This window comes from Sinohyriopsis cumingii, chromosome 11, assembly GCF_028554795.1.
Source record: "Sinohyriopsis cumingii isolate HCF-2022 chromosome 11, ASM2855479v2, whole genome shotgun sequence".
Lineage (NCBI taxonomy): Eukaryota > Metazoa > Mollusca > Bivalvia > Unionida > Unionidae > Sinohyriopsis > Sinohyriopsis cumingii.
This window is the reverse complement of record NC_142971.1, coordinates 38212813-38284901: the sequence shown is the minus strand read 5'-3', so window position 1 is coordinate 38284901 and position 72089 is coordinate 38212813. Positions and strand designations below refer to the sequence as shown.

At 34.9% G+C, this 72089-nt stretch overlaps 2 protein-coding genes across 5 annotated transcripts; one reads left to right on the top strand and one right to left on the bottom strand.

Moving 5' to 3' along the window:
- Positions 1 to 12660: 12660 nt before the first annotated feature.
- On the bottom strand, positions 12661 to 41163 carry LOC149787939 (pre-mRNA-splicing factor 18-like). 2 transcript variants are annotated; one of them, XM_089974202.1, is made up of 10 exons: positions 41010 to 41163; positions 33894 to 33998; positions 32025 to 32123; positions 30622 to 30735; positions 27724 to 27882; positions 26602 to 26670; positions 22960 to 23100; positions 22363 to 22434; positions 18602 to 18757; positions 12661 to 14922 (listed from the first exon to the last, which is right to left on the bottom strand). In XM_089974202.1, exons 1-10 carry the CDS (start codon positions 41073 to 41075, stop codon positions 14836 to 14838), a joined length of 1068 nt encoding a protein of 355 aa, XP_089830328.1. In that variant the 5' UTR covers positions 41076 to 41163; the 3' UTR covers positions 12661 to 14835. The 2 variants fall into 2 exon arrangements, with proteins under 2 accessions (XP_089830328.1, XP_089830326.1); XM_089974200.1 differs by having other exon boundaries at positions 40915 to 41050.
- A 4256-nt stretch (positions 41164 to 45419) lies between these two features.
- Positions 45420 to 67624, top strand: LOC149787938 (uncharacterized). Of its 3 annotated transcripts, none has more exons than XM_089974197.1 (6): positions 45420 to 45557; positions 48369 to 48513; positions 55593 to 55708; positions 61580 to 61688; positions 63365 to 63487; positions 64928 to 67624. In XM_089974197.1, exons 2-6 carry the CDS (start codon positions 48411 to 48413, stop codon positions 65395 to 65397), a joined length of 921 nt encoding a protein of 306 aa, XP_089830323.1. In that variant the 5' UTR covers positions 45420 to 45557; positions 48369 to 48410; the 3' UTR covers positions 65398 to 67624. The 3 variants fall into 3 exon arrangements, with proteins under 3 accessions (XP_089830323.1, XP_089830325.1, XP_089830324.1); XM_089974199.1 differs by lacking the exon at positions 45420 to 45557 and adding an exon at positions 45704 to 45871; XM_089974198.1 differs by lacking the exon at positions 45420 to 45557 and adding an exon at positions 45704 to 45938.
- Positions 67625 to 72089: the final 4465 nt, after the last annotated feature.

Sequence of the window (72089 nt, the reverse complement as noted above, 5' to 3'; positions counted from 1 at the left end):
TCAGCCTAGCTGTGAATATAGTATTACACGATGCTGCACAAAGAGGAATACAACAATTCTCCATTAATTACTAGCAATACATGTTTTCTTTGATGAAAAAAAAAAATATTAAAAACAATAAAACGGGGGAAAATAATTTTCATTCTAGCTTTTCAATTTTGGGGTCAAAATAATTCCATTTACTTTTTTACTTTTCACCTAACAATTATTATATTATGTTGCAGTTGCAGGCTATTTACAAATATGTACTTGTATCTGCCATCGTAGATTAAAGGACACAGAAACACAAAGTTTAAATTAAAAAACACAATGTTGCTTTTTGTTTAAATTTATCATCAGAAGGTTGAGTGTGTTAGACTCTATCATTTAAATACATTGCAGCAGATATGGATTACATAAGAAGGCAATTTTAAAGGTAACATATTGGGATGAAAACAGAATGACCCATGTGGAACTTGATCTCAAATGTAGATTTTATTCCCATAAAGTGCCATAACATCTTGCACTATCATTAGTACTATGGAAATGAAAATTAATTATTTGGCACCATGCTGCAGAAAGAACAAGACAGTACGCTAGTGCTGCACATCAGCACATACTCCTTATGTTCACAAACTACCTCTAAAGAAAATATTCAAAGTTTCTAAATTATCTCCCCCCTCCAACTGATAAACAATGATCTCCATTTTTTTTACTTTGTCTTTTAAATCAATATTGATAATTATAAAGTATTAGACACTATGCCGCATAATCAATGAGGGAGACAGAATTTGTTACAAAAAAAAGACATATCAGCAACCATCATACACTGCACTGAATTACTATTGGTTACTTCATTTTCATGTTCAAAAGAGTCACACGGTGAACCTTACCAAGTTAACACAGAAATGAAAAGACAAGTACCTTTGCACTAATGTAAAAGGCAATGTTTGATCAAGCAAACATCGCTAAACAAAGAGTGTGGAATCACTCAGTCCAAAGCTTCAATCACAGAACAAACACAAGTGTGTATTGCTCAATCACAGGATATACAACCATTTCTGCTGACCTCTGGAACTTTATGGCAATAATGCAAATGATTATAACTTGCATACTCATTTTTTCCTCTTGAAAAAATCTGACAACTCTTTCAATTTGCACTGTCTATAGAAAGAGGAACTGGAAATGTTACTTATTATAGCCAAGAACAAACTTAGGAAAACTTTGCCCATTGATACTATTTATACAAGAAATTCATTTTCACAGAGTGTTGCACAAAGAGTCAGGAAAATAAGTGAATCATGCAACTCAGTCTAGCTGTGAATATTGTACAATACAATGCTGCACAAAGAGCAGTACAATATTTATGAACTAATTACTTCCAATATATTTTTGTGTGATGCAGAAAAAGTAATTTCAAGAACCATTACAAGAATATTTATTATTATGTATACATTTGTACTTAGGTCTACAATCACAGATTAAAGGGCATATATATATATATATATATATATATATATATATATATATATATAACAAATTTTAAATTAATGAATGTGATGCTTTTTCTTGAAACTTACTATCAGAAGCTTATAGAGTTTACAAGAAAAAGGAATGTAAAGAGTAAATCCTAAAAGAAAATAGAATGACCGATACAATAATTATCCCAAATATAGATCTGGTCCCAGTCTGTATCACATGATAAACTGAATACAGTGGATTTTTTTTACTACCATGGATCTGAGAACTGAAGATTTAGCACAGTGAGCAGAAAGTGTGTGTCTGTGTGATTTTGATTTTTAACGTAGCTTTAACAATTTTTCAGTCATATCGCTACGATGTCTGCAGTGTGGCAGTTAAAAGTGATATCTAGTACTGGGGCGTCATGCCGCACAAAATGTAGCTTGATGTCCCACCCAGTCACATTATCCTGACACCAGGCTGACCAGTCCTAAAACTAACCTCTTAATGCTGAGCACCAAGTGAGGCAGCTGTTAGTACCGTTTCTGTAAGTCTTTGGTATGACTCAGCCAGTGATCGAACCCATGACCTCCCGCATCCGAGGTGGATGCTCTAACCACCGGGCCACCAGAGTAGTGTGCAGAAAGAACAACGCAGTACACCAGGGTTGCATAATAGCATATACTCCTTACAGTCACAAAGTGCCTCAGAAAAAATATTCCTGTTGACACATTTATACTAATCAAGGACCCATTTTCTATAACTAAAGAAAATAACAATCTATACATCCTAATGCTTCACTAGTCCATGTGTTCAAATGACGCACAGGTAACAAGGTGAGAAACATATTTCCTAAATTTCCTCACTGTATATGAAGCCAAAACATGTTTTCATGTCTTCAATTTTTTTAAATATAGCATCAGAAAACTGACAGCAATGTAACCTCTCTGACATCTAAATCCATTATTTAGCAACAGATATAGATTACACAGCAGTTCAAAGGTCATGTTTAATAAATACATATTTAGTTTGCATCTTATATCATTATAAACTAAACTGGACAGAGCTGAGTTACACAATGGGGAAAAAAATAATAGCAACTATGGAGATGAAACAGAACATTATAGAACAATGCTGCTGAAAGAATATGGCAGTGCACCTATCTTGCATAATATATTCCTGTTGACACCTTCGACTGATTGTAATGCCAGAAAGAAGTGATTTTGCTGCCATCACACTGCACAAATGAGTGATTTGTCACCAATAAATTTGCACTAATGAATGATTTTGAAACAATTAATTATGTTTTAAAACTGAGTAACTTTCCATGAATTAGTTGCACAGATGTGGTTTGCATCAATAAAGCTGGAGAAAAAATAACTTTCACACAAAGAACCGACAATCAATAGGCTTTTTCATTAAATGAAGGTGTAAGCCAACCATAAATTTGGTCCAGGTCTGTCTTATGGAACAGGTGTTACTGTGTGGTCACCACATTTTGTGTTTCAATCACAGTATCCCTGACCTTTTATTCTCAGAATTGAGAAGTTTCTTTCTTACCCCATTGTAGATGGTGAAGGCCAGAGTTACTCTGTAAAGATGAAATATAGAACAGAGCAATGGACTGATGGCCACCAAGGTGGATATGTAAAAGCTGATAGCAGATGGGAACACTGATTTTAGAAGTCTGGAACAGGAGGATGAGAATCAATATTTTCAAATGAAACATTAAGGCAGACATACAAAAAGCTGTTGATTGGGGAAGCAATGTTTATATTTGTCTGGAATGAAAGGAAGAGAACTGCGACTATTTTTAAGACCTAGAAAAAGAAAAAGCATGACAAATATTACATTGTAATGCTCCAATGTTCAAGTAATTGTCATTCCTGGACAAACAAATTTTGAAAACAGTGTAAAGTTCTACTTTTTTCTTTTTTAATTTAAAAACAAATTTTATATGAAAACTATTACTTTTAATATTAAATATCAGAATACTATGAATTCACCATTTACATGGGACAATGTTTTAGATGGATTTTTTTTTGTTATTGTTGTAATCCACAAATTCATGGACACAAGATGGTTTCTTCTGAGGAAACAACTAGACCCTTTCTGAAATGCATGAATTTTTCTAGCCTAATATGTGTACCAAATTTCACAGAGATATTTTCGACCAATTTTGGAGATATGCACAGGAAATGAAAAGTGGGAACAATGGATGGATAAACAAATGGAAAAAGTTTCAATTATTGAAAATGAATAATTGTGAACAGCAAAAGGCACATGAACACTAACATATGTAACAGATTTCAGGGATATATCTTAGAATGTTTTAGATTTTTGCCCAGAAATAAAAGTATGGATAATGGAGAGACCTATGGAAACAAGTCCCATGAACAACACATTATATGCCTACTCCCTGATTAACAGTCCACAATGTTGGCATTAGCAGGACATGTACATGGATTCTGGAGATTACTGGGTCTTTATTGTTTTTGTTTTGGGTTTTAACACTGGATCTCAGCATAAAATAGGTTATACATGGCAGCCAGTACAACTAGTTGAGGAAGAACCTGTGAAAAACCCTGGTAAGAACCACCAATTAATGCATAGCTACTGGCATCTATCTCACATATCCATAATGGCTGAGCCAGAGACTCAAATCAATGCAAAAAGAGGCGAGATGGCAGTGGTCAGTAAAGGTGAGTGCTTTAGACCACTCTGCTACCCATGACAACACCACCAAGTCTCAATGACCTGACATTAAACTAAACATAACGTCTTTGCAGAAAACATTAATTTCATACAAGACTTACCATGGTCATAATCTATGACCTTTACACTCCAGAATCTGTAGGATTCTTTAAAAACATATGTGCATTTCCTCCTAAATGTTTACTTACTCCAGAACAGAAATTATTCTGTAAAAACCTATTTTCTTTTACCCTTAATGACCTTATCATTGGATCCCAAATTAACAGGCTTCTTCCAGGCCCTCCACAAACTTTGGACAATAATGTGGTGTAAGACTAAAGTAACTATGCAAAAACCATTTTTCCCCATCAATCACCCAAAATCAATACACTTCTTTCTTACCCAATGTGAAATCATCTAGAAACTTTGATGAAGGTACGTGGGCAAGAAACCATTGTTATTAGCCAAGACCTTGACCTTTGACTCTCATAAATATTCATAAGCTTTGTGCATAACAAAAGTCATCTAACATTTTTATGATATGAGTCTATTTACCAAGTGTGTTTAATATTGGATGAATCTCATAAGAGGTAAGAAACCCAGCCAATCATACGCAGTATCACCACATTGATATGTGTACATCTGGCTCATAATATACAAAATTATACAACTAATAAAAACCTATTAAATAAGTTTCTTAACAATATAATCAGAAGTGGTGATCATCTCCTTAATATGCATGGAGCTAGGTTAGTTTAGAAACTATGCCAGATGCTATATGCCCATATTCCAATTTTGATAAAAACTGGATCAGAATTATGACTACCAGAGTGGTAATAAGTTCAGCCAATCATATGCAAGATTACCTCATTATTACAGTGTATGTTATCGGACTCACTCAGCCATCAATCCAAGACAATGGATCAGAAATATAGTCTCCATGGAGGTAACAGGGTAAGCAAAATAGATGAACGATTATGCAGATCCTACTTTAAACAGCATGAAATAAGACCTGCCTTTGCAGATGCACCACCAGATCAGGGTTACATGTGTGTATGAAATCTTTTGTAGAACAAACAGCACTGACCCTGATCTGCTAGCACATTATGCAGATCCTGGCCTATACTTTGCTCAGCATTTAGATAAAATAAATAACTCTAGACTTTAAAATATTATTAAAATTTAGCAAACCCAGACTTTTGATTTATCCGAATATTTTTGAGCAAGTTAGGTTAGGTTTTATGAAAGAGAGGCCAGATCAGGCCTGGTTATCAAACTTTCAGTAGCTCAGTTTTAGCTTGAGATTTTACGTCAGTCAATCACAAGGAAGTTCAAGTTTGATTGGCTGAAAATGAAAATTCAATTAAAAAAAACTCAAGCAATAATTTTAAGAAAATTTAACGAGATAAAGGCAGTGTTTCTGATGGTTCAGATGTATTGAAATTTGTTAAAAATTCAAGATAATTCAGAAAATTGCAGGACATGTTAGGAACAGGTCCCAACATTTGGGTGCATGAATCTTCAATTGCTGTTATATGCCCGCCATAAATGGAAACCATTATGTTATTTCTGCAGGTTGGTCTGTTATCAATTTAGTTTGTGCACAAACACTTGTCCACTGTAGCTACAGTTTTTGAATTACTTGCGCTTGAAGGAAGAACCCTATCAATTAAGGGGTTAAAAAGTCAAATAACAAGGTCGCTGTGACCAAAAACGCAAAGATTGTTTTAGCACGACAAGAGTTCTTCACTATCTACAATCACCAGTAACTGTGGATGTAATGTACTTGGGGGCCCTACTGATTCTAAGGTCAAAAGTTCACATCAAGGTCTGTGACTGAAAAAAGGAAAATGGGTTCAGCACAGTAACTTGAGTTCTTCATCCACTGTTACCAAACTTAGTGGATGACTTGCATGCACTTGGAATATGGATGAAACCTGTAGACTTTGGGGTCAAAAGATCATGACCACTAAGACTGAAAGAAATAACAAGGTTTCTACATAAGAACACAATAACATTAGTTCAACTCATTTATCTCAAACTTTGTGACTGGCTTGCACTTGAGACAAGGAAGAAGCCTTTCATCAATTGTGACTAAAAGTAGAAATGTGATGTCTGCCACAAATACAAATTTCATTTATCTACAGATAGGAGTAGTAATTACAGGGTATTTATACAGTATGCAGAACACTGTATTCTTGTTTCTACAGATAATACAGAATGTATATGAAAAAGCTTTTCTGAACAATACCTTACAACATTAGGAGCGAGTACTACTAACATAAAAACGAGTTCATAATTTCCCATAAAATGTTAGCAACATTTTTATTATATACTCATTTTGCTTTTATTTTTATTATACACTCATTTTACCTAAGGCTGAATAATAATAAAATGAACACACTACAAGAAACAAAGTAACTGAATTTATGCAAGTAACAGTACTCATGTGCACATAGCACTGCCCAGTAACCTTTGAACATGATATCATATTGTGTGTGTCATTCATTTCAAGAAAAAATGTTGTTTTGGTCTACTTAGAATTGAGAACTGAAACATATTTTGAGTGAATGTGCCTTGAAACAACTTTTCCAGCTGGTTTGGAATCGAGGGATTTTATTTTCCTGTCAATCCAGTTAAATTCTGCTTTTCTAGCTGTGGTGGACTGGATTTATTTAGCTGCATCAGTTCCATATGATGTAATTGTTACTGGAGGGACTGGTCTTGATACAGCTGCATATGTTTTCATGTTCTGTCATTGATTATTTGGAATCATAAGATGGCATAAAAAGATCATTTCTTTAACCTCCAATTCTCAAAAAAATGCAGGATTAAATAGCTTCATTTCTGAGTGCAGTAAGGAGAATGTGATTTCCATTGGAAATGTAGTCAAATTTACAGTACAAATTCATGGTGTGGATCAATTTTTGGAACCCATGTAATTTTAATTAGCAGAAATAATGATGAAAGTACATTTTGAGCAAATTCAAGATGCAAAAGGTGGTAAGTATATTTATTGCCATTGTTATTACCAGCTAAAGCTTTACGTTTATGCCATGTCACTTCTATGCTGTTTATTGGAGGGAGCCCAGCTACTGTATTAACATAAATGGCATAAATTTTAATGCTATTATAACTCCAAACATTTTCTCAGAAAAATCAAAGCAGAGAAAGTTGACAAGCAGCTGCAGTGTGACAGCCTATTTTTGGTTTCCTACCAAAACCTGCCTTCTTCAGTTGCATTTTTTTAAAACTCCGTGTTTACACTGACTCAAAATCATGTGTCTCCTTGGGGGGCCCCGAATGGCCGAGTGGTCTAAAGCGCTCTCCGTTACGGATCACTGCCATCTCACCTCTGTCTGCATGAGTTCGAGTCTAGGATTTGGCTAATGTGGGTATGTGAGAAAGCTTGCCAGTAGCTTCTCGTGGGTCGGTGGTTCTTCCCGGGGTTTTCCTGGGTTCTTCCTCCACCATTAATACTGGCCGCCATGTATAGCCTATCGTGTGCTGAAAAATGGCATTAAACCCCACAACAACAACATGTGTCTCCTTGGCCTTAATATGTATTTCTATGCTATTTTTATAGACCCTTGAGAGCACTGATCATAGTCTGAACCATGTGATTTGTAAACAGCTATGAAAATTTCTCCTAAATAACTGTTTAAATGATTAGAATGGTATTTTCAATACCATGTCCCTCACAATTGTAAAAAAAATGGTGAATATCATGTTTAATCATTTGCTTGGTTCAAGTTTCTTTTGCGACTCACTGAACTCCTCTACAAAATCAAGTTTGTCATCTCTACTTTCAAATGGACCAAACTACTTTAGTTCATCCTAAATCTAATAAATCAAAAGCATCTGCTACATGAGCATACATTGTTTACACAAAAATCATAATTCCTGACAAGACTATTATTAGTCATGTAAAACCACTGCACAATTCTGACAATGTAAAGTTAATGGAGGAAAAGGTGAGCATACAATAATGACCAATATTGGTGATCACTGATACATACTGAACAAGTTGCATTGATATTCTTTTCAGGATTTCTTTCAAAGAAGGGGCCTTGGGGGCTGAATGATCTTGGGCACATGCTTTTACAACTCACTGACATCTTAGCTCAATTCATATGGGTTTAACGCCAGTTTTCAGCACAAGATAGGCTATACATGGCGGCCAGTATATATAGTGGAGGAAGAACAAGGAAAACCCCGGAAAGAACCACCAACCCATGAGAAGATAACTGGTAAGCTTTCTCACATACCCACATTGGCCAAATCCGAGATTCAAACCCACAAAGACAGGTGAGATGGCAGTGATCCATAATGATGAGTGCTTTAGACCACTCAGGCCCCTCATATGGGTTTAATTCAGAGCTAAGCAAACACACACAAGAATAAGCTCTCCTGTAGCTTCCAATGGGTTGATAGTTCTATATGGGTTCATCCAACCAGATGCCATGTGTTGAATAATGGTGATAAACCCATAAAACCCAAAACCAAACCTTCCAAAGAAGCTACTTGTATCTGTCTTATTTGTAAAACAGATGTTTGACTAAAACATTGATTCACGCAAGACTTCTTACTGTTTCCAAGACAGAATGCAAAATAAATATTTTCTTCAATAGTTTGTCATTAAATACTATTTACAACATCTAATAAGATCAAATTAAATGAAGTAAAATATATATTTTTCATGCATACCATTTTTTTCAAGCTCTTCTTAGATTTTTTTTAACATAAAATTTAACTTATCCTGCAATTTAAATGCACAGTAAATGCAAAACTGATGAAAATAGTTAAAAGTGTCGAGAAAATATTAGCTAATACCACCCAGTCACATTATACTGACAGCAGGCCGACCAGTCCTAACACTATCCTCTACCGCTATCCGCTACCCAACTAGTTTTAAATACATTGTGTGAAACAAATTATATACTGTTAGCTACATTTAATGATGCTGCCCTGAAAAATGACTGTGCTACAGATACGATAAAATTCTCAATGCTGTATGGAATAAACTATAACAGAAAACATTGATCCAAGCACACAGATTATAGACCTATACACTTCATAGCCTCCCAACTCTCTTAACAACTATGGAACACTTAGTAACAGCCAGAAATGTGTTATACAAAACACACTTTATTCTAATTTTGTTAATCATCTCCACTGTGCCCCGGCTGAATCAAAAATATAACTATAACATTTAAAAACAAATAATGCACTTACCAGCAAGAACGAATCATTTATCCATCAACATCTTAATCCGAAAGCAAATTTCACTGTAGCACTTGCCATATTTCCAGGACAGAAAAATAAATGTTCAAAGAATCTGTGAACTTGAAAGTTTAGCACATGGTTATCCACTAGAGTCCGTTTTTGGAGGGTCTATTATACAAGGGGTAATTTTACAATCAATATTAAGGACAACACAAGTATGTCACAAACAGCTTCACCTCCTCCAAAGAAAAGAATAGTTATATACGATAGTGACACAGATCTCTAATAACCCATGAATAATCTAAAGCAAGATGTTACTCTTCGTTAAAGCTTGAACTAAGTATAACTACAGTAGAGGTGAGTAGCCAATATTTCTTGTAATAAATATTAATCATTGATTTCATACAACATCCATATTTTAAATGTGATAATACCTCATTACTATGTGACATTTTATGTTGTTATTTTTCTCTGCTCACGTGTATAAATTGTGTACTTCGGATGCAAAGGTCACACCACAGCTCTCATTAACATATTTATATTCATGTGCCACATGTAAACACTGGACATGAACACTAGTGAAGAATTCATTTTACTTTAAAGGAAAATATTGGGTGAGAAAAATAACCTACATTGGGGTTTGGACCGAGACAAGGAATTCCCAGTCGCGGGGTTATATTATATGTCTCCCCACGAGACATATTATATAACCCTTGACTGGGATTTCCTTGTCTCGGTCCAAACCCCAACATAGATTATATATGTCCCATCCAGTCACATTATCCTGACACCAGGTTGACTAGTCCTTACACTGTTAGTACCATTTTCATTAAGTATTTAGTATGACTCATCCGGGTATCGAACCTGTAACCTCCCACATCCAAGGCAGACACTCTAACCACTTATGCCACCAGAACAGCCTAAGAAACAGTGTCTCAAATATATTTTCCAGGCATGATAAAAATGTGACAGTGTTGAACTGCTTTTATTGGATTTCTTAATGCACATTTATTTCACTTGTTGCATGTTTATTTGGAAAACTATTTAACCTTTCCTAGATATTCCATGATCTTTACAAATTCTGTGGGGGCCCCGAGTGGCCGAGTGGTCTAAAACACTCTCCGTTACGGATCGCTGCCATCTCACCTCTGTCTACGTGGGTTCAAGTCTCGGATTTGGCTAATGTGGGTATGTGAGAAAGCTTGCCAGTAGCTTCTCGTGGGTCAGTGGTTCTTTCTGGGGTTTTCCCGGGTTCTTCCTCCACCATTAATACTGGCCGCCATGTATAGCCTATCATGTGCTGAAAAATGGCGTTAAACCCTAAAACAACAACAACAACAACAACAAATTCTGTGCAAACTATGGGGCCCTATTGTGAAATATTTAAGAATGATAGTTTAATATCCAGCAAGAAAAGCTGTGGCACTTTGTACAAGACTGATGATAACACTATACTTATCAGTGACTGAAAAAGGACCGTCACAAGAAATTCATTTCTAATGAGAACATTATTGAACCAACAATACTTGTGAATATTGCCGCAGACGCAACCATGATAACACTTATGAATGCTATGTAGTCCAAGGTCCTGGGTGGCTGGATTGTCTAAGGCATTCACATTACAGATCACTCACTCATCTCACCTATGTCTGAGTTTGAGTCTCAGTCTGACCAATGTTAAGTACATGAGAAAGCTTGACAGTAGCTTCAGTGGTTCTTTTGGGATCTTCTCAGGTTCTTCCTCCACTAGATATATTGGCTTCCATGTATAGCCTATTGTGCTGAGAAATGGTTAAATCCCACAAAACCCAAAAAAAACTGATGTAGTCCCCAGAACATCTATTTAGGTTGGTATGCCATACAGATCAACATCAGGCAGCAAATGTTTCTTGCAAATATTAGCTCGCAATCTGATATAAAAAAATAAAGTGTCAGTCTGATGCAAATATTTATTGCTTTTACCACAAGACAGAAAGTAAAATAAATATTTCTGAGCCAATATATGACAAAATGTGAGTGTGTGTATGATGACTTACAATTTGAGCACTCAACAATAATAATCTGAGTCATTATTACCCTCAATTTCAGCACTCAACAGTAATAATCTGAGGGGAAAAAAGACAAAACTAGAGAGTGATTATGATTACTCACAACCCAAGCACTCAATAGTAATCTGAGCCAATATATAACAAAACTAGAGTGATTATGATTTCTTACAATATTAGCACTCAGACAGTAATCTGAGCCAATATATAACAAAACTAGAGAGTGATTATGATTTCTTACAATATTAGCACTCAATAGTAATCTGAGCCAATATATAACAAAACTAGAGTGATTATGATTTCTTACAATATTAGCACTCAGACAGTAATCTGAGCCAATATATAACAAAACTAGAGAGTGATTATGATTTCTTACAATATTAGCACTCAATAGTAATCTGAGCCAATATATAACAAAACTAGAGTGATTATGATTTCTTACAATATTAGCACTCAATAGTAATCTGAGCTAATATATAAAAAAACTAGAGTAATTATGATTTCTTACAATATTAGCACCCAAACAGTAATCTGAGCCAATATATAACAAAACTAGAGAGTGATTATGATTTCTTACAATATTAGCACTCAAACAGTAATCTGAGCCAATATATAACAAAACTAGAGTGATTATGATGTCTTACAATGTTAGCACTCACACAGTAATATGAGCCAATATATAACAAAACTAGAGAGTGATTATGATTTCTTACAATATTAGCACTCTTAACAGTAATCTGAGCCAATATATAACAAAACTAGAGTGATTATCATTTCTTACAATATTAGCACTCTTAAGAATAATCTGAACAAATATGTAACAAAACTAGAGTGATTATGATTTCTTACAATATTAGCACTCTAACAGTAATCTGAGCCAATATATAACAAAACAAGAGAGTGATTATGATTTCTTACAATTTTGGCACTCTACAATAATAATCTGCATCAAACAGAATCTTTAGATCTAATTAAATGGGACACCTTGAGCCAGATACAAATCTAGAAAATTCTCATGTACACTTTTAGATCATAATACATATGTAGACGACCTTATTTATGGCTTTTATATGATGCTGTATAACCAATAAGAAGGAACTAATTGTATCTAAGGATCCTAGTCCAGGCAGAGATATCAGGGCTGCAGCAATGGCTGGAGATGACAGTAATATGATGATGAACCTGTTCCCATCGACACACATGAAATGGGGGAAAATAATCAAGGTATTAGAAAAATGTTAAGACAAGTCACCACTGCATATCTCAGAACAGAATTTATTACTGAAATGAAGTTGAGCAGATGAATACAGACGATGTAAAAGCTTGGATGAACAGATTCATGTCAGAATGGAAGACGAGCAATACAAGTTAAAGTCTCTTTATTTCCTATGTGCTGTATTTCCTTTACATTAAAATAGTTTCTGGGTATTTTTCACTTACTGATGTCAACTCAAGATTTGGAATAGGGACAAATGCAATACTTCAATACTCCAAAATTAGTTTTCCAATTTAAAGACTGGAAGTGTGCACGTCAGTGCATGTTCTAATTAGTCATTTGGAAGCACACATCAGAACATGTTCTAAACAGTCAAATGGAAGTATGCACATTAGTACATGTTCTAATAAGCAATTTGTTAGCACACATCTGAACATGTCAGGGTACCTGCCTCAAAACATTTTCAAGACCTGGAAAAGCAACATTAAATTTTTTGACCTCTTCCAAATTCCAGACCCAAGTGGGAACCCTGATACATTCTTGATAGTCAATATGGAATAGAATATTAGAATACTTCATTGCGTGTTCTAAAGTCATTTGGAAGCACACACAACAGTACGTGTTCTGAACGTGCAACTGTTACATACATCAGTGCATGTTCCAAACAGTTAACTGGAAGTAAAAACATCTAATAGTTAACTGAAAGTACACACATCAATACATGTTCTAAATATCTGAAGTACACACAGAGCATTGTTCTAAATAGAATACTGTAAACTAATAGTTAGTTGGAAGTACACACATCAGTGCATGTTCTAAATCAGGCATGTTCAACCTATATATATCCAACAGACTGGATCTGGTTTTATCCACTTTTTTATGATAGTGTATGGCTTTGAAAATTTATCTTTTGGCTGATGCCTGGAAGAAGTTTTTGCACATGCCTGTTCTAAAAAGTCCATTCTTTTAATTTTGTGTGTATCAATTTTCATGGTTTTGTAAAAATTAACAATTTCATCAGTATCTGAATCAGGGCTTTTGTTTCCACAAAGACATAAATGTTTGTTGGGTTCTCAAATTTATAGTTTGTACCAAAGCATAAAATCCATGAAGATTGGTACAAATAAAATAGTGACTTCACTGTATACAATCAGCAGCATATACATTTTAACTGCTGTTTTAATCACAAATTCATGGTCAAAACTCAGCATTGCCTAAATTTCATAATTTTCCGAATTTTCCACAGCAAATCTTACATAAAAATTTCCATGCTGCTGACATGTACATGTCTGTAATAATTATTATTTCTTCTTCATGATGGCAATAATGATGATGATGATGATGATGTTGATACTAGGAATGAAAATACTGCTTGTGCACCACCAATGTACAAGTCATTCATAGCTGATAAAGAAGGCATTACAAGTTCACATTTAGTGCCATTTATGAACACATTTATATATGAAGTCCATGATGAAAACCAAGTGAAGCATGAATTTATATATCAGAAGGTGATCATAACATTCCCTTTTTTTCAAACAGGAATCATATTCCAATTACTGTAGCTAGAATTTTCTAAGAGGAATGAACTTCATTCTTTGCTCCCAAACTCTGTTCTGCTTCCTTCATTGGGAAATGCATGGAACTTAAGCTCATTTGTGATATTTTAATTTATACAGATGATAATCTTCCCTTCAGTAAAGTGGTTCCTTGGCAATTCTTCTAATGAATCATTCCCATGCAAATCATAAAATTCATTAAAGTGTTTCTTTTTGTGAATGAATGTCAGAAATATATTTTGTTATTCAATAATAGTAATGTAAATTTCAAACGTTTGCTGGCCTCTAAATCCAATGATAATTTTGTAACGCAAATCATGTTATGGACAAGATCTCTGTCACTTTTTATGCAACAAAAAGTTCATATAATTACCCTTATATGTAATTTTGCATTTCTCACTTGTTGTTACAATTCTGAATATATTGCTACATTCAACACACTGGATATTCTAATCTTATGTCAGATTTTCACTTTCACACAAATATTTGATTCCTCTCAATGGAGTATGAAATTCTTGTATGCCTGATTTAAATCATTCTTACGAGACATACACAGCACTGCAAACTCTAACACAAGGAACATGGTTTTCCGGGATAAAATTTCAGGGCCAGCACTTCACCTTTTATTTGTCAGAATCACTACACTTTTGCCTGATCAGTGATGGATTGGCTCAAAATTGACACTTCTGGATGGATCAGTGGGAAAAACTTTCTGGCACTGGGTCATCAGTCTCTTCAGACCCTTAATGAAGAAGAAAAAAAGAAAGAAGTTTTGAAATCTAAAAACATATTCCTTTCCTAAAATGATAGAAACTATTTGAATATTTTACATAAAAAAACTAGCAACCGATAAAATCCAAGGATGCAAATTAAATATTTTTGGGCAGGGCACCGAATTTTTCTTTTAGATTTTGGGTTTGGAGGAATATGGTTCTGATTTTACTGTGGAATGACAAGTTAACCAATCTGCTGCTTTGATGCATTAAAAATGAACAGAAGCAACATAATGGTAGAAATGTAAAATTTATCCATTGATCAAGTGCATTGCTAAGTTTTAAAGTCTTCAATAGCAATGGTAAGCACATGAAAAAAATGGACTTATATTTATATTCTGTCTTGATTCACAACTCAAACCAAACTGTGCTGTGCACAAACAATTAAAGACTGTAAATAATAACCAATCAAATAAATACTTTCATTGGAATAAATTTCTTTCAATCAATAAGTTATTTATAAAGGATTAAAAAATGAATATGTGATGACAACAAGTACTCACATGGTGACCCCATTAACATAATATTCTAATGCAAAAATAAAAAAAATTTGACAGTACACACCATAATATGTGATGAGCCAACAACCAACAATACAAATTATTGCTAACTTTTACCTGCTCTTTTGACAGAAATGGTCTTCAACATAATGAAAACAGATAATGACATCAATCAAAGCTGTCCACTTTTCAGAAGACCCCCCACTATCCCCAATTAGTATCAGGGCATTTTCCTGTATAATGGTAGATACATCTTTAACCCAATGTATCTACCATTATAATGTCTAATGATGATTCTTTAGTCAACTTGTTCACCATACATGTCAACTTTTCAAAAGCCAAGTAGTGAGATTAAATAAAAAAATAGGGAGATTTTGACATAAAGTTGGGAGGTTTTATAAGCACCAGTTTCAAAAAATACTAACTGATTTTGGGTCCAATATGTGTGAAATCCTCAAAGGACATGCCAGGGCTGCCCGCAGAAGCTTATCTGGGGGTGGAAAATATGTTGTGACCAGCCATTAAATTTTACGGATGTAGGCCTAAACATGTTTAAAGGTGAAATTTGGGGGACTAGTGCCCCCATCCCCTTGCCATAATGTGCAAGCACCCATGGGACATGCCATATCTCCCTGTGACATGTCTTATTTTCCCCCAGAATGTGCCCTCTTTTCATATTCTGGTCAACTGTGGCTAAACTGCACAAAAGCTAAAGGTTAGATTTAAGTACACAAGTAATTAAACCAGTGTGACTAAGATTGGCAAATAAACGATGCCCTATTTTGTTGTAACTTAAGGTGCCTATGACTTCATTTAACAGTTCAAATTTGCAGTCACAAGTTACTGTATATGTGGCAACTGTTTTTCCTCCTGTTTTATATCCAACCTTATTTCTTTAGGGTAAACTTGTAAGGCATATAACACTGTTTACTAAATAAAATATTTATTCTGAATTAGTGAATTGGGGAAACATACTGTGTGGTATAATGTTTTCATTCCTTCTTTTAATTTAATCATGGTAATTAAAGTATATACAATGTTCCCCCTCTTATATGCCCACAACTTCTGCACCGGAAAAGTGGCCTTATAAGATGGGTGGCCTTTCCAGAGGGGGACTAAATGTTTTGTGAGAAGTATATGTAATGTACATAGTAAGAAAGCTACATACTTCAAAGCATTTAATATCTTTGTTTAAAAAAACATTAATTATTAAAAAGTTCTTCTAGTTATAATAATAGACTTATTTCAACTGAAAATACATTAATCGTTTTTATTCTTGGCATAAGCATTATATGTGAGTGGGTATTGTCATCACATTGCAAAACCATTCAAAAACGTCATTTAAATCTTTGTACATACATAATTCTCTTTTTATCTGCTCCATTTTCCCACTCTGCTGAATAACCTCCTTATACGGATATGACATTGTTTTATTCGAGTCTTTTCTTCACAAAATTGTTTTATTCGAGTCTTTTCTTCATAAAATTGTTCAGCAAGTCCGCCATTCCCTAGTCACCCAATGTCGATGAGTAGAATAACCAACTTTCTTATAAAATAATAAGTCTTTGTTTACATGACAACATGTTAATGTTTGGTAATGATTTATTCAAATGTTGCTAACTGTATGCGATTTAATTATGCAGACAAAACTTTTATAGAGTGGACGAAATGCCTTCTTCATAAAGGAAGCTATAAAATTGTTGTCACATGATTTTTCGGTCTTTCTCTGGTACTCTGTTTTGTTCAAGGTTAATTTCTGTGTGTTAATTCACAAAATCTATTTTTTGCCTATTTTATGATTTTGATAATTATGTCCAGTTGTAATCATCAAAGAGAGGAACTTGACAGATGTATGAAGCCCAAAACTCTATCATAACATTGTTGAGCACATTTCCTGTAAACGTTGGCTTTTATAGACAATAATATAATATTAATCTTTGTGTTACATTTAGTTGACATTTCTTTCAGTAATGGAAACTTGACACTGGGAGACATGTATCGACGATAGAGATAATCTGATTACCTACCTTACGTCTTGATATGAATTAATTATTGGTTCTAGATACATTTGAAGAAAAAGTGTCTGTTCATGAGGGGAACATTTTATATTTTTGTACTAATATGCTGGCAGCTGGTCGCATTAGATGGGTGGCCATTCTTGAGAGGTACTTTTGAATACAAACTCATCGGTGCCAAGGGATTCTGGCCACAAGAAGCGGGTGTAATAATTGGAAGTATTCTGCAAACACTCGGGAGATATTATGAGATTTGGAAATAGGCGTCGTAAGGCCCCAAAATTCTGGATGTTATTTCTCATAGTGTGAGACTTGACAGGTATGATTCACATCATCCTCAGGAAATATAAAGCAATTACATGAGATTATAAATGTGGTATGCAAAATATTAAAAAAATTATCTACTTATTTATAACTAGTTGTGCATTATGTACTAGTAATTTCCTTTGTCCCTCTAAAATGGTGTGTCCCTAAATCTAGGTGGGGGACAGTGTCCCACTTTCCATGATATTCTATATGCAACACTGGTAAACTGTACTCAATATCTAGAATTTGTTTCTGATGTGGTAACAAGGAGAAGTTGAAGTTAGTGTACAGAGTTTAAGCCAAATAATCATACACCAATAGATTCATATGTAACCTTAAAGACTAAAACACGTGTACTGCTTAGCATATCAAGGCATCATCTATTCAATTCAAATGTGGAGCTATCATATTACATGGCATCAAACTATAACCTTATTAATATCCAAACCTCCATCTATATAATGTCATTTCAAAGCTGTTTCAGCAAAATATACATGGGATGCAAGAACAGTACTTTAAATTTAAATTGCAGTAGTCATCCAAAAAGCCAATTGAGATTTTAGAATTCTGTACGATTTTCGTTCAATTTAAAAACCAATGAGTTTTCTGGTGGATATTATAAAAATTCAAACTGATTTCATGGGCAGGAGCTACCATTTTTGTTTCTGATTACAAATGAAATTTAAGAAACTTCTTCCATAAAAACAAAATGAAAAAGAAAATGGGAATCTGAACGAAAACAAAACTGTATGAAAGTAAAGGAGTTTTATAACTTGGACTGTTGTAATCTCCGGTGATTCCACAACAAAAGTAGTAACAGAACTTACCTGAATGTATTTTCGTTGTGTCTCATCATTAAGAACATGGGCAACATAACGTGAAGAAATCTTCTCACGACCTGTACGAGCATGAATTCCAACCATAGTTACACCTATAGGCCAGGGAGCATTGCCAATTGCCATTTCCAGGTAAGCATCATTAGCCTGGAAAAGAAATATGTATCTTACTGCCTTATGGAAGAGATCCAAGATGGGCCATATCATTCTGTTGACTGTATAACTTTAAGTGAGAAGAAAAAAGTTTTCTTTAGGAACTGGGAATTATCACTCTTGAAGAAGTTCCAAGTCTGGTTCTTGATTAATGTATTTATTTTATCAATTCAACAAATGCTGTACCAAAACATGTATGTGGCAGTGCTGCACACGGAGTAAGGGCTTGCAAGTATCCTGCAAATTTATGCCACATCTACAAAATCTTGATCCTGTGTGCCCTTCTGGGTGTGTGTTTTCATCAGAAAAAAACCTACCTATAGCTTTTTATTAGCGGATGTCCAGCTATGTCTCTGATGGTATTAGCAATGTCCAAAATAGCAAAATGTGACAAAACTGTAAGATACAAAAAATATCTTTTTTAAAACAATGTATCTGACAATGAAAACATTCAAAGTTTGTGATAGTCAGCCAAGTAGCAAAGTATCTGACAAAGAAAACATTCAAAGTCTGTGATAGTCAGCCAAGTAACAATGTATCTGACAATAAAAACATTCAAAGTTTGTGATAGTCAGCCAAGTAACAACATATCTGACAACAAAAACATTCAAAGTTTGTGATAGTCAGCCAAGTAACAATGTGTTTGACAATGAAAACATTAAAAGTTTGTGACAGTCAGCCAAGTAACAATTTATCTAACAATGAAAACATTCAAAGTTTGTGATAGTCAGCCATGTAACAATATATCTGACATGAAAACATTCAAAGTCTGTGATAATCAGCCAAGTAACAATGTATCCGACAATGAAAACATTCAAAGTTTGTGAATGTCAGCCAAGTAACAATGTATCTGACAAGAACATTCAAAGTTTGTGACAGTCAGCCAAGTAACAATGTATCTGACAATGAAAACATTCAAAGTTTGTGATAGTCAGCCATGTAACAATGTATCTGACATGAAAACATTCAAAGTCTGTGATAGTCAGCCAAGTAACAATGTATCTAACAAAAACAAAGTTTGTGATAGTCAGCCAAGTAACAATGTATCTGACAATGAAAACATTCAAAGTTTGTGATAGTCAGCCAAGTAACAACGTATCTGACAATGAAAACATTCAAAGTTTGTGAATGTCAGCCAAGTAACAATGTATGTGACGAGAACATTCAAAGTTTGTGACAGTCAGCCAAGTAACAATGTATATAACAAGAACATTCAAAGTTTGTGACTGTCAGCCAAGTAACAATGTATCTGACAATGAAAACATTCAAAGTTTGTGACAGTCAGCCATGTAACAATGTATCTGACATGAAAATATTCAAAGTCTGTGATAGTCAGCCAAGTAACAATGTATCTGACAATAAAAACATTCAAAGTTTGTGAATGTCAGCCAAGTAACAATGTATCTGACGAGAACATTCAAAGTTTGTGACAGTCAGCCAAGTAACAATGTATCTGACAACAAAAACAAAGTTTGTGATAGTCAGCCAAGTAACAATGTATCTGACGATGAAAACATTCAAAGTTTGTGATAATCAGCCAAGTAACAACGTATCTGACAATGAAAACATTCAAAGTTTGTGAATGTCAGCCAAGTAACAATGTATGTGACGAGAACATTCAAAGTTTGTGACAGTCAGCCAAGTAACAATGTATCTGACAATGAAAACATCCAAAGTTTGTGATAGTCAGCCATGTAACAATGTATCTGACATGAAAACATTCAAAGTCTGTGATAGTCAGCCAAGTAACAATGTATCTGACAACAAAAACAAAATTTGTGATAGTCAGCCAAGTAACAATGTATCTGACAATGAAAACATTCAAAGTTTGTGATAGTCAGCCAAGTAACAACGTATCTGACAATGAAAACATTCAAAGTTTGTGAATGTCAGCCAAGTAACAATGTATCTGACAAAAACATTCAAAGTCTGTGACAGTCAGCCAAGTAACAATGTATATGACAACAAGAACATTCAAAGTTTGTGACAGTCGGCCAAGTAACAATGTATCTGACAATGAAAACATGCAAAGTCTGTGATAGCCAAGTAACAATGTATCTGACAACAAAAACATTCAAAGTTTGTGATAGTCAGCCAAGTAACAATGTATCTGACAATGAAAACATTCAAAGTTTGTGAATGTCAGCCAAGTAACAATGTATCTGACGAGAACATTCAAAGTTTGTGACAGTCAGCCAAGTAACAATGTATCTGACAATGAAAAGATACAAAGTTTGTGAATGTCAGCCATGTAACAATGTATCTGACAATGAAAACATTCAAAGTTAGTGACAGTCAGCCAAGTAACAATGTATCTGACGAGAACATTCAAAGTTTGTGATAGTTAGCCAAATAACAATGTATCTGACAAAGAAAACATTCAAAGTTTGTGACTGTCAGCCAAGTAACAATGTATCTGACAACAAAAACATTCAAAGTTTGTGATAGTCAGCCAAGTAACAATGTATCTGCCAAAGAAAACATTCAAGTTTTGTGACAGTCAGCCAAGTAACAATGTATCTGACAACGAAAACATTCAAAGTTTGTGATAGCCAGCCAAGTAACAATGTATCTAACGAGAACATTCAAAGTTTGTGATACTTAGCCAAATAACAATGTATCTGACAAAGAAAACATTCAAAGTTTGTGATAGTCAGCCAGGTAACAATGTATCCGACAACAAAAACATTCAAAGTTTTGACAATAAACCAAGTAATAATGTATCTGACAACAAAAACGTTCAAAGTTTGTGATAGCCAGCCAAGTAACAATGTAAAGTGTGTGAAGGTCAGTAGTGTAATATTTAGGTTTGAGTCACCCCTATGTCATGGAAGATTCAATTTATTTTCAGGTTGACAAAAGTGTCTAAATTTATGCAAATTCACAATTTATGCAAATTCACAATTTGTCCAATAAATTAATGATTTGTTAGTTTGGAAAGTAATTCATAAATATTGGTATTTATTATATAAATACTGGTAGATAATGAATGCACACTAAAGATAAATGTTAGCAATATTTGGAACATAATATTGTGTGGTGAACTCATTTCAGGTTAACAAGATAATGTTTTCATAAGTTCCTTGACAAAACTATTATAATAACTGCATTGTTCAAGAAAAATAGGATAGTACAGTACAGACCACAAAGTGAGGCAGCAAGACTGTTTAAGAAACCAAGGTTATTTCACTTTTATAGCACTATCAGTGTACTATGTACTATTATTTCATTTTTCCCTCTAAAATTGTGCATGTTCTTCAGATATGGCGAGAGGGGACACAATGTCAACTGTCCTTGGTATCCAATGTGCAACACTTAAGTAGAAATGATTTAATAAGGTCAGTTAAAAAATACATCTAAAAATGCAACAATCCAAACTTTCTTCGAAGGATAGTTGTAGCTAGGTAGGTAAGACCATATAACACACATTGGAAAATGATACACAAAATACCAAGACGATTGGGGTAAAAAGCGATGTTAGCAAATTATTTAGCAGCTGATGTTTGATTAATTTAAATAAAATTCTTGAATTCAGAGAAACTTCTGACTGCCAAATCCTAATTAAAGCTGCTGAGTGAAATTCTAATTGAAATGTTTACCTTGATATAGTCTCTTTCCAACAGAAAGCCAACAATTGAAACCAAACATTCAAGAATATCCTCCTGCATTGTCTGAAATTCAAAGAGAAATTGTTAGTTTGTGTGTTGGATACACACAAAAGTGTGAATACTCTGGAAGCATTCTGTCACTTATACTCCACTGATACATACAATCAGAGATCTGATTCCCCCTTGTATCCTCTTCATGGTCCAGCACCCATCAACAAATAATAGACTTTTTGTTTCACAGCTCTGCTACGTACAATGGTAAGAAAAGTTTTTGTTTCAAAGCTCTGGGTGACAATAAATTTAGCTCAGCATATTTGTATTTTGACTGCCCAGAATTTTTCTTAAAACACAGGATATTAAAATTGTTGAAATGGGTTTGTTTCTTCAATTCCAAAAAAAGGAAAGAATTAGTTTTGAAACTAAAACAAAAATGAAAGAAAATGGCTGAAACACGTGAAACGTTTCACCTGATTTTATTTTAGATCTGAAATGAAAGCAGTGACACCCAAACTACATTAGTTAAACAAATTATTTTCCATAACACCATCATTAGACTGTGAATTCCCCCTCAAATTTCTTGTAACTTGCCTTATGTTTAAGCTTTCTAAAAAGTGGCTTCATGTAGGAAACTGTCTGGGCATGCATTGCCCTTTCCATCTTGCCCTTCATGTTTCTCTTTTCTTCTTCATCTTTCTTGTTCAGGGCTATACCCCACTGCTTTAAAATGTACTAAAAAAAACATGCTTGAATTAGTACTCTCATTATATGTCAGGGCTTGAAATGAAGTTTTTGTCAGTAGTGGCATGTTGATCATTGCAATACTTCAATTAGCAATAGTCCATTAGCATAGTTTGACTATGAAAATACAAACTGAAACAAACTATCAAACTTTTTTCTTTCATTTAAGAAATTGTATTCAATATTCACTGATAATATTAAAACTGACAAATTGAATTCACCTTGTTGTCAATTGCTTGGTGCAGTGGCAGCATGTCAACCCATCAAGAATGAGAACCACATTCGATTCCCACTAATAGCTTGACTTTTTTTCAATTTTGTTTTATCTATGTGTTTTGTTACTTTGAATTAAGAAAAGAAAATTATTCTACCACTCATCTCTAATGTGTGAATGCACATAAAGCACAGCAGAGGGTAAAAAAGCTGACAGTCAAAATTTGCTACTTCAATCATTTATACACTTTAGCCAGTCAACACCTAAACACAAAATAACAATAATAATAATTAATAATTATGTTTCTCAGAAAATACTTATGCAATAACATTAACATTCAGAAGATGCTTCGCAAACTCTCTAATTCAGCAATCACATAAAGTTGAAGATTGCCCTTTCTATCTATATTTCCTACAGATGAAGAGAAGAAACTCTTCCCAACACTTTCCATAACCTCTCACTGCCATTGCTAGATGGCTGCAACTGTTTACTAGCTTTAGCTTGATCAATATCTCGATGAAGACATTCGCCTTTTCAGGGAGGTGTTGGAGGGTTTAATAGTAATGTCTCTGGGTAAGAATTTTTGGTAAGTCAATCTGTCTCTCAAGACATGCTGTGCCTCTATTTCATCTTTTGTCCTTGTTGTATGGGCCAGAACTTTTCTGGTCATGATGCATTTAGTTGTAGATGAAAATTTGAAAAAGGCAAGGCAAGTCTCACGAATGTCCAGTTACCTAAATTCTCCTTCTTTAACATATTCTTTAACTGTTTCTCAGATAGAAGAACAATGAAATTTGTTTGGGAAATAACAACCTGAAAGTGTACACCTGCACCAATAGTCAATGCTTGTGTTCAAAACAAACCACCAATATTAATTTGTTGAAACACGAGTTCAGAAAAAAACACTGATGTTCAGAACTGAGAAATTTATGTAAATATAAACAAATTTATATTAAAAAATGATTCCAAGATGTAGTCAATACCTTTATGCTCAATTCTATACCAACTTTGTCGATAGATTGTCAGTAATCCACAAGATTACCTTAGATGCCATAACAAGTGAAAGCTAAAAACTGGTAAACAACCATAACCACAAAGTAGTGGAGAGGGTTGTTATGGGGAAGGGTTGGGAAGAGTTTCTTCCCTTTGTCTATACAGCATGTACAATGAAAACAGGATATATTTAATCTTTCTGCTATTGCTGGATTTAAGAGATAGCGGAGTTTCCTCCTCACATTATTGTGATCAGAGAGTGTATTCAAGGGAGAATTTGCTTGTTCTGAGCAAAAACATATATATTTCATCATGTGGGTGAACAATTCAGGTATTTTCACCCAGGTTCATTTTGATTGTACTGGGGGAAAAAAAATGCAAACAGAGCCAAACTTAAAGATGGCAAATATGGTCAAATCTTTCACCTCTATTCATGCATGCACATATTTTAAATAGAAATTTGTTATAGGGTCTCTTAAAAATTCTATAAATAAAACTATAAAACTGTTAAGGACCACCTGTCATAGGAGGCAATTTTTCTCTCTTTCCAAAGGTGGTTACTTAAGTCTAATTTTTGTGTGTGTGTGTGTGTGTGTGTGTGTGTGTGATTATGGAATAATAATAGTTACTAACATATAAGAATTTTTTACCTCAAACCTTACATATACTTATTTGCTGAAAGTATATCACACAAATTTTTTAGTTGCCATCATTTGCCATGCAGACAATTGTTTACAAACAGTACCCTATTTGTAGTAGTTAACTCCCTTGGGTCAATATGGTCCTTCCAAATTTAATTTAAATCTAGCCTATGTTCGGGGAATAATTTCCACTCTTAATAAACCACATAATAACTCATTTATCTGGATAATAAATTAGATATTATAATTTTACCTTATGAAGAAGAATACCACCATTGTTTTACCTCGTATAGTATTGCCATCAGTCATGTGACTTACACTCAAATTTTAAGTCATGTGATCAAACCATCAAGTATGCCACAGTAGCTCACTTAGTTCAGCATCAGACTTGTATTCTAAGGGCAGGTGCTTCAATACCAGCCCAGGCCATCCTGGGTCAGCTACTTCAGTCTGTCTTTGGGAAAGGCACTTACCTTCCATTTCATTGGCATGATGTAATGAATGTCTTGAAAGTGAAATTAAAACCAACCGAAAAAAAAAAAAAAATCGTGTCTGAGTCCTTATACCTAACTAGAATTTTTAACAAAGTAAAGGATTTTATACCTTGAAAGTTGACTAGTCAAATTTCAGGAGGTTTGTTTGTGAGGTAGTAATGAAATTTATCCTATAATGAGATATTAAATGTATCGCTTGTGAAAAAATTTATATCACCAAAGTGCCAATAAAAGTGGTACTGCCTCTGTGGCAGTATCATCTCTAAAACTATTTTCTTTCCTGTTAAGAAATATCTCTGCCCTTATATAAGTTACATTATCATATTTAGACACAATTCATTTTTCTTCTTGTCCCTCTCCATCAGGATAGGCAGATCATAAAATATGCCAACAACAAACTACATTCATATAAGAACTGAGTAAGTGCCATTAACAAATACAAGAAATCAACCAACAAATGAGAATTAGGTTTCAAGTTTTACCCTATTCATAAGTTTTCTATATGAACCATGCAAACTGTCAGTGACTGAACTTATATGGCCCATTTCAATTCCATATTCAGTGTCACCCATGCATGTTATACTCTACAACAATTGGCAAAACTCATTATTAAATGTAATATAAAAAAACTGCTTAACTAGCAATATTAATACTCATCATAATGATGTTGAAAATGATGGATAAATTAGATACTGATGAGTGTTGATTGGAAACTGAAAATAAATTACTGAAATTTTGATGTAGCTTGTGTAAAAGAACTAGACTGAAAACTTGCCAAGGCCACATAATTCATTTCTAAATGTAGCAATAAAAAATTTAATAAATAAACAAAATTCTAATTGATGAACTAGTCTGATTTGACTGCTGAGATAACTGCAAAAAATTGGCACTGCATACATCAAGCATTGAATTGTATTTCTGCAGTTAGTAAATCTGTTTCAGTTCCAAAATGCTGACTTTAGTCAATGTTGTTTTAACATTTTTTCACCTTGTGCAAAAACAGTAAATGCCTATACTGTTTCAAGTTCTGACTTCATTTAACAAAAATAATAACCTTGTTAGGAAGTTATCTGCTTATGAACCAAGACAAACTATACACATTTATTATTAAAGGAAAGACCTGACACAAGTCTCCAATGTATTTCCTTACCTTCAAAAACCGCAATATGATTTCTTGGTCTTTATCACTACTTTCCTTTCCAAGAATGTTTCGCATTTCCTGCAGAATAAAAAATGCATGTTGTTATTTGTGTGTAACACAAAAATTATTAAGTTCCAAGTGTTCCATCTTTTAAAATTATAAGCAATTATACAGTTGTATAATGATATCTAGGCAGTAGGCAACAAGCAATGGTACAGAGTAAATGCTGAAAAGTGCCTCTGATGAGGCTGAAACAGTGTACAACAATACAATTTCTCATAGGTGATACTACCAAGAATGAGTGATTTCAAAACCAGATTTAAATTTGTTCCAGCTGTGAAACTTCATTACTTCATATATATATAAAGGTCCTCAAGTTAATAAAACTAGCCCAAAGTAAGTTTTGAAAACAATGTGATTATTTTGAAGTATTTATTTGAATATCTAACTCAGATTCATTTGTCTCACTTTTCTCTTTCTCCCTCTGAATCTGGCACTAACGTCATGCTTAAGTGAAATACTGTATAAAAATGGACATCTACACACATGTAATATGGATAAATTCTGAGACTCCTGTAGGGCTGGTATTTTTGCTAAAGCACTGAATTGAGATAAAATGTGAAAATTCTTCCATCACAAGTGAATGCACCTAAATACAATTACACTCAATGGATAGACAAAATTTGCAATGATGGTAATGCCAACAGGATGGAAACTGCTCTATTAAGTATAAACTAAAACTTCCTACCTTTTTAAAGGTAGCCTAAAGCATATCAGTTTAGCTTTGTGTGACTTCATCTAGCTGTCTTTCCATAAACCCAATATATATTTAACACACTTCCTGATCATCTTATTATCAAATTCTTGGAATAATTACTTTCTTAAATCACTAGCAAGTTAAAATAAGTGTAACTGAACATGACAAAGACATATATTTGGAAATGATGATGTATACCTTTACGTCCTCTAGTGTTGTTCCATTTGGAAATGATGATGTATACCTTTATGTCCTCTAGTGTTGTTCCATTTGGAAATGATGATGTATACCTTTATAATGATGATGTATACCTTTATAATGATGATGTATACCTTTATAATGATAATGTATACCTTTATAATGATGATGTATACCTTTATGTCCTCTAGTGTTGTTCCATCATCTTTGATTGAGACATCATTGCTGGAATTCCCACCTGAGGAAGCTCCACCTGACTCCCGAATCAACTCATTGAGGTAATCCTGGTCTACTTTTTCCAATGCCATCTGGAAATCATTTCCTAATCCCTCATCCTGCAACAATAAAAATAGGCCTGATTTAATATTTTCATAAATTATACTAATTGTATTTGATTTCTATTTATGCATTGAACCACTATAGTTTCCCAATGAATGGGAACGACTTTTTGAAAACCATAAAATTATTCAATGCATGCAATATTTTTACACTAATTTCTTGTATCTAATTAAAAAGACCAAACTAGACTTCACTTAAAGTTAATCACATAACATGCCTCCCTCATGCTGTACAATAGTCAACTAATACAAATGTGATAATTACAAAATTACCCAAGTTAAATCTTTCTTGGTGTGATTTTGCATATAGGAACTTTGATTAAATTTGATGAAATTTAAAACTTAAACACTCTCAACTGCATGCTGAGGGATGGCAGAATAGGGCTGATGTTACCTCCTGCATTTCGTAACAGGTGACTAATGAAGGCAACCTTTTAGCCCTGGTATTCAAAGGGAACCTTCTTGCATTAGGATTCAAAGTCAACTATTCTGCATTTTGATTCAATGGCACCCTTCTTGCATTAGGATTTAAAGTCAACCATTCCACATTTGGATTCAAAGTCAACCATTCTGCAGTTTGATTCAATGGCAACCTTCTTGCATTAGGATTCAAAGTCAACCATTCTGCATTTTGATTCAACAGCAACCTTCTTTCATTAGTTTTAAAGTCAACCATTCTGCATTAGGATTCGAAGTCAACCAATCTGCAGTTTGATTCAATGGCAACCTTCTTGCATTAGGATTCAGAGGCAACCATTCTGCATTTTGATTCAATGGCAACCTTCTTTCATTAGGATTTAAAGTCAACCATTCTGCATCTTGATTCAATGGCAACCTTCTTGCATTAGGATTCAGAGGCAACCATTCTGCATTTTGATTCAACGACAACCTTCTTTCATTAGGTTTAAAGTCAACCATTCTGCATTAGGATTCAAAGTCAACCATTCTGCATTTTGATTCAACGACAACCTTCTTTCATTAGGTTTCAAGTCAACCATTCTGCATTAGGATTCAAAGTCAACCATTCTGCATTTTGATTCAATGGCAGCCTTTTTGCATTAGGATTCAGAGGCAGCCATTCTGCATTTTGATTCAACGACAACCTTCTTTCATTAGGATTTAAAGTCAACCATTCTGCATTAGGATTTAAAGTCAACCATTCTGCATCTTGATTCAATGGCAACCTTCTTGCATTAGGATTCAGAGGCAACCATTCTGCATTTTGATTCAATGACAACCTTCTTTCATTAGGTTTAAAGTCAACCATTCTGCATTAGGATTCAAAGTCAACCATTCTGCATTTTGATTCAACGACAACCTTCTTTCATTAGGTTTAAAGTCAACCATTCTGCATTAGGATTCAAAGTCAACCATTCTGCATTTTGATTCAATGGCAGCCTTTTTGCATTAGGATTCAGAGGCAACCATTCTGCATTTTGATTCAACAACAACCTTCTTTCATTAGGTTTAAAGTCAACCATTCTGCATTAGGATTCAAAGTCAACCATTCTGCATTTTGATTCAATGGCAGCCTTTTTGCATTAGGATTCAATTGCAGCCTTTTTGCATTTGAATTCAATGGCTGCCTTTTTGCATTTTGATTCAATGGTAGCTTTTATACATTAAAATCAAAGGCAACCTTTACTGTCCATGGGTGCATCCTGTGATGACATTCCAGTTGACAAGGCCTTGAACATTTTTTAACAGCATGGTTATATAACAAATTGGATTAATTTAAGGACTTCTAAGTTTTTGCCTTTTTACTTTGTTTTATCTGCCTTTTATTGGAATATCTAAATTTACTTGGATAGTCAGGATTGCGATGATGTGCTATTAAACTTTACACACACACAAACACACATACATATCATACAGAATGAATATGTATGCCACAGCATGTTTCTCAGTATTATGCATTCATCAAATGGTGCATAACATTACTCAAAATCAATAAATAGAAAACAACTCAATGTAGAATTAAAAAATATAAATATAGTGTACAAAATTTGAGCTCAGTCAATTTATTTGTTTTGAAATTACTTAACAAAAAGAAAATGATCTGAGTTTAGTTAAAGTTGACAGAGTACAATAACTCTATTAAATACAGATAGATCAAGAAATCTAACTTGATATTTCAACATCAATTTCTGGACACGTGATCTCAATGCATCAAAGCTTTCTAATTACAGAGGGACAGACAAATGGTATAACAAAGAATTCCATCCCATTTATATGGTGAAGGGGAAAAAAATTCCCAAGCAAGAGCTTTAAATTCACACGATTATTATTTATATTTGATGGCCACCTTCGATCTGACGACTGAATGTGTTTCTTCAAATGACTGCTGTAATGAGGTTTAAGTTTATATAAAAAAAAATCTTAGCTAAGAGAAAATTGCTGTTAATTGCAAGCAGTTTTAATTAATACAGCCTATCTATTAAGTAGCTTTAATTGTATCTTGTGCTTGCAAAACTTACTGCATCATATCAGTGTATCCTTGCCAGGTTTCCCCAAGAAGAAATCTAAATCATGGACTCAATTTTCTATTCATGAACTATCAGTAAAAAAAGGTCCCAATGACGTAAAATTTGACAAATTTCTTGTGATGTTTTCTACTACATGGATCCATAAAAAATATCTGCAGCAAACTCGTTTAGGTAACTGAAGAGTCCAGAGGACCCCTTCATATTTTAATCAAATAAAACCATTTATAGCAAAAGACCAAATAATACTGACCTCTTTCACATCTGGTTCCTGGGCTTCCAGCTTTTTTAATCTTTCAAAAGCTTCATAATCTGTTTCACCAAAAAGCCGGATTGGTTCACCTCTTTCACGAAGTCTTCTTATGACCTGTCAACAAAATTACATGAAGGCATTGGTATTTGTCCCATTTATCTGCTGTAATTTCACTCATGTATATCTTACCAAAGCATGATAAATATCGTGAAAAAAATTCAGTTTTACCAAGTCATTAAAATCCACAATAAATAGAGGATCTCAAGTTGGTAATCATTTAATACTGAATTTATGCAATGAGTTGAATAATGTCCAGCTTTTTTTAGCGTTGGCGAGCAAATATTGGACATTATTCAATGAAGGAATCATTTCATTCATACTGACTGTGCACTTCACCTTTCATTTGTTGCATATAAAAAATACTCTCTGACCCAGTCCTATAACCATGAAGATTTAAAAGTAGATTTCTTTTATTATAAAAAACAAAACAAAACAAAAAATCATTTTTCAACACAGAATGTCTAATGGGTTAGACAATCAATTTTCACACCTAAGGAATTTGAGTTGTTGGGATAGTCATGTGATGCTATTACAAGATGCAGAGATTCCAGATTTACAGTAATATATTTGTAACCAGATATTTGTATTATTTGATTTAGAACAGGAAAGATTTTATTTAGAGCCAGAAATGCATCACATAATAAGAAACATAAGTTTGTGCTTGGATACATTTCTGTCAGTTGGTAGACCAGTTTATGTTCATATTTTTCTGTGAACAAAGGGCAGTTTAAGATAACATTTAAACCACACTTGAATATAGGATGGATTCCATGTTAAAGGCATACCACCGACTCCTCTTCCCATGCCCACTATCAACTGACTAATATCCTTAGTTTTATATGCTGTTGTTGTTTTGGGGTTTTATGCCAATTTCAGTGCACGATATGCTATAAATGGCTAATTAACCCATGGTGTAAACTGGCCATATTCAAACTAACGTGACCATTGTTTTCCCAGTTCCCTAAATAGAATCATTTTGAAAAATGGCTGCCAAAATGTTGATAGTAATAGTAAAAACAAAAAGTTCCAGAAGGAAATTCCCACGACTGCAGAAAAACAGTAAAGAAAATACTGCGCAAGAATTTCATGGGTTTATTTGGACCAATCAGTATCACATCAAGTTATATGCTAAAATGCCATCATATAAAAATTGTTTAATTATTATCAAAAAATTTTAAACTACATACACTATATGTAAAGCGCACAGACCATGAGATAAAAAACATTTATTCTGGTAAATAATACATTGTCCAAACTGTCAAAGTTATGAAAGTAGGAATGAATACATAGACTAAATGACCATTACAATCAAAAATAAAATTCTATCAATAACAATACCATACCTCTTTTCTGGGCAAAGAAGCATGCTTTTCTTTTTCCTTTCTTTGTCCTTCCTCTTCTTTATTAGCATCTGACTTTTCTGGCACTTCATGCTCCTTTTTCTGAAAGTAGATATTTGAAGCATTGAAAAACTATGTATGAAGAATCAAATTTTTTGCAATACAAAAAGCATCCCGCTTTTTAAAAGTCCTTCTTATAAATGATAACTCCACCCAACGTCAAACATTAATAGACTGCATCCAAATGATGACAGCTATTGCTCTCTAGATGTGAGTGTTAACTTATGTCTCTTGGTTTGTTGGAGCAGTTTCAGCACCGTCATGATTGCCACTATGTAATATATACAATTCAAAACTTGCCATCCACTTTTAAACAAATTTTCAGCATATATGAAGAATTTACTGTACCTTCATGGACGTTTCTGTCATAATAAAAACTTTGAATTTGATAAAATTACGTGTTAATAAGAAGGCAGTCCATCAATTCTAGATGATAATAAGGCAAATGAACAACTACTATGTTACCCATGTTAATATTAAAATAACAGATGTGTGTGTGTGTCTGTGATTTGGATTTTTAATGTAGCTTTAAATAAATTTCAATCATATTGCTACGATGTCTGCAGTATGGCTGTTTATAGTGATATCAAGAACTGGGGCATCATGCCACAGACATGTCCCACCCAGTCACATTACCCTTTCACCAGACCGACCAGTCCTAACACTAGCCTCTTAATGCTGAATGCCAAGTGAGACAGCTGCTAGTACCATTTTTATGACTTTGGTATGACTCGGCCAGGGTTCAAACCCACAACCTCATACATCTGAGGCAGACGCTCAACCACTTAGGCCACCAGATTGGTATAATAGAGATGCAAAAACACATCAAATAAAATATACAGCAAACCCTCCAAGTAACACATGTGGCAAACTATGATAATAAACTAGATTTATTTATTAATGTACAAGTGTAACAGTCACAGAAGCTCATTATATACCATCTTCCATTCTGGCGTGACCGTGCAGAATACATTCATACCAATTATAACTAAAGGTCCTTCTGTGTGTGTTATTATGAAGATATAGTTTCAGTGGGGTCTGAAATAAACACTTTTTTCATTTCACTACTTTGAGCATATATAGTTTCTTGGATATAACAGTAAAGTCTGAGACATAAATTAAAAACAAGAAATCCTTAAATGTAATATTGGTATGATACTATCATAGTAACCTATTATTTTTGACACAGCCAGTATTATTACAACCTAATTTAACCCAACATTCAGTTTAAAGCTATATCACATACAGCTCTCCCTCATCACAGTGCACTCTGTTATAATCTGATTCAAAATATAATGAAGTACCACTCTCGACTCCATGACCAAAATCATACCAATTTATAACAACATGGGTTGAAAAAAAGACAATATGAAGCCAAATGTTAAATTTTTACTTTTCAAAACAAAATCATTTAAAAGAAATTTGAGAATTACTGTGACAATGCAGTTCTGTATATAATGCTATTCTCAAATTATTGCAATTTGGTAAACACAGTTAATGTCAAAATATAAAATATAACATGGTTGGTACCTAATGAATCGGCCATTTTGTAGCCTGACTACCATGTTATTTCAAGGGAGAGTTGTATATGCATATATTCTATATACCATAACCTGACAGCTTTGATCCAAATTGCTTTACTGACAGGGACATAAAACACACCAATCAAAATATTCTACCAGAGTGAGACCTAAAATAATTAGAACAAATTAACATGATAAAATAAACCAAACAAAACCTGTAATCATTTTATTTTTCAAAGTTTCTTTCCATGTATGGAAAGGATGTTAACACACTGTGTAGTATTAATACCTTATCCTCCTCATTTTGTTCAACAAGCTGACTGTGTTTCCTCCAGTAGTCTTCTGCTTGCTTGGCAGCTAAATCTCCCCTCTTGAAATACTTTTTGTTTGGAGCCTGTTTGTGAAAGAAATTTATACAGCTGTAAGCACATTCAACAAAAATATCCATACAGAAGTAAAAATAAATATAAAACAACACTCTCTTAAGACCCATATACACAGAGAAACTTTAAAAATCAACAGTTTATTTTAATGCACTTGATTGAAATAAAAATGATTTGTTGTAGTAAAGGACACACAATAAGAAACATGGACGCATTTTGATCTCCAAATTTCTGAGTTTGTACTGGGAGACAATGATAACAATGAAACAACTGCTCAATCTTTTTCCTCTTTAATGAACAATAAAGGAGTACAATCCATCATAAACAGCCTGCGGAAAAGGCTCAAAGTTAACTTTCTATTTGTATGGCAGATTCCTTGATAGGAACTTCTTTAGAAAATCTCAAGCAAAAAAAACACTTAAGCATCACAAGTCACAATTACTACCAATCTGAAATGGCACCCTCACAATTAGGAAATAAGACAAATCACACATCAGGCCTATGAACATATAAGTTGTTATCATGCCCACAATATGTGGAAAAAAACATCAGCTATCAAAGATTTTGTTAAAAGACCCAATTTAGAACATGTCTGTAGGATCTGGGATACTTACAAGTATTACTGGATGAACTTTAAAAAACTAAAATCAAGAAACCATATTTATTACTTCCAATAATGACTATACCTATGACATCAGTATCAAATAAGTTGCATTGGAAGCCCTTAAACCAACATAAATTGGAAAAGAACTTAAAAACACTGAAAAATCACCTTCTACAATCTGACCAAAACTAAAAAGAACTAACTGAAAACAGCAAAAATAGTCCCAAGTCTAAAGTGAATTTCCTCCATCCCTATATTAGCGGTTATTATTACTTTGCTGAATTTTCCAGACGGAGTGTGGCTGACGGCCTCATGACTTACTGTCCTTGAAACTGTTGTCAACAGAGGGCTATGATGCAGAATGAAAGATGGCTTGTCAACTCGCCAGGCTGACATTATTAGTTTTAAAATGTAGATGCCTTCGATCCGGTCTGACATCAAATGGTGGTAGCATGAAGATTAAGGCAGACTGTAACTACCAGAATGCAGTTTTTATGACATCATCCAAAGAAAAATGATTAAGAACAGTCCAAGATGTAGCAATAGCCTTAAGCTGCTTTTAATCTCAAAATGGGTAGAGTTTATTCAGTGTGAAATGGTTGTTGTTGTTGTTGTTCTTGTTGCGGGTTTTAACGCCATTTTTCAGCACACAATTGGCTATACATGGCTACCAGTATTAATGGTGGAGCAAGAACCCGGGAAAACCACAGAAAAAACCAGTGACCCACGAGAAGCTACTGGCAAGCTTTCTCACATACCCACATTGGCTGAATCCAAGACTTGAACCAGCGCAGACAGAGGTGAGATGGCAGTGATCCATAACGGAGAGCGCTTTAGACCACTTGGCCACTCAGGGCCCCCAGTGTGAAATGGTAGCTACTGAGATATAACAAAGATGAAAATAAGACTAAATATTTCAATAGGCTCAATGATTCCTGAAGACAGCTGATTCACAGCCAACAAGCACTGCTTGCACAATACGGGTGATTGATTCTTTGTTGTCACTGAATCTTATGCAATCCTTTTTCACAGATATGGCATGAATTTCACTACTTCTCCTCAATAAAGCTATAAACAGGAGACAGACCATCTGTAAGGTAAGGTTTCTAATTTAAGTCTCACTCAAGGGTTTGGAAGGTGGTTTAGAAAATGACCAAAGAACGCTCGAAAGATTCTATCAAGGCATTTAAGAGCAAAAGACTTGTCTTTGAAGCTCAAACTAACTGTCAAGTTTTAAGACTGAGTACCCTTTACTTTGAAAGAGAAGAAAATCCAAACGAAGGAACAGATAGGATTAACACATTACCTACTGCAGTGTGTCTTTGTGTCTTAGTGTCTTAGTTCAGTGGGCAATTCATTCCACGTTGCTGGGCCCTGGTATGCAAAAGAACGTCCATATGACTTCATTTTCATAGTAAGAATAATGAGTATACGATTGTCAGAAGAGGAGCATAAGTATCTTGCTGGTGTGTACACGTGGGGGAGGTCGGGTAGGTATGTTGAACGAGAGTCCGTCAGTGAAACGTAGCACAGAGAACAAATTTTATGCTTAAATTTTTAATTGAAAGGATAACCAGTGTAGGGTACAGAGCAGCAGGGAGGTGTACTCTGATACTGGTAATCTAAGTATGACCAGCTGCATTTTGAACTTTCTGAAGTTTCTGGAGTAGATACTGAAATGAACCAGACAGAGCTGAGTTACAATAGTCCAGTCTTGAAAGTACAAAAGAACATACAAGTGTTTTAGTGGCATCAACGGAATGATATTAGCGAATTTAGCCAATGCGTCAAAGCTCAAGACAAGCAACTCTGCAATACTACTTAAGATTGTCAGTGCCCACCGGTGTACAGACAATACTACTTAAGACTAACAGTGCCCACCAGTGTACAGACAATACTACTTCAGACTGACAATGCCCACCAGTGTAGACAATACTACTTAAGACTGACAGTGCCCACCAGTGTACAGACAATACTATTTCAGACTGATAGTGCCCACCAGTGTAGACAATACTACTTCAGACTGATAGTGCCCACCAGTGTACAGACAATACTATTTCAGACTGATAGTGCCCACCAGTGTACAGACAATACTACTTCAGACTGACAGTGCCCACCAGTGTACAGACAATACTACTTCAGACTGACAGTGCCCACCAGTGTACAGACAATACTATTTCAGACTGATAGTGCCCACCAGTGTAGACAATACTACTTCAGACTGATAGTGCCCACCAGTGTACAGACAATACTATTTCAGACTGATAGTGCCAACCAGTGTACAGACAATACTACTTCAGACTGATAGTGCCCACCAGTGTACAGACAATATTACTTCAGACTGACAGTGCCCACCAGTGTACAGACAATACTAATTAAGACTAACAGTGCCCACCACCCAAGCACTCTGATCTTGAACTTGAGACAAAAAGTGGCAACTTGTTGTTCAACCTAGTTGCAAACAAGTTTACTGCTGGCCTCCCACAACGCTAAGAGTCTAAACTACCAACTGAGCAGAGACTGCTATGTGATGACTACCTGTTCCTGTCTCCCCAGGCTGTCCACCAGGATATTTCTCCTGGATGGAATGTGATGCACTATGTGTTCATAATATACTCCAGACTTCTGAGCAAAGGACATGTGTGTCTCCTTTATGTCGATGGTATGCCACAACCAATGCACTGTCTTTATAATCATAACATGGCAGCCATGTTTTATGAAGATGCTGCACTGTTATATTGTTAGGAAAACAGTTTGGTTGTTAATATGGAGAAGCTACTTCCGGAGACCACAGGCAGTAGAGGACTATCTGTTTGGTCATGAGGTGAGGTATCGGTATAACAAAAAAGAGATTCTGATGTCTTTATCAGAAATTCAGCAGGAACCAATCCTGACAAAGCCATCAACTTGGGTGGTAATGAAATCTGGATTCTGAAGAAATCCAAACAAAATAGGGATCCCTATGAGGTTTTCAGTTTTCTAGCATTTGAATCTGGGTGGACCTCATATCAAGTCCTCCAAGGGGAACCAGATCAGCTGCTATGTTCAGTGTCCTTTGGACAGAGTGGCAGGTGCAGGCAGACAACAGTCTTCTCCTCACTTCTATTATGGACATTAGTGTGATCCCATCAGGTGGAATGTGATGTGTCTCTTAATTTGCCACGAAATTCATCCCCATATAAGTGAAATTCTTAAAAGTCCTATCTAACTTCCCTATGTGTTAATTTGCTTCATATAATTACAGTCTTCCGACAGTGATCAGCTCTCTTAGTAAAACACATCCAAGAATGTTGTGCATGTGTGTGTAATTTGGATTTTTAATGTAGCTTTAACAATTTTTTTGTCATAGTGCCACAACATCTGCAGTGTGGCAGTTTATAGTGATGTCTAGCACTGGGGCATCTTGCCGCAAAAAACATGTAGCATGATGTCCCACCCAGTCACATTATTTTGACACCAGGCTGACCAGTTGTACCACTAGTCTCTTAATGCTGAGCACCTAGCGAGGCAGCTGTTAGTACCATTTTTATAAGTCTATGGTATGACTCAGCCAGGGTTTGAACCTGCCACCTCCCTCATCCGAGGTGGACACTCTAACCACTAGGCCACTGGAGCAGTAGGATGTTGTGTATCAACTAGTAATTGATATAATGGATGATGAAGACCCCAAATGTTCTTAAATGAGCTTTTTATTAATCTCATAACCCTGGTAAAGATGTGACAGGAAGTTAGGCTAAAAGGCAGAGCTCATAAAAGATGAACCTCCTTGTCCAGACAAAACTGGAGATTTCATATAGCTTGGGAAGATGGAAATATTTTGGTCAGTAATCTTAAGTCTAAGGAGACCTCACAGTTTTTCAGCCTCATGGCATTCCTGACCATGGCTGACATCTTGATGTTGTTGTTGTGGGGTTTAACACCATATTTCAGCACACAATAGGCTATGCATGGCGGCCAGTATTAATGGTAGAGGAAGAACCCGGAAAAACTCCGGGAAGAACCACCGACCCACGAGAAGCAACTGGCAAGCTTTCTCACATACCCACATTGGCTGAATCCTAGACTCAAACCCATGCAGACAGAGGTGAGATGGCAGTGATCCACTCAGCCACTCGGGACCCCCTGACATCTTGATCTTAAAGCTCTATCTGATAAGCTGATGCATTAACATGGGGAGTTCATCTTTCCACACACCAACAATAAACATCACTTATATCCCCAACATCTATCCAATATGACTACCTGTGTCTTTTCTTTGACCTGGCTATCATTACCTTCTCAGACTCATTCTGAAATTGCATATATGATATCTCTTGCATCTTGGAATGGAAAGAAGGCAGACCCCTGTCCATTTTGGATTCTCAGAAGATGAATGAAAGCAATCCTCATCTTAATAATTGATAATATATACCAATGTCTAAGTTAACTGATGATTATTGGTAATATATACCAATGTCTAAGTTAACTGATGATTATTGGTAATATATACCAATGTCTAAATTAACTGATGATTATTGGTAATATATACCAATGTCTAAATTAACTGATGATTATTGGTAATATATACCAATGTCTAAATTAACTGATGATTATTGGTAATATATACCAATGTCTAAGTTAACTGATGATTATTGGTAATATATACCAATGTCTAAATTAACTTATGATTATTGGTAATATATACCAATTCTAAGTTAACTGATGATTATTGATAATATATACCAATGTCTAAGTTAACTGATGATTATTGGTAATATATACCAATGTCTAAATTAACTGATGATTATTGGTAATATATACCAATGTCTAAGTTAACTAATGATTATTAGAGGGGCCCCCTGCATCAACTCGGGCTATCAGATATTTTAAGCACTGATTTTATGTATGAAAAATAAGATGATCTGCCCAAAAAATACAGTTATGTGTATAAAAAAAATATGATCCATTTAATTAATTATTATTTTTATAGCTTGATAGTGTATGAAAAATTACAAGGTGCAAAAATTAACATGAAATATGGTATAACTCAAACTGAAGTAAACATCTTTACAATTAATAATTATTTTAATACATAACCTAAAGTGATACATAAATATTAGTGATATATTAAGTTACTTACAAAATAAATGTCACAAGTCAGGTTTGTCCTTACAATCTATATAACCATGAACAAAATAATAAATATAAATTAAATATACATAACATGTGTGCCATATAACTTATAAGAGTATTACATGCTTTTGGGGAAGTGTAAATGGAATAGTAAATATGGCATGCACTGAATAATGTATCATAGAATATCCAAATCTGGCATGGCAACCCTTATTTGGAAAGTGAAGAATCTCGTTATCTGTCTTGGCAGACAAAGAATGGTTAGTGTAAGCAAACATATTTTACCTCCTATTGGCCTAATAACTTTATCGTAAGTCAAACTTACACAAAAACAAAACTATGGTACATTTTAACTATTGTCATCTTTTTCATCTTTGACAATATTTTTACTTGTTCCAACGCAAGGGATAGGATTATTTCACTGCCTTTATTCATAGCCTAGATCATTTAAGGCTATGATAATGCAGTTAGGTGACCAGAGAGGGTTGAAATGCAAACATCCAGGCAGCTGATTGATATGTCAAAGTCCCAGGCCCTCAGCTCAAAGGAAATTCCAGACTAATAAAAACATTACTGGCCCACTAGGATTCTCAGCCCATAACAAGCTCCAACTACCCAAACTGGCCTATTACATACTATGTGCTCAGTCCATTACAAACTTGGATTACTGGTCCATGATTTGCAAAATAGTAATGTGATGCAATGTCCTTTGTCAACAGTCATTTAATTTTGTTTTTTAAATCTTCAGTGTATCTGTGTATGACTGTTAGTATTCTTGCCTGTAAATTTAACTTGTCAACAGTAATGAAAGTACATGTTACTCTATTATATTTCTAATATAAAATTATCAAAATTATAAATTATTGATTCCACTATGGTATATACAATAAAGTACATTTGTGCTTTTTCTACGTGTTCCGATGTTTCTATGACCAGATTTTCGGCTCTAACATTTACATACTAAAGTTTTAGCAAATTTCTAGCCGAAATCAGAACAAAATAGATATGAGCAATACTGTAGTAGTTAGATTATTTTTTTTAACCATGAAAACAACTTTTCGTTTCAATGTTTACAATTAAGAATATCTATATATTTTTTTAAAATTAATATATCTGAAAAAGATTTTGAAACTTTTCATAAATCATGCCAATATGGACAACTTCCAACACTATCAAACAGTAATGCATATAACTTTATCTACGGTTTTTACCGATTTGACGAAATTACGTAGCAAGGCTAAGGTAGTAATGATCACGATTATCTTCGATGCGTCATTTGTCCTGACAGTCTGTAAAATATTCATACCAAAATACTACTCTCTGCGAGTTGCCTTTTCTTCTTCTCTATTTCAGCCTTTAAGATATCCATCATCCATATGTAGGAAAAGAAATTTGTGACTTTAATTAAGTCTGAAAACAACTTTCATGTAAACAACACCGTTCGGCCATATGGTGCATAGAAACACCGAAACGCACCAAAACGCCGGAACGGACCGAATATCTCATAGCTGGAAATTGTGGAACTTGCGACATTTTCGAAACAAAATAACATTTACTGTTGACAGTGTCTAATACAATTTTTACATATTTTTAACGCTTAATCTATTACTAATAAATACGTATTAGTAATGATTTATTAATAGTGCCGTGATGTATGAACTTCGGGAAAATCAACAATTTCAATATCCGTGCAGTGTAAGTGCAACTATCAAGAATTATGCGCGGACTATTATTTTAATGGTCTAAATAGAAAGATACATGCAAAAATGGCATATCAAATAATTTCCATATTTATTTTGGAATTTAAATCACAAGAAAATTTTTGGCGCGTGATTCAGAGTAGTTATATTTTCCATATCGCTTGTTCACTAATAATAATAATGAGAAGAAGAAAAAAGTACACTCAGTTTTCCTTTTATGACAGCTTTTCTTCAATACCCATATGTATCCACTTCTTTGTTTCAAACTGATTTTCATAACCACATATGCGGAAAATCCAATGTTTGATTGCTATGAAATTAGTATCTTAAGATGCCCACATGTTTTGTTCATATTTTGTATAAGGTTTAAATTTCACATTAATAGGACGTATATCATAATTTTACGGTAGGTTGTGTGATACTTTGTATATATAAACAGGTATAAACTAGTAAATTGAACTTTGGAATATATAGTATGGCAACGTGTTCATTATTTGGTATATTTTGCGAGGGTGCAAATTTCTGTCGATCTATGAAGAACACATTAATTTGGGCCAGAGAACATTTAATTAGATTTATGGGGACAGGCGCTGTTAAACAGAGGCGTAGCTATGATATTTTGCGCCCGGGGACGAACTATAAAATTGGCGCCCCAGCCCCCTCCCCGTTTAATCACATTTTTGAACATTACCCTTGTTTACTTATTATAATGTAACGTTGTAAGCCTCATTTTGGCGCCCCTGTACCTTGGCGCCCGGGGACATATGTACCCCCCTGCCCCCCCCCCCCAGCTACGCCTCTGCTGTTAAATCTCTATACTGCAATGATTTCTAATGTCTGTGTCGGGAGAGGAAGTGATTCTTAATTAAACCTTCGTTTATTTAACTGTGAGACAGACGCGAGGATGGCAGGTAACTTCGATTTTATATCCGAACAGTCAGAAATTGAAATTCTCCAGAACAGTTATTCGGAAAAGTAAAGGTGAAGTTGACGACAATTTTGGCGCCTTATTATAAAAGGCGGTAAATATATATCATCCTGATTGGTTACGTTCAATAAATGGCGTGTTTCAAAAACTTAATTTCGTACATGTAAATAGTCCACCTCCTCGAAAAATCTAATTAGTCGGCATTTTTCCTGCAAGAGTGAAACTATAAGGGACTACGAGAGCAAATTTGGAAGAAATTCTCTCGTAAATCATTTATCAAAGAGCCGGATGTCTGGAAAGTCAACGGACACAATTCTGGCGGTATAAGCGAGCAAAGCTTGAAGCCCTAGGTATAATGATTTGCTTGAATTTAATTGTTTATATTTGCATGAATTTATTTGTTTAAACCAGTAGATCAATTCTCTTGAAATGAGTGTAACTGTGTTTGAGTTAATCTATCTGAATTCGTACAATGATCCCCTTTATATAAGTTTGACGAATTATTTGAATTTGTCGTCTTGTTTGTATAAGAATTGGGTATTCTAAGATTTCATGCAAACTTGCAGAATTTGTAGTCAACATAATAATCATACAAATATGATCAGTTCATTTAGCATCAGTGGATAATAGTAGTCCAAAGTGTCTATGACTCAGATCAGGAACCAAATGTATATTGTCAAAATATAACTTCGGATACGACAAGTCGGTGTGCCTGTTTGCGATTAATATCCGTGTTTGAACTGTTAAATGAGAAAAGAATGTTGTTTGTCCATGCAATAACTTTTTTCAAGATCATTGTTTATAATCCTTTGTAGCCGTGACGGGTCCATAGAAGAAGTCGCAACAGATGTAAGAAGTATCATCAGCAAGTAGTATTGCCTGTGAGTTGAATTCGTCTGCTTTATCGCTGACATAGAAATAATAGTAAATGATCTAGTACAGAACTTTGGGGAACCCCAGTTACTTGATATTTTGATTATACTTAAGTTTAGTGAAAATAGCACAAGGTGTCAATAATAACAGTCCCTATACGCCTTTCCTACCTTTATATTATCGTTTTATGCACACATTAATAAAATAATTATTCCAACCTCAGAGATATAAATTAAAAAAAGAAACAAAGCAACACACACTATTTAGAGCAGCGAGAAATACATGTGTGTGCGTACGTGCGTGCGTGCGTGTGTGTGTGTGTGTGTGTGTGTGTGTGTATGTGTGCAGTCTAGCTGGGGAGTTTTGTGAATATGGACTCAGATGTATTTTGCTCTGTTTCAGTTTCTTCCTTTCTAGCATTTATTGTGTTCTTCATATGAGAGTGAAAGAGAGACTCGCACACACGGACACACTTCTTCAGACGTACACAGTCAATTTCAGATGTATAAATCTATTAATAATATCAACACTTAGTGATAATACATGAATATTAAATTCTAATATCAAATTCTACACATATACCTTACACTACAACAATATTTCACATCATGGCTGTCAAATAAAGTTAACAGTACAATATAGTATGCAATTCTAGAATAACAGATTCAAACAAACACCGAACTATACAAACATGCATAAATAGATATTCACTTTTCAACAAGAAACCTTACACCACAGCAAAGTTACACATAATGGTGGTCAAAGTTAATAGTACCATATAGGATGCAATCCTAGAATAGCAAAAGCAGATAAACACTACACTTTAAAAACATGCACACTATAAGAACGTGTAAACATAAATATTCACTTTTCAACAAGAAACATTATGAAACAAGAAAATTGCATACAATGGCTGTCAAAGTTATAATTACAATTTAGGACGTATTCTTAGAACAGCCCAAATTTATTCATAATTTCCATGCCTTTGTTTTCCTAGTGTAGATTACAAGACATAAAACAGCTTGGTAAGAAAGAATGTTAAAACACAGTGTTGCAATACGTAATTAAGTATGTGGCTATCAGAAAGTCTCATAAGTTTCATAAGGACAGACGATTTTATTGGACATTCAAGAAAAGAAAAGAATCACATACAAATCTAAAATCGATGCTTTAAGGCATGTCCAATTATGGAACTGTAAATGTGACGCAAAGTTCAAACATTTTGATTTAATACTACAAATAGGGAAAAATTTTGTGATTTCAGTTTACTGTAATTTTATATTGTATTGGCAACTGTTACATTAATGTTTGATGCAACTGAACTTCAGTAAGAAAATTACATGAAAGCAATCGGTGCTTCTTTCCATTGTTGGTCTAAGAAAGCTTAAGTTAGTAGACACATAATTGCCTCTGACAGAAGATGTATTTTATTTAAACGGCTTGGTGGACGACCATTTCAAAGACTTGAGAGGTCCATTAATAGGGACTGGTGAATACCGACTGGCTGACAGTCACAGTCACATTTCAAATTTCAAAGACGGAATGGGTGGCACAAACTACCGAACAAAGTCAAAAACTGTACAAAAATTCAGAGAGTGACGTATGTAAGGTGAAGTTGTTTGCATTTAAAACATGTACAATAGAGAGAATGTTAGAATACCTCTATGCTACATTAATGTAATGTGGATAATATTTCTTTGGATATTGTACTTTTGGAAATTGTACATGATCTAAGTACACTGATAATTGAAATGACTGATCCCTTGTGCTAAAAAAATCAGCATGAATTCGTCTAAAGTACACAATCCATAGAAGCTATTAAAATAGGGGAAATTAATTTTGACAGACTAGACAATACCAGCTTCTGAAAGTGCAATGAATTGATTACCAAATATGTAAAATGTTAAAAAAAAGTTATCTGCTCTTTTTTATTAAAAAATATACATTATACCTCTGAATTTCAGGAAGTGGAAATGACCTAATAGAGCTAGCACCTATTTTTAAAGATGCACATCTGAGGTAAGGCCAAGCTGTAGACTCTATAACCCATATTACACCCATCAGTCATATACAAAAAAGGGAATTACAGGTTCTTTGAATTATATCTAAGATATACAATGTCTTTTTTAAATAGCCAGTATAACCAATGAGGAAAGCCGGCGACATTTTTTTCTTAAAAATTCTTATTGCAAAATACGAAACTATAGAGCGCCACCTAAACAGCATTGGGATCAATCCAATAACATTTTTCTCCCTTTTGTTATCTCCATCCGATGTAAATACTAAATACGGCATAATTTGTCGTCTGTTTCAACAACATAGTACTCTTTCCAATGTTTTCTTGTGGTTTTGGGTATGTTTTATTTGATTTACATAATGCTTGTGTTGGATCTGGGCAGGTTTGGGACTGTTTTGGGGTGGTTTTTGACAGGATTAGGGTGGTTTTGGGTGAATTGTCGACGAGATCTATTCGTGATCCGTTTTACTAAACTTTTAGTAACTGGCAATCATTGTAAACGTCCATTGCAAAAATCGATAATTTTCGTCTGGATCATTGGATGTTACAGACCTTGATATAAACGATGTTTCATTAATTCAACCTCCATTTCATGTGAAAAGCTTCCAGATGTAAAATATTTTGGAGTGATACAAATTTTATTAAAATTTGTAAGTTTACTACATATAACCTATTTTCGAGGATTCTTAGGTGACTGAATCAACACACGAGATACGGGTATGCTTTGCAGGGGAAGAATGGGAAAATGTATTGGTGTAATTGATTTTCAGACTTTTGCAAAATCTTTAGAAAAATGAGAGGTAATAAGATGAAATTTGAACTGGAATACAATTTTGCACCATGGAGTTTTATAAGTGGTCTTATAAAAGCTCTGTAAAAGAGACATTAGTCAAATTTGCATACGTATTCTCCCAGTACACTAAACGATTCAATGTTATTGATTTAAACTTCATTTATTTCATTCAGGACTGAGTATTACATTTACATACACACATACACACACACACAAAGACACACAAAGAGGAGCTTCACATATCCGGGTTCTGTTTATCCGGAAACCTTGCTATCCTGACATATTTCATTGGGAACAGAATTTGTAAAAATAATTTGCTCTGTTAATCCAGAAATCCACGTTCCAGATCCAGAAATTAAAATCAGAGACCAAAGTGTAAAATTACTATAAATTTACCTTGATAATCTTGAAATAATTTGTCAAAAAATAAGAAAATTTGAAGAGTCGTACATGAAAATAGTCTGATAACAGAATCACCTATGCAGATTTGAAAGTGTTTCAATTTATCAATCTCTTATTGGTCAAATTCTAGTGGCATGTTAAAGATCCTTTTGTATCACATAATCATGTGTGTGTAAAAACTGAAAGTAGTGTGACCATATTTTACAAGCGATTGTATAAACAATGTTTTAGCTACTCACAAAAAGTGGTGTAAATAATTAAATAAACACCCCGAGATCAAATTATCTACACTTTTGACATAAAATTTGGTTAATAAATTACATGTGTCATTAGGTTTCTTTATTGTATGGAACAATCACAGTTTGTTGATGGCTGCACAAATAAAGTTGATTTAAGCATTGGATAGTTTAGGGCTTTATTTCAGTTATTGACTCATTGGCAGCTGTAATGGTTGTAAAAATACAACTTTAAAAATGGACTGCAATTTATTTGTTTACTATAACGCATTTAACTGAAAAATATATGTTGTATTTATTGTACTTTTTACATTATATGTCTTACGGTGACACCATTAAGCAAGTGTAGACATGTATAGATACTGGCCAGCATAAAACAGATTTTCCAGTAACTGTTGAAACTTGTATTCATGTACTAATTCATGTGATAATAAAGTAAAATAAACACAAGTCAATAGTTGTATTGTTTAATTTACGCTAACCATTATTGAATATGCATGTACAGCTGGTAAGCACTTGTACATGTATATAATATAATAACATTTGTAAAATAATAATGTGTGTGATACAGTTATTCATAAAACTCATTAATCCAGAAATATTCACTGGGAATGAAGGTGTCCAGATTAATGAGTTTTGACTAAAATGGCAATTGCCTGGTGACAATAATAAGAAAATGAGGAATATTGAGGTTTTATAATAATATACTAACCAAGGACAACATTAACAGTATTCAAGTTAGGAACAGGTGATGTATTCAAAGCTCGGTGCCAAAGATATTGTAGGCCTTCTTTATAATAATGTATATGTGTTGAAAATGTTTCATATTATAAATAAATGACAAATTATGGCCATTGATTGCCTGCTTTACACAGCATAACTTTATCTACGACTGTTTTATTTCAGCTAAAGTTACCATGCTGTTGAGACCTCAAATGAATGAGTTTCCAGCATTCCACATAATCATTCACATGAGTTATGGCCCCTAATTGCCTGTTACATCTTTTAACTGATTGGACGTTAAGCATATTGTTTTCAGCATTCAACATCATCGTTTAGATGACTTATGTCCCATGAATGTTTACCGTCAGCAGATTTTTTGTTTTCTAATAGTTCTTCTTTTTAAGAGCCTGCATAGTAGTGTTCAGGGTCCTTTTTGATGCAACTATCAGTAATGGCTTAAGTGTATTTGGAAATCATAGGCTCTTGTAACAATGAATATTAATATTTATGTTTCTTTGTATCCTGTATAAATATTGTATCATAAATATCAAACAGCATTGTTACAAGTACCTGAGAAATATACAGTGTAAACCACTTACTGCATATCCCAGAGGACCTGTGAAATGTATTTATCAAAACGAATTTGATTAAAAGAAAGAGAAATGTATGAACTCTCTAATTTCTTGAAGTGGACTTAATACTTGCAGTACCATATATACTCACTTATAAGTTGAGACAAACTTAAAACAACAAAGATCATTATCTGCCATAGCATAATGTGCCATCAAATCACTGATTACTCCAAACAAACTGCACAGACCCAGATCTGCTGGCACATTCTGTGAATTGCAGTTGCAGTTGGACTTGTCTTATAAGTGAGTATATATGGTATTTATAAATTTGTTGTAAACACAAGTCATTGTATAATTACATGAAAAATATTGGTTCAGATGAGGAATATTATTTACTTCCATTTTTATTTTATCTTCTTAGATCATAGTAAATTGACACATCACATTTAGATGAGAGATCGTAATGGAGGACCCCATGGCAGAACCCCCAACTGAATGCAGAAAAAAGGGAGACAACTTGTCTGTTCCTGTGTGGTGGAATGTTCTTTGTGATGCAATTAAAATAGGTTCGAATACATATCAGCTTCAAGAGAGAGAGAGAGATTGTGTGACTATTTTGCTGGAGTCAAACTAATTAAGCTCAAATTGGGTTTGCTTACTGTGGATTATGAAATATTCTAGTGGAACTGAGGGCCTCTCATGATTTAAAATCATGTACATCAGTTTATATTTGTTCATAAATATATCTTCCACAATTTAGAATATTCTTAATTGGACCATTGATTGATTGACATCAGTATAATAATCACCAAGGATAATATTAAATGCTTGTTTCTTAAGTCGGAATAGCTTGGTTAGGTACCATTTATTCTTGCTTATAAGTGAAGGAGTCTAACTGCAAAAAATACACTGACCCAGATCTGCCATTGCTGATTGCATAATGCACAAGCAGATCTGGGTCTATGTAGTTTGTTAGGTATAATTGGTTTGAACAAAGAGCATAGATCCTGGTCTGCCAGCATATTATGAGACAGATTTGGGTCTTTGTTGTTTGCATATAGATTCATCTTGTAAATAAGTAATTTTGGTGCATTTGTGATGTACTCAGGTATGTATCTGTTCTAAATAGCAATGACTTTCATTGTGACAGTGAAAGGACCTTATTTATTGACTAGATTTTACAGAAACTACTGGTCAAAGATGGTCAGATTTACTATCATTTGAATTGGACAAAAATAAAAATAGTATTAATATGCATGTACTTTCATTGTGTCAGTTATACATCTTGTTTTATTTAAAGGTGCGTAAAAATGCACTATATTAGGTTAAAGTTTTGATCAGTTATATCCAAGAATAATTCATCTAGGTGTCATGGGCTTCATTGGGTTGGTCAAATATCTTAACTTCATTTCACTGTGCTAATTCCAGATTGTATTTTTAAAACATTCTTAAGTTTTTGAATGATATACATTTACTAGTGCTATGATTATTTTTAGCGGGTCTGATTTGATATTGATAGGTGAGAAAATTTGGAAATTGGCCACTTGATTCAATTTAGGTGCAGAAATGTTTGATAGTATTTCAAGACTACTGCGGTAAATATGTTTCTTTTAGAACCATTAAAATACAAAGAAAATTTATTTAATATACTGTAATTTGCTTATATTTTTGTTTGAGGATAGTTTCCTGGTTGCATCAGTACTAGCTCAAGAAAGTAAAATTTGAAAGTTATATCGTTAGTCTTGGTCTATTCTAGGATGCACAATTTAAATGTTTATGCTTAATTCTAACGTACCATGCAGAAAAATCAACTGTATGCATGAATATCATGAAGCCCTACCAATGTTTCTTCATTAAACTCCTCATATATTCAGAAAACTCGTCCATTTTCTTTAAATGGAGGATGGTTGTTGTTGTTGTTGTTGTTGGGTTTAATGCCATTTTTCAGCACACGATAAGCTATACATGATGGCCAGTATTAATGATGGAGGAAAAACCCAAGAAAACCCCGGAAAGAACCACTGACACACGAGAAGCTACTGGCAAGCTTTCTCACATACCCACATTGGCTGAATCTGAGACTCAAACCGGCTCAGACAGAGGTGAGATGGCAGTGATCCGTAACGGAGAGCGCTTTAGACCACTTGGCCACTCGGGGCCCCAAATGGAGGATGGAATATCCCGTGTAAATTTTCAGTTCTAGAATAGACCCTGAGTAACATGAGGTTTACACTGCAGCAACAAAGCATAAAAGACTGCAGTTAAACATTGTATCACACTCCAGTGTCATGAAAATAGTGCCCCCAAAGATGATGTATTGGATTTAAAAGATCGTATGGCTTGAGCTAATGAAAATCACTTTAGTGAGGAAAGGTTTTAACTCCAGTCAGCAAAATAATGGAGGCAGCCATTTTCATAATTAAATAATCTATTGGTCTATCACAAATGAATGGTAAGAGCCTGAGGGAGGATTTCAGGGATAGGCCACCTTTGGATTAGGAGATATAATTAATTGCATTTGAGTTTATGTTGGAAGTTTGTAACAAGATAACTGGGTTGAGGTCGGATTATAACAAACACTTTTGAAGATGACAAAAATACAATGTTTATTTATGAATGATTCAGTGATAAAGACTGTTCGATTCATGCACCAGCAAAATCCAAATATTGGATATTTAATAAAATATGCATGAACCTGATAATATATTGTGATTTACGTGAAATATTCATCAAATGTGGATAAAGTTACAAATGCAAACACCTTGTTTGCTTGCTTTATAGCTGAACATAGTTTCTTATATCTGGTATCAGACCATTTTTTCTGATCTAATTAAGATAATGTTCCATGACTCATAATTTGCACAAAAGTTCTCTTACAAATTGACAAAAGGCACTCATGTAGTAACCCAAGCTTTGGGTCCTCATTGGAATAAAAAAGTAATGTGCTGTAAAATCTTTACCATTCTCATTGATGAGTCAGTGATTAATGACAGTCAAATGCTGACAGCCTTAGTTCATGTTTGTGACAAGGATCCACTAGATTCATCAGAATGCCAATGTGTGACATTGGATCACTAGACCTCGTCTTTGCATGCTTGGATAAAATATTCATGTAAGTATTACTGAAGTTCAACTGTTTGCATGTTCATATGAAATTATAATAGTAACAATAACAAAACTGATGGTGATTGTTTTGATAATAATGGTAACCAGCATGTCAGCAAAGCGGGCTTAAGTTGTAAAGGGTATTATGTGTGCATCAGTGTGATGGTGGTGGTGGTGTTCATTTGTCTAGTTTGAAGATGACTGTTTTGGATTTTGTGAGTACGTGAATGGCAGATCAGACCAATTTGTGCTCTGAACTGTCTGTCACATTTGACAGGAGATGCTACTTGCTCTTTTTCTGAGATTTACGCTGCTCATGCTTTTGCGGTGCCTTGGCATTTCTCCTTTCTTCAAAATCTGTATCTCCAGTAGGGATGAGACTCTGCCAGTTGGAGCGATCCTGTGCAAGATCTTCCCAGGACTCAAGCCAAGGTGGAAGTGTGTCAAGAATGACTTGAGGGAATCATTGAAGTATTCATTCTTACTACTATGAGATTGATTTACTTCATTCAGTTCACCATACAAGATCTTTGGCAGTCTTCTGACATGACCTGCCCTTCTCAACTGTGATATCATCAGCAGAATGCTGGTCATAACAGAGTTGTTCATAACAACCATAATGTTAGCATTGTCGGAACTCTATATGAGGCATTTTGACCATAAGATATGCTTGTCTCAATAGAAAATTGAATATATGTAACATTTAAGACTGACCATTATGGTAACCAGTGTGTCACCAAAGCAGGCTTGAGTTATAAAGCATATTATGTGTGCATCAGTGTGATGGTGGTGGTGTTCATTTGTCTAGTTTAAAGAGGACTGTTTCGGATTTTGTAAGTAGGTGAATGGCATTTGACACCAATTTGTGCTCTAAACTGTCTGTGTTACATTTGGCAGGATATGCTAGTTGCTCCTTGTCTGAGATTTATGCTGCTAATGCTTCTGCAGTGCCTCGGCATTTCTTTGTTCAAAATCTGTAGCTCCAGCTCCATCAGGAGAAGGGAAACGACATCAAATTTTCAAGTTTAATGGGGTCCTTACAGGTGGCACAGCAGTAATAAATACCTCTGTTCAATGCAGGTGTTATCGCTTTATCAACACAAATCAACTATGAAAATTTTGGGGTTAAGATTCTTGAAAATCGTGTTTTTTGAAACATTATTGTGTAATGGGGTTTGGTGTCCAAAATTGTTTTTCATGTGACAATGTGTTATGGCATATATGTGTCCAGCCATCTTATCCTCATCAGTTTCCTGAGGCAGCCATTGTGAAAACGGTTCAGCTTCTTGGCATGGTCTTTGCATACTGTTCAGGTTTCACAAGCATAGTCAGAAATGGCAATCATCAATGCAGCCTGCAACTGCCTGTGTGCTGCCGAGATAATTGAATTTGTTTACTTCCATGAGAGTTTGGCCATTTACTGTGATGGTAGGTTCTAAGTAAGGTTTTTCTGGTGCAGGCTGGTGCATCACTTTCACTTAATAATGATTGTGAGACCAAAATTGTTACATACTGGTCCATATTATGTTGCATGTCAGACTCAGATTGGCATTCAGGGAACAAAAATAGGAGATCTTGAACAGTCACTTTCTGTGATTTTATCTTCATCTGTTGTCTTCTTAGATTGACAGGGTTGCCATCTACCTTGTATCTGTTGTCAATCCCAGTGTCACAGAAGAGTAGTTTACTTTATTTAGAGAACCACGAATTGGTACATATAAAGACACAGAACACAGAGTCTTGCTTGACTCCATTGGTGATTAGGATGGTTCAGATGACTTGCCACAAACCACAACACAAGCACACATGCCATCAAGGAATTGCTGAACAATCGCAATGAATTTCTCTGAGCAACCAAATTTTTCTGTGATCTTCCAAAGGTCTCCAATGTTGACTGTGTCAGAGGCTTTTGTCAGGTCAGTCTGTGTCATGTACAGGTTGGAGTTCTATTTCTGGCATTTCTCCAGCAGTTGATGGCTGGGGTCCATCGTCTTTCCCTGAAGCCACACTGATTCTCTGGCAGGAGCCCTTGATCGACATAATGTACAAGATGATTCAGCTGAATCATGGCAAGGATTTTGCCAAATATTGACAGCAAGAAGATGCCCTGATGGTTGTCACAGCCTTGTATGTTGCCTTTCCACTTTTACAAGTGGATGATGTATTCATCCTTTTACTCCTGGAGTATAGTCCCCTGAGTTTACATTTACATGTGGTTGTTCATAATTACTACTAAAACAATGAAATATCCAAGATAAAATTAATGGTTTACCAATTTACATAACTAACAGATGGTGATATGGTTCGTTCATTTGTAGATCGATATAAACTACATCAGTCAACTTGAGGTCAACTAATCGAAACATCAAACATTTTCAAGCTTTATTCCAGTAAAAATAGTTATGCAAACTTTTTTAATTTAAAAATCTTTTTTGTCTTTAGTTTTTACTTTTTGTTCTATCTCTGATTGTGTTTGCCTTTGAAAAAGACTCAGAGTTGAAAGCACTCAGGCCTGAGTAGTTAGAAATTAATTTTGCACTGTTTTGTGATTTTATTGCATTTATCTTTATCAATCCCTGAGACATGCGATCTCTTGCTGGATCCATTGCACTTGACAAGGAATGTTATTCTCCATATAAATTGTGTGTGTGTATGTATGTATATACATATATATATATATATATATATATATATATATATATGCAACAACTGACTACAAACAGTGCAAACACTAGTTTTTAACAAGCCTGAGTGCTTTCAATTCTCATCAGATCTGTCCAAGGCAAAGATATGAAAGAGACTAGACAACCAATAAACACAAAAAGCATTGAATTGACAAATGTTTTCATGACTTTTACTAATGTAATTAGAGCTTCAAAATGTTTGATGTTTTGCCTAGCAGGCTTCAACTTGACTCATGATGTGGTAAACTTAAGTTAGTATTGACCTGCAAAGGGAGGAGATTTAGCGCCATCTATATTTTAATGTAAAGTTGTGTAATTGCAAATTTTATCCCAGATATTTCATTGCAGGTAATGGCCATATTAATAATAACATCAGAAAGAGCTACAAAAAAGAGTCTTATTTATAGGTGAGTAATTAATGAGCCAACTGAAGGAATTTTTTAATTGAAAATGTGGTGGCTGTAAACAGATGATGATTTTATTTGTATGTTTCTGTCCTTTTGGAGCTATCTTGGTTTAAACCATTTAATCTGTAGCAGCATATCCAGTAAGATTCCTCTTCCTATCTGGTTTTAGAACTCATGTTACTTTAAAAGTTGATCAGAATACTTTTATATTTTTAGTCAGTTATGTATTTCACAGTATATTCAATGTTATACCAGCATCCATTATTATAAATCTTGTTACAATTCTCTCATTCATGTGTTTCAGTTCATTTTACATTGTCTGTCCACTCAACTATATGTTTGACAATATAGTTAGACTGCAGTTATGATATTATATTCAATCTTGAGCGACAGTTCTACTGCACAGTGGTCAGCAAAATGGCAGACATGTTTCCATTCCATGATGAAGTCTGTGAAGCCTTATTCTATCTAAACCCAGACTTCTAGGCGATCTCAAAGCAGGTGAGTTCAGTGACCATTTAAAAAAATGAAAGTCTGAAATAAATTGTTCAAACAATAATGTAATCTTTCTGGAACCTTTACTGCAGCATGAAAAACAAAGTTTATTAGAAATAAATTGTTGCAGAATATACATATATATAATTTTGTATTGCAGTTGTGAAGCTGATTAAGCTGTCACGGAGGTTCATGTCACATGCATAGTGAGAGAACTGCACTGGAGGATGAAATTCAAGACTAATTATTGACTCCTAAAGAACTACTTGCCAAATTTGATCCAGACAGCACCAATATTGAACAGTTGTGTCAGGCAGTCATCAATCTGAATCTACCCACAGGCATGAAACAATTTAAACTTCTTGGTGGATTCAGCCAAGTTGTATTAATGCTGCCAGATTCCAATGCAGACACTGAAAGGACGTTTTCCATTCTGAGGAAAATTCGGGCTGACTCCAGAGTGAGCCTGGATCCAATGGCAATGCATCATTTCCTAAATAAATATTAAGATCAGTATTGATGAGGACTGCCACAAATATAATCCAGACATAGATATTATCAGAAATGCTCAAAATGCATGAGGTACATACAAGAACAGTGCAATAGGCAAGTTACTGTAAAAGGTCTGATGTGATGAGATGATGTGCATATTTTAAAATTAAAAATGAAGATCTTTTCAATGGTTGTCAGTTTTTTCCATTTCCATGCTAAATTTAGGTTGGTGAAAATCCTCGTGATTTGAAGTCAGAACTACTGGCCAAATTTAGCAAATTAACTGATCTGTCCTAAGCTGACCTGTCTTTTGTGTCGCAAATGGTAGACCTAGCTCTCTAGCTACATTATTGTATTAGTACATTATATGATGGCAGACCTGGGTGTTCACCGTTCATAGTTTGGCTGTTTATTATGCATAATGCAAAGGTGTATGCAGTAATCTTCATACTTTCTTCACAGGTGATGTAGAGGAGACAAAAAAGCTATTGCAGTTAAATCAGTGTAAACTGAAGGATGCAATTCATTCCATTGAGAAAGTTGCAATGTTGAAACCACTGCACCTGGCAGTCGCTCAGGTAGGAGTCTAACATTAGCATCCGACTGGCTTAATTATGTACCATATTTATCTGATGGTAAGTCCAGCCTACCCCATTACTAAAATTTGGAAAATAGTTTATGAAAGATACCTTTGTCCATTTAAAAGTCAGCCCTCCTTTCTGAAGTTTTATTAGGCTGGCCCACTGGGTTTATTGGCAGAGAAATACAGTACCTGACAGAGCTAGATGAATTGTCATTTCAAATTGTTTCTTTGGAGTTATGTAATTATAAACAGACTTATCTAGTAATTTTGTATGGCAACAGTAGTTACCAGATTAACAAGGTTACACTGTATTTTATTCATAGTTGACTTCTATGTGAATGAATATCGATGGACCAGTGGAATGTATGATATAAAAAGTTACAAAACTGAAATAATGTACCAAGTCATATAGGTTTTAACTATGGGTATATTAACATTTAGACCTAAAAGGGCACTTTGATCTAGTAAAATTTGAAATTGTTTTCGGTAGATTTCAGTTTATTACATATGCAGGGCAAATTTAGTTAAAAATGTCCTACTAGTATATCTAGTAATTTACCCAGAATTGTCATCACTGGGTAGCTGTCATTACTTCACATGTTCTATTGGGCACTATATTTGATGTGGGAGGGGCTTCTTTATATTGTTCTTAGCACTGATAGCTGTCATTACTTCACATGGTATGTTCTTTTGGGATCTATTTTTGTAATGAGGGGGGACTTCCTTTAGTTAGTCCCTAGCACTGATTACTGTCATTGCATTACTTCACGTGTGGGAACTTAATGCATTGGCTTCATTCTTCTTGTCTTTAGCACTGATAGCTGTCATTACTTCACATTGCATGTTCTTTGTGGATCTGTTCTTATGTGTGAGGGGCTTCAGTTTCATTATATGGTGTCACAAGACATTCACTTTGATGGGTCATCCATTATGTCATGGTTCATTCACATTTTGGTGGCTGTGTCATCAACCGTATTTTAGTTTTGCATCAGAGTTTGTGAAAGTCACATATCTTCTACATAAGCTTTTGCATTCAAGTGGAACTCCTGGATGATGTCATTGTAGGTCTAAAGTTTATGTCCTGATAGGTTTGAAGTACTTGTCTTGCCTGTCTTACTATAGGTATTAAGTTCATGCCATGATAAGCTTGGAGTTCCTGTCTTGCTGGTCTCACATTCTAAAGCATGATGGTGGGTAATTTTAAAATTTTGCATTAAAGATTTTGAAAGTCATGCATCTTCCATGTTGATGGCATTTAGCATAATACTGTTGTTATAAATTTTATCTAATGTGATAGGTGTTCCAGTCTTGGTTGTTTTGCCAGCTTGAGGACAAATCTTGGTTCATCATTGTGAACAATGTTAAAGTTTTGTGTTAAAGTTTTTATATCTTCTCTATTTATTGCTGCATTTTAACTGAAACTTCTAAATAATATTATGATAGATCTAATGTTTATATACTTGGAGTTCCTGTCTTACATGTTTTACCTTCTTAAGTGGAAAACGTGTTGGTGCAAAGAACTCAGCTTCAGTGTACAACTCTGACATATTCCTGGCAGACTCACTATTCTGCCAGATGTTCTTTCCAGAAATGGTCTCTCCACCCATCAGTCAGCTATATGATTTGCACACTTTGAGGGTGTCCAGCCTTAGATCTTTTTGTGACTAGGTGGAATCAAGTTGCCCATCATTTTCTGCCCAGTTTCAGACCCTGATGCCTGGGTCATGAACAAACTGACAATGCACTGGGAAGGGTTCTGAGACTTCACCTACCCTCCCAGTCTTTGTACTGAAAATAATCCAGAAGTTACAGGGTTAGAACTAACTGCAAAAATGAATCTGATAGCCCCTCCCAGATGGGAAGGCCATGGGTCACAGATCTACTCGATCTAACAATAGATATATACAGGAAGTTTCTGGCATGGCTGAACCATCTCAAGTAGCCATGACCACTTGTGTTCCACCCCTGCCTGGACTGTCTTCTCTTTCACAGATGGCTCTTGTCCAGAAGCCTTGCAAAACAAACAGTTTAAACCTTCTGTTGTGGAGATAATCTCAATAGCTAGAAGGCCCACAACTCTGAAGGCTGATGAGGGAAAATGGTATGTGTTTAAGGAATGGTGCCAAATCAACAACATCATTTCTCTGAGTGCCACTGTACCCCAAATTACAAACTTTTTTCTCTGGCTCTTCTGGGAGAAAAAGCTGGCTTCAGTTTGTATCAAAGGCTAACACTCTGTGATCTCTGACACATTCAAACATCATGGCTGACACAATAGCAGTCATAATAAAGACCCTTCAGATTTCTTTGCAAATTTTGATTTGCATCAATGAAAATCACTCATCCTAATTCCTAAATGGAATCTGTCCTGGGTTTTTACATGGCTTAAATAACTTAAAACCTTTAACTTGCACTGTGCTGAATCTACTATGATCATTCACAACAGGCTTCCAGAAAGTTTTAGCCTCAGTATGCAGGATGAGTGAATTATATGACCTTTCTGTTGACCCAGACTATCTTCAGTTCAGATCAAACAGCTCAGTGGTCATCTTGCTGCAGCCAGGCTTTGTAGTCAAAAATAGGTTGCCATCAATTGGCAATCATAGAGTTGTCATACACTTGCTTTTCTCCTTAGACAAGTCAAGAGCAGCATGCCATGCAAGACCTTGTTCATGCTCTCAAGTACTACTAGAAGTGCACAATGGCAGATCATAACATGTGCAAATGACTCTTCTTCCAGTGAAAGCTGGAAATTAAGATATCGCTCCGCAAGCCTTATCTTTTTGACTGAGGTGGGTTATATGTTTTGATGTACTTCGAAATTTCACAAGATCAGAGTCACCTCATGAAGATTTCAGCTCATGAGATTAGAGCAAGCTTTATGAGCCTTGCATTCAAAAGCAATGTTTCAATCCGAGATATAGTAGAAACAAAGTCTGAATCTGGTGGGTCCTGTAATGGTGTCCAAGATGACCACCAGACCCATTTTAGAGTCCACGCAGCCAATTAGCTTTGCTGGATTCGCCAGTGACATTTTGTAGGTAAGAAGATTTCAGTACTCATCATATTAACCAGATAGTGGCTAAAATCATGTGACCTTAGGCTGTGTTGCTTTTGAGTTATGAGAATGGGTTATTGTTCACATGGGGAATCCAGTCATAATCCCATTAAGGATACCTGAGGTAGAGATCTGATGCTTAGCATTCCCTCCTCCTACTAGAGCGTGACCCCGCTATAACATGATAGTTGGGAGCCAAAGAACTCAACCATGTTATAGACCAAACCGTGTTATAAGCAACCAGGTCAGCTGAAGAAAATGATGCATGTACCCAAAAAAAATTGTGTGGAGGGTAGGTAATAAATGTGGGCAGGAAAATATGTGCTTCAGTGGCATGGTTACCATCTTAAATTGATGCATATTGAATGGGAAATACATCTGAAGTGAAAACAGAGAAGGCATACATAATATTTTACTTTATTTAGAGAACCACGGATTGGTACACATACATGTATACTGTTTATATATACATGTCTAATGTATGGCACGAATAGAGTATCAACACTGTGTACTCAACCGCGAATCTCTTCACATACATTAAACCTACAATACAAGTAATTCCATCGAAAATATGCACACACAGAGATTTAAAATATTCACTAATTTTGTCAAGGTCATATAAATCTGAATTCATTGGATAAACGTAGTCATATGTAAATTGGTTGGCTCATTTGTTTGCATTAGTGCAGCTTTTAAATTCAGTAAACTCCTGGTATAATGAAACCTGCCCATCCTCTTAATCTAATTATAGCAAAGACAAATTATTATATAAAAAATGGAAGGGGAATTTGCAATGGGCCTTTGTAATATCAGATATTTTCCTACATTTGAGTTATAAACAGAGTTTACTGTATTCTTGATTAAGCAAAGGCTACTTAAGCTAGGCAAATAAAATTTGTATTTAGATGACTTTAATAGTTGTTTTTAGATATTTTTTGTACCCTTTTAGGATTTATACTTTTTTTATAATAACTTTTTAGTACAGTTAACTCACTTGAAGAAAACAAATGAAATATTGGATGCGTATTTCTATGCCTATCAAGATAACATGATCGTTTTCACCCAGTGAAGGGATCTCTTGTTGAAATTGCATATGTTTTATCTAGTTTGCCCTACCTTTTTTTATCTGCAGTGCATTCTTATGTGTTTTAAAAACACAGTTTATTTAAACAATAACTGGTGATTGGTTCAGTGGCAGTTTACAATTAGTGATAATGAAAATAAAGTTTGGAAGGCGGTTATTTTATATATTTTCATTCAAACAATTTAATTTTTTTATTTTTTGTCAGGTTAACACTGTTTTAGAATCATTTATCCAACAAAAATTAAAATATGTTAGAGCATGTCAGCTCATGCACTCTGAAATTGTATTTTACACCACTCCCTTTCCCATACAACCTAATTAACATCAGGGTTGAATCTGCCACCAATTTGAGGAAGGGAATCTACCCCACCCACCCCCCACCCACCCCCGTTTTCACTTTTTGCCAGTTGATCCCAAATATAAATGGGGTTTGGGCTTAGTTCACCTCATTAGATGAATATAGTAGGTTGATGCACCTCTCTGAACCCCACCAGCATTCTCTATGTTCCTGTTCAACTTCTATGGATTTATCAGCTGCCAATACCTTGTGGTGCATCTGCCATGTCTCCCTTCCTCCCATGACACCATAGATGATTACCATGACTCATGAGTAGTGGAAGAGGCAGGCCATATACCTTTCCCAACCCTTCATGTTTTGTTGTTGAAGAAAAAAGAGGGGCACAGCTATTCATTTGTGTACAGAAGGGGTTACCAGTCTCCTCCAAGAGAGGAACAAGAAGGTAATCCAGCCTCTCCTTGTGTGCAGAGACAAGCTGACGAACCCTAAATCATAAAGTTATGATCTCCAGGAGGGTGATAGGAAGGTTTGGTCTGTTCTCTCTTATACGCTTTGCCCCCAGGTATTTGCCACCACTTACGAGGCCCTTTGTTCTGTTTGACCACTTAAGTCTCATGCCTTGGACTCAGGTGCATCCAAAGCAGTGATATCAGTGTGAACCTAGGTCCATCTTTGTGTTTTGTCCCTCAAGACTTTGGAATTGAAGGCTCATACACCAGTTATTATATCCTCACATGCCAAGCCTAATCATACTGCCTTTTACAATCTCTTAAAGGAGGAATTGTTATCTCCAGTCTCATTGCTGAGTTTGTTGGAGGCCATTGCCAAGACATCAAAACAATGCGATGTCCATGGTGCTCTCTGATCAGCTTCTCCAGTCCTATTGGGATACTGCTTTTAAGACATCAGAGGTCTTGATGGAGCACAGCAGAAATCCTTTGAGGGCTGTGTCACTTAATTCTGTTCTGTTAATTCCTACAGTGGTCTGACAAGATTTGATGGACCAGTTACATGTGTGTTAGGCCACTGTGCCAGGCCTGGCTAAACGATTTTGAGAAACTCCCACAGTGACAGAACCTGGTAATAGATACTTGATCTAGTTCAATAATGTTCACATGAAATCATAAGACGAAGGAACTGCATAGTCCTTGCTTTCCCAGTGCATTATACTGTTTGTAATGGCAGATCTGGGTCATTGTTGAATGTAGTTGGTACATATTGTGTCGATAAATAGGGTAAATGTGATATATCATTGAGTCAATGAACTTTTTACATGTTATAGTTTCTGTGGTAGTTTTCTTGTCAGATAGATCTTTGATGAATCAAACCAAAATTATGGCAAACTTTTCTCCAGCACTATTGTGATGATGTACCATGAAGGTATTACTGTATAATCCAACATTTTTTTATCTTTTGTGTTGTACAGGGTAACATTGACCTAGTGGATTTCCTGATTTCCAGTGGATTTAGTATTCAGAGTACAAATTTGTATGGAGAAACTCCACTCCACATTGCATGCAGACAAGGTCATACAGGTAAACTCCATTCCACATTGCATGCAGACAAGATCATACAGGCAAACTTTTATACACTAGATGCCTAAATTTGCTCCACATTGCATGCTGGCAAGGTCATGCAAGTGAACTCTACTCCACACTACATGCAGGTAACATCATACAGGCAATTTTTATATCCTGGATTCCTGAACTCCACTCCACATTGCTTGCAGACAAAGGTTAAACAGGTGAACTCCACTCAAAATTGCATGCAGGCAAGGTCATACAGGTAAACTCCACTCCACATTGCAGGCAAGGTCATACCAGTAAACTTTTTATAACAGAATTCCAAAGCTTTTAAGGTTGATTTAACAACCTCTGGATGAATCTTAACAAATACTAGTAGTTCCCAAAAGTGTAATGACTAATGACCACAAGTTGAATCTTGGAAACAAGGTTTTGGTGGTGATGGTTTGTTTTATTTTATATGGATGAAACTGGTACCCTATAGCTAATTTTATTACCCAGGTAGTTATGAACAGGCAGTTACCCGAGTACCCAGGTACCCGTTGACTTATTGCACCTAGGATACCAAGGGCAGGGAACACTGTATTCATGTTACGATGACAAAGGAGAATAGTCTGTGATGCTTAATGCACAAGTAGTGCTAAAAAGCTAGATAATATTATTTGTTTTGAGTTTTGTCATCCTAACTTTGTCATTAGCAATGTACTATCACATTTTCCTTGGACATTTGCATTATTGTAACAAATGCTCTGTAAAGTTCTCAACTAATGAAAATGTTTGAATATTTGTTGATCCGATTCAGCTGAACTGAGCTGCACTATGGAATTTTTTTATCTTGATCTTGCTCCCATTTAATTTGAGTGCTCACTCATTATCTCCCACCATTTACTGTAAAAATTCTCATTTACCCATCACACTGCAGCACTTCTAAGTGTGGTAGTCATTTACTGCTACACTATGATTGGTGGAGACATGAAATATGTGAACTTTTACAAGTGTAAAATTATTACCGTATGAAAATAATGAATTCACAGAACATATGTTATTGTTTAAATGCTACCATATATACTCGCTTATAAGTTGAGTTCATCTGCAAACTGCACAGACCCAGATCTGCATATGCATAATGTGCCAGCTTTATCTGGGTCAATAAAGGTTATTAGTAGTTATCAGTAGAGCAAACAACAGAGATCCTGATCTGCTGGTGCATTATGATTATGCAACAGTAGATCAGGATCTGTGTTGTTTGCAATTGGAATAAACTTTTATATGTATTGTACATGTAAGTCTAATTGTAAGGGATTCAGAATGGGAACAATGGTGTGATAAGTACTGTGATGGTATTAATATGCACCAATCTTAATCAGTCATTGTAGTTTGATACTTTAAGTGCAGTGATATTATAAGAATGTTTAATGTGTTTCCAGTGAATGCCTTTCTGCTACCCTATCCAAAAACCATGCTTCAAGTACATTGCACTCAAATATTCTAGTCATTTATTTAGTCCCTGAGCAATTCTTTTTATTATACAGTCTTAAAAAGTTACCTGATAATCAGGGGGACTATTTCCTTTTAACTAGTGAAATGTTTAGCTGTTACTGTCACCTTTCAACATAGGAAAATGAACATTTAAAGTGGAGGCACTTTTGATTAACTGTTAATTTATTGCTCTTTTTTTCCTGATCTAGAAATAGTTCAATACCTGATAGCTGCTGGGGCAAATATTGACAGCAAGGACTGTGGAGAATGCACATCCCTTTTCCATGCCATCAATGGAAAAAAGCCAGAAGTGGTGAAACTTCTCATCCAAGGTCTGTATTCTCCATTTTCATTGATACATGTAAACAAAGTTAAAGTTATCGAGAGGACTTCTTTCACTGAAAAAGAACTTTGTTTTGTGACATTGTAGATATGGATAGTCACTAACTGGCTTGTCTAATAGGCCCAGAACTTTCTGATTGATATAACTGATATTCTGGATTGAGCACTGCGGCAACTGCATTTGCTAAATATGAAATTGACAAATCCAGGTGATCCATGCAGTGCACCTTGTACTTAAAAACAACTGAATGCATTTTATTTTAGTAGGAGATGTACTTTCACTTCAGCCATATAAAATGCATAGAAACAAAGTGATAGAAAGAGAGAGAGAGAGAGAGGGATAGAGAGTTTAATAAGTCAATGAGCATTCATTAAAATATATAAATCATAATAGAGCCACAAGACAGATTAGTTCCACTAAACTAATTATCTCACCTTCTATAAATAAAATTATTATTACTATTATTATTATTATTATTATTTCTTAAGACAGTATTTGTCTCTGCCCACATCAAAATAAGTAATGCATACCCAAGTTTAAATAACTGAAAGGTCTGAACATAAATATATTGGTTGTCACTGCTTAATGGTCACTATATGAAATCATACTAGTTGATTTATAGTGTGATTTGAATGAATGAACAACTAGAGCAAGGAGATGACTCCCAATGGAGTTTGTTTATTAGTCCCCCAGTAAAGTTGGGGAAGGTATACTGGGTCTCCTTGTCCATCAGTCCATCTCACTTTTACTATCTCATAAGCATTTGGTGATACTATGCCTTTTTTCCTGAAACTTTTCAAATTCCTCTTTTAAATTTTTTCATTTGTCACCTGGCTATTCAGTTGACAAGTTTTATGCAATTATTTGTTTTGATTGGCATGGTTGTATCATGTTAGACACATTGGCCTTGACTTAGAGCCCTAAATGGCAATTAGCTGCAAAATAAAAATAAAAATGTTTTACAGTATTTGAAAGCAAAAATAATGGAATTTCAGTAATCTGTGACTAATACAGAGAATTAACTGAAAATTAAAAGGGACATTTCCAAACTTTTGTTTTTCGAGTTTTTTCATTTAGGGTTTGAAACTGTTATATAAAGATTCTAAATACATTGGGAACAATTTTTATACATCCTCAGCTTGTTGTAAAGTGCATGCTTGTATTTCTTTGGAGTTTTGACCACACATGCAACTTTTCTTGCAAACAACCTTTACTTCATGTTGCTATCAATTTGTTTTTTACCATACCACAATGTTCAAAGGACATGAACATAATACTATGAAATATTGTGTTGTCCTACTCTTAAAACCTAAACATTTACCAAGCTCTCATTAGATAATATTTATTCTGGATTTGAAGCTCATTAGAAGCTGTTTCATGCCATTGCCCCCATCTGAGCTTGATCTTATTCTGTGTTTGTGTCTTTCAGCTGGCTGTGACCTTGACACTCTGAATGAAGAGCTGATCTCGCCAATGGACCAAGCTGTATATTACAATCAGAGCGATATTGTGGCCCTCCTCCTGAAAGGGGGCTGCTCCATTTACAAGACTATGGGCTATGTTTACTATCCAGGTCACTATTCCAACTCCCTCCTATTCTCTTTGTGGGCCAATGGTGACATTGATAATGTGCGCCTGCTTCTTGAGGCAGGATATGTGATCTCATACTCCCAGTTTGAGAAAATGCTGCAGGTGTCTCACATTTTGAACTTTGATGAGAAAATTCTTAATGTCTTATCTCAGCTGCTGCACCAGCCATTATCCCTTCAGTCAGCTTGCCGTGGTGTCATCAGACGCCATTTAATGGAAAAGCAGTCAAACACACGGACAGCTCTTGATTCATTGATAAAACGGCTTCCACTGCCAGAAAGACTTATAGACTTTTTGAGTTTTAGGTAGCGTACCCAACAAATAGTAAAGATGTTATAGTAAAACACATATCCCCCCTGGGGATGGCACTTCAAAAAAACTTCTGTAGGAGTTTGTGCTTTAAATTATTTTGATTCTGACAGTGGAAGGTTGGTCTGGAAAATCACTTCTGTTGTGGGTTGTGTGAACAAAATGAAAAATCACTAGTGGGGTTGTCAGAAAAAAAACCAAATATATATTTAAATTTGCTTCTACCCCCCTCCTTATGGTCTAACTCACTTGAATAAAACATAATGGGTCAAAAATGATGCCTGGACATGCGAATGCACAATTTATTTTATGAATTTGCATACTTTTAAAGCAATGATACACCTCCCACAAATTATGTCAAGGTCACAAATATAAAATGTGCTTTGCACAGTATGCAATTTTTATTCAACTTTTAACTTTCAAAGTGCATTAGTAAGTCTTGCAGCCCTTGATATGACATCCAATCTATAAAAAAATGAAACGTTAACATAGTTTGATACTTCGGTTTGAGATGTATAGCTGTTAAACTAAATTTGATTGGTACATTTGGCCCTGAAACAAGCATTTTATGGTAGTTTTAACCTTACTTTCATCCGGGATGGTTTACAAATGCGTGTTTCAAATAAGGGCCACACAGAAAAACAAGATGGCAGAACCACAACAGGGTTTTTCTTCAGACGATGTTTTCAGACAACAAATACTGGCTGATGATAGCTATGATGACAATGAATTTCAAGTATATTAGCCTGTTAGACATTGGGAAAAATGTCACTGGAAATACTGATGTATAGTTTGATGTTGAGTGCTAGTCCGATGTACATGTTGGATGGACAGGATGCCGATTAGGCATAACCTACTATAAAAAGTGGTACTACTATATAGAGCGGTATTTTGAAACTACCAATCCTAAATACAGGCAATTTAAAAGTTCAGTGCAATTTTAATTTCTTTTCTCCAAACATTCAGAAATGAGAGAATTTGTGCTGATTTAAGATAAGCTTTCAGATAAACTGAATATATAAGGATTTAACAACAAATTAAAAAGAAAATATTTATTAAAGATATTCATGTCTGAACAAGCGGACTGTGGGAATGTTGGACAGAAAACCCTAATACAGCATTATGGAAGAGAAAAGACCTGGCCTAAGAGGCAGGAAAGCACTGATTCAGGGAAGTGAAACTTTGGCAGAGTTCATGTTAGTGAAAACTTTTCTTTTTGGAGCAGAGATACCCAAGAGACAATACCTAAGGGGCCATACCTATGCGATGTGGAAAATTGCACAACCATAAAGGACAGTTAACGTGTTCAAGCTACTATGCATATGCCTTTTCAGACAGCAGACAATGAAATGGAGTTCTCTGCACAGAATAATATTTGTACACAGAGTAGGAGGAGGATCATATTAAATTCAGAAACAATTAACAGATTAATGCTCATAGGGGCCATCAGAGAATCCCCATACAACATATTTAAGTGCGTGTAGCTTTCTAGTTGGCAGAACCACTATGGCAACAAAAGAATAAAAAGACAAACTTTTATATCATGCAGATGTATGACCAAATGAAGTACGTGCTCTCTATGTGCAAACATTTAAAGACATTAAACATAAGGGATTCACTGATCTGTGTATACTCAGTGCAAGATGGATAAAATTTGTCCTGTTTGTGTTTGGTTATTCTTATGTATATTTTGAGCATGGTGATATTTTCTGCAGACATTTTGGCAATTAGTTCCAAGCCATCATTTGGTATTTGTATTACAGATTGGATTACTATTATATAGTACACAACATTTTGAAGCAGTGTCATCAACTAATGATGAAATTGATGAAAAAAGACTGTAGGTATCGTTCTCTGATATGGATTATTTACTACACTAAAACTATGTCCTGATTCTTTTTTACCATCTCCTTGAGTTTTACTGGTACCAGTACTTTTAATAAAATTGCAACTTCTATTTTCTTGCAGTCTCATTATTTGTGATTATGTGTTATTTTCAACAGTTAAAATATTCTTAGTTTTGTTGTAAAATCTGAAACTATTAATTAACAAGGGACTAATGTAAAAAGTGGGTCAACTTCACGTGTGCAGAAATTATTGCCATATTTCTGTGTTGTCAGAAACAACATAATAGTTGTACAAGATATATTTTATAAAGTTATAGAACCAGCACTCATATTGTCACCACACATTCAATTCCATTTAAATAATAAAATCATTATTTCTGCATATTCTTATCAGTATTTTCCTAGTGGTATTAATTTCCTGATCTGATTTCATATACGTATTTACATGTCAAGAAGTCTCACAGTATCAGTAAAAAAAAACTGTAATCTGCACCAGTTGTGTTGTTTGAGAAGAAATTCATATTTTGACCCAAAAATCACTGAAACTATGAGTTCTGGCATTCGAGCCTCCCATTAATAAAACATTTGAAGTAGCCATGATAGTAATTTAGGATGCAATTACTAATTTCACCTTTGATATATTCACTTCTTTAATATGATGGAGAAACATAGCTCCAAAATAAACACATCAGTTTTAGAACCTGTACATTGACTTTGAATCAAGTATATAATCTGATCCAACTGAATGGTAAGAAATTTTTAAATTCTTTTAACAACATTGTAATTAACTGTCAAATATGGAACAAGCGTATGGTCTTTCTGCCATCCTGACCAAGACCCGACCACAACAACATGTGACATGCCCAATGACATCACAGTGATAATCTCTATACAACTAGAGATGACATTTTGATTTCGATAGAGCCTTAACAGAGTGGAGCAGTAAGAAAGAATGACATATATTTAAGTGTTGGGGAGATATTGAACAGTGACTAGTTCCCATCACCACCACCACCGCATGGGAAATCACACACACACACACACACACAAAACTTAGATTAAATCCTGAGATCCTGGCAGCATCCCTTCAAAGGAGATAACTTGACCAGGCTATTTGATTTTATTGGTCTCTGGTTATCCCATGGTATTTTTGTGACTTGAACATTATCTTACAATGTGTCCAATCAGATTGGTAAAAAGAGGCATACAGCCTTTGGGTGTTGTTGAGGGACTCACATTACTGCAGATATGAAAGAATGAGAACCGTACTTTAAATGAGTGAAGATAAAAAAGAGTATGTATGTGTGTGTGCATATATATATATATATATATATATATATATATATATATATATGGTTTTGACTGTCCTAGATTGGTTGATAATGAAAGTAAGATTTTAGTAAAAAGAATCTATTGAGAGTTTGTCCTACATTTGACTGAAAAAAGACAGGGACATTGTTTAATTTCCATAATTTCCTTCCCTTTACAGACCTGAGTTTGGAAGACTTGTTACTAAAATCAGCACATGACTCTTTTGGTGCAGTATTGAAAGCACACATTTTAAACTTGTACAGATCCAGAAAATGGCTTGACTGTTATGGTTATCTTTACACAAAAGCTGTCGTCATAGAGTTGTCTATATTGATACAAATGTGATGATGAGCACTCAGAAATTTTAAGTTCCTGAATTTTAATATCATGGTGTTTGGGAACTGAATTAGTACATTGAGTCCTGAACCTTGTGTTTTGTGCAGAAACATTGAATCCAAGCAGAATAGATCCAGAAAATGTAGGGTTTTCTATCATGGATTTAGTCTCTCTTTTGCATTTCACATTGATATACATATTCACAAACAATTAGCATGGTACATGTAGTAGGAAAAGTAAGTGACAAATTTAGATACATATCATAAATAAGGTAAATAGTATGTGTGTGGTGGGGATAAGAACAGGCTGGAATGGAGAAGTATAATAAAAACAATAATGAGTAGAAGTGTGACTCCTTTTTTATGTGTGCAACATTATTTTCTCAGCTTCAGTAAGAAATAACATCCAAGGGAAGACAATAAAGGGTGTACAGTTAAGTAAACCAATGAGAATTTAGCCTCTTGAAAGATGTAACAATCAATTTTAACCTTCTGGTTAAATCTGCTCTGGTCTGTTCCTGTCCATTCTCATGATTATGTCCACTGAAACAGTATGGTCTGAATTTTTTTGGGCAAATTTAAAGATTGGAAAATCTTATGGCAGATTATGATTATACTTGTGCGTCAGAGATTTGAATAATTTCATTTCTTGGTTCATTCTGGTTGATGCTAAATTCAAATGTATCATTAATAAACATTGATGTATTCTCATACTTTGTGTGGGGGTTGTTATGATTGGGTTGGGATGGGCTGTTCCCAAAATTTTATCTAAACTATTGAAAAGTTCCACCCAGGCTTGATTTTGGTTGAAAGTTAAATTAGTGAAAGATAGATGCACAGCGCCGAGCCCCCAGTCAGCAATGCCAATGGTTAAATGATTGAATATACAAAAAGAAGTGAAATTCAACAACTAACAACTTAAAAACAATTCAATAGTCAAATGATTCAAATTTCCCAGGTACTCTCCTTCTGCTTGACTCTGTAATAGCCCAATTGCATAACTTGATTAGTAGTGTGAAATAGATTTCCACCTGTCCTTGCATTCTATTCATCTGTGTATTCTTCTCTCCTATTCCTCCCAATTCTTTCTCTTCCTCCCGACTTTCTCCAAATTCCTTCTTCTCCTCGACTTCTCTATACTCATTCTATTCCTCCACTTTCTCCTCCTCGACTCCTTTTCCTCCTCGACACCTTTTCCTCCTCCACCACCTTCTATACATCTTCTCTCCACTGACTAGACTTTGGTCGACTCCAACTGCTCTGTTAGTCTCACTTCCATCTCCACCTCTGGAGAGTTATGGACTCGACTGAACCAGAAGTTCTGATCCCTAAAAAGCTTCCTGTATAAACACAAGGATGGTAAAATATTTATCCTTAGCCCTCTCATATCACACTACACCCAGCCTATCAGCAGATAATGGCTATTCAATTTCTTCGGTCACGAATTCATTCACATCAAAATACTCGTACGTTCTTGTATGGTTAAATGTTGTAATAAAAGCACAGTATCAATTACTTCTCATACATACATCAATAAATTGCGTCACATCAGTACATATTCCTAATCCCAGTATACTAGACAGTATCACAACAATCAGATGCATTTCTTTACGTTACAACTCGTACAAAGTACACAAATATTAAAATGTCCATGCTCTGATGTATCCATATGTCCATAGCAACTAATCTTACTTTAACCATTTTCCAGACTCACAATTCAAGTATGCTTAAATTCTAACATAATACTTTAATAAATGTACTGGTTCACTACGAAGTAACTTAATAGCGACTTACAAATTAATTATGTGACCACAAGCTAACAATCTGTATAATTCTCTACGTAATACTCGAGCCCATTGCTCAAATATGCATGTAAATGAAACATTACAAAAAATTCTACTTACTAAACGATGCTGCTAATTAAGTATACATACTACATGTAGGTGTGATACGGCAAGCCTTTGTCCAGTTGGCACGATCTATCGCCTGTGTTGATTCAAGATTCCACTCTCTGCCGGGTTACGGTAACCTTGCACAAGAGATTATCTCTAGCCCTTGGCAATGTTTAGACATCAAACACATGGCTACGGCAATTATACATGTCTTGATACCTGGGCTTAGAAGGCGTGACACCTTTTTAAAAATATTTATTACCGTACACATGCACATTTCCAGATATCGGTAAATATAGCTTGAATAAGATATAATAGTTCTGGTTGGAAAAATGGACATTATTAGATAAACTTTAAGTGAGCTAAGATGTAAACTTTTTGGCATCTTGTGATGCAGGATTACTTCAGTTTTCTCCATCTGTTATGCTCATCCATGAAAATCCATTTGGACCAAATGATGATGACTTTTAGGTAACTATCAGAAAGGCATAATTGATGATATTCAAAGGTCTACAAAAATTACTATAGTCAAAATTGATAAACTCGTTCAGCTGTGGCAAAAATGATGGATTTGTACTTTTGCTACTGTTGCGACTGTTCATTAGTTGGTTGATTTTGTTTGGTTTGGTTTTTAAAGGGGTGGGGTTAATGCCATGTTTCAGTACATGAAAGGCTATACACGGCAGCCAGTATATTAGGTGGAGGAAGAACCACAAAAGACCACAAACCCAAATTGGTTGATCTGTGATAAAAACTCACTCTGACAGATGAGATGTGCAAGTGATCTGTAAAATCAAGCACCTTAGAACACATGGGCACACGGAGCCTTAGTTAATTTGATGTTTTAGGTATCTCTAATACCTAAGTAATTTAGACATGAGACCTTGGTAGATTATTAAGGGCTTTGCACCATTTTCAGATCAAGAGAATCTATATATTGCAGTCAGTTTTACTGAAGAAGAAAATCCAAGTACTTTTGAGACACCAAACACCACTTATGTAGAGCCACTGAACTTCCATACGTAACTGGCAACATTTACATCTACACATTGGAAGCAAGTAAGACAAGCATCTTCTACGACTCTGCCATGAAAGCCCCTCCGATCTGTATCACATGACAAGCATCTTGTACCACCCTGTCATGAAAGCCCCTCCGATCTGTGTCACAAGACAGGCATCTTATATCACTCTGCCATGGAAGCCCCTCCAATCTATATCACAAAACAAGCATCATATACCACTCTGCAATGGAAGCCCCTCCGATCTATATCACAAAACAAGCATCTTATACCACTCTGCCATGGAAG

What these genes read in the sequence shown, in the direction of transcription:
- LOC149787939 (XM_089974200.1), bottom strand. Translation starts at nt 41,007, where the DNA reads ATGAATATTTTACAGACTGTCAGGACAAATGACGCATCGAAGATAATC. An exon ending in AACAAAATGAGGAGGATAAG is followed by an intron (nt 32,124 to 33,893) that starts GTATTAATACTA and finishes ATCTACTTTCAG; the next exon opens with AAAAAGGAGCATGAAGTGCC. An exon ending in TGGAAAGAGACTATATCAAG is followed by an intron (nt 18,758 to 22,362) that starts GTAAACATTTCA and finishes TTTCTTTTCCAG; the next exon opens with GCTAATGATGCTTACCTGGA.
- LOC149787938 (XM_089974197.1), top strand. Translation starts at nt 48,411, where the DNA reads ATGGAGGACCCCATGGCAGAACCCCCAACTGAATGCAGAAAAAAGGGA. An exon ending in TTGTGATGCAATTAAAATAG is followed by an intron (nt 48,514 to 55,592) that starts GTTCGAATACAT and finishes CTTTCTTCACAG; the next exon opens with GTGATGTAGAGGAGACAAAA. An exon ending in GGTGAAACTTCTCATCCAAG is followed by an intron (nt 63,488 to 64,927) that starts GTCTGTATTCTC and finishes TGTGTCTTTCAG; the next exon opens with CTGGCTGTGACCTTGACACT.